The sequence below is a fragment of the Furipterus horrens genome, unplaced genomic scaffold, assembly GCF_987537825.1.
Source record: "Furipterus horrens unplaced genomic scaffold, mFurHor1.1.pri manual_scaffold_4, whole genome shotgun sequence".
Taxonomy (NCBI): Eukaryota; Metazoa; Chordata; class Mammalia; order Chiroptera; family Furipteridae; genus Furipterus; species Furipterus horrens.
In genome coordinates this window covers 25,920,957-25,992,855 of record NW_028327174.1, presented here as the reverse complement: position 1 = coordinate 25,992,855, position 71,899 = coordinate 25,920,957, and the positions used below count along the sequence as shown (strand labels likewise).

Genomic DNA, 71,899 nt, shown 5'->3' with positions numbered 1-71,899 from the left:
GCACACGCTCACTCAACGACATCTACCACCCCCACTGACTAGTACAGTGAAGTCATCATTGTTCACACATGCGCATTCCAGGCTACTCTCCTTGGCTGCCAGGTTACATCAATATCATGCAAACCATTCTCATTATATTAATAATGGCTGGACTTTTTCTGGACAGACCTCATATTCTTCAGAACACTCACTTAAATTCCATTAAATAATTACAGTTGTGATTTTTTTTTTTTTGTCTATCTCCTTCAATGGCCTGTAGCTCCATGAGGGCAGGGCTCTTGTTAGTCATGTTGAATACACAGAGCCTGGCCCTTAGGAGGGTCTCCATGAGTATGCATGCAACAATGAAGCTGCGTTTGGTACCAGCAAGCAACCATTTAGTTACACTTTCCCATGCTTTTTTCCAGTAAGTCAATAAAAGTTTCACTCTTCAGCCTACACTATTGTACTATCTATAATCTTTCTTTGATTCCTGTGAATAAGTAGTTTGTGGCCAAAAATCAGTAATCTAGCTTCCCTGGAAAGAAACCTGATCCACAGAGATGGACTGCATGATCCCAACTAGGAAACGAATCACAGAATTGTAAGCCAGAAAGAACCTATAAATCATATTGCTTAACTTCCCCACTTCGTAGGAAATCAAGGATTAGAATTTTCTCATTTGTGAATTGAAGGCTGGATGCAGTGGTCTCCCATACTCAGGATTCTGAGATTCTAGGATTTGCCCCAGGTCCATCCAATGGAGAGCGACAGCTCAAGTCTGGCCTGCTAACTTGAAATTTAAAACAATCTCCCCAGCACTATGTCCTAAATAACTAAACTACAGGCAAGGAGTTGAACTGTTGAATTCCAAGCAGAGTCCTGGTGTGCCAAATGCCAAAGATCAAGGAATGTGAGGTTTGGGATAATGTTACCACCAGGATCCCATGTGGCAAAAAGTCGGAGTAGGCTCAATTTTCCATGGTTTGTTAAGATAGCCCTGAGTTAATGGAGTGGTATTTATACCTTACTTATGTGCCCTAGAAGCAAAACCATATCCCCAATAACATATATTCCTCATAATTAATATAGGGATTTAACAATATTTGAAATGAAATAGAAAAATGGGAGGAAAATGAATTAGGGAAATGCCTTGTTCTGTGTTAACATCTGAGAAGAGAGACTGTACATGAGACACAAAGAGAAACTTATTCTCCAAGAATTTCGAGGATAATTATTTTTTAAACTTGAAATATCTTTATGGTTTTTTCTTGTTAAAATCCATTATTAAGATATAAACCAATGCTTAAGTGAACAAAATGAAAGTCTCTTCATAATTCTACTCTCAGGAATTGAAACTAGGTAACTTTCCAGGTTGGTTCTATGCCTATACACATGATTTTTTTTTTTTTTTTTACAAATATAGGGTCATACTATAAATATTGTTCTGTACTTGGTTTAATATTATGGACAATTTTTCATAATAACACATATAAAGCTACCTGGGTGTTCTAATGGTTGCAATCTGTGTCATTCTTGGATATACTATAGTTGGTTCAATCCAATCATCAATCCTTTAATCTTGTATCTAAGGGGATGTTGTTTGGTTGTTTACTTTTTTGTTTCTTTTTTTAAAATCCCCACCTGAGGATATGTTTATTAATTTATTATTTTTATTTTTACAGAAAGAGAAACATTAATTCGTTGCCTCCCATCTCTCGTACACGCCCCGACTAGGGATTGAACTTGCAACCTAGATATGTGCCGTGACCTGAAATCGAACCTGCAACCTTCTGGTGCACGGTACAATGCTCCAATCAACTGAGCCACCTGGCCAGGGCTTTTTGTTTCTTTTTAAAGTCTAATATGTAACTTCACAATTATCATGCTGGTAAATATATCTTTAGTCTCATACCTGACCATTTAGCAGAAGTAAATTTGTAGAAAAGGAACTACTGAATCAAAGAGTAAACCCACAGTGCAGAATATATACAATGCATTATGTATATGTAGTTCTAACCTAACATCATTTACTCCATCATATACGCTCTCTCTACTGATTTGACATTTCATAGTAATCATAAAGTAGATTCTGCTTGAAGTTTTTAAGAGAATAGAGAACTTGAAGGAAACACCAGAATAAGGTGACCATTTTAGAAAATCAGATTATTAGTCAATATTCAGGCATTTAAAAATAGGAATGGACAAGATGTGTGGAGAAAAGTCATGGTTGCTTTAAGAGGCTGATTCAGGAGATTTCTAAGAACAAAGTAAGGTAATGCCAGTAAGACAAATATTCAATGTTTTGGATGAGAGAGATTTTACCCTGAACTTGAAAGGTGGTCATGGCTTCCACACATGCAAACTCCTTGCTTCTCCGATCACCAACAAAGCTAGGGGGAAAAAAATCACTCAGCCTTGGACAGAAGGGAAGGAAGCAAAGGTTAAACTATCAAGAAAGGATAATGGTCACCTTTGCATGAGCGGTGCTGATTGTAACTCTATTTCCTTAATTTTATGTATTCTGTGTATAATTTATATCCCAGTAGTCTCAAACTACAACTGAGCATATTTTCACATTTTAGAAGCCTTTTGTTTTTCCTTTTCTGAAAATTGTTCATAGCTTTTGCTTATTTTTGTATTGGTTTGTTTACTTTTCTTCATTGATTTGTAGATGCTCTACTTATTAGGGAAATTAGTTTTTTGGTAAAATGAGTTGCAAACATTTTCCCCAATTTTCCATAGTCTGTGTATGGGTGTGAGTGTTACTGATTTAGTACCACAAGCAACTCTATACCAGGTCCTTGCTGAGATAATTAGAGATGACCCTAAACTCAACCAAATGCCTTATTTTTTAAAGTTATTTTAAAATTGTGATAAAATAGGTCACAAAAGTTACCATCTGGACCATTTTTTGCAATACATTAATTCTGTTCATTAAACGTCCAATAAAAATAATTTTTTCTTCTTAAGGATAATTGAAAGCAGTATTTAAAAATGAGAAAACTATACTGGCCAGGTAGCTCAGTTGGTTAGGGCATTGTCCTGGTACGCCCAGGTTGCCAGTTCAATCTCCGGTCAGGGCACATGCAAGAATCAAACAATGAACACAGAAGTAAGTGGAACAACAAATCAGTGTTTTGCTTTCTCTCCTTCTCTCTCTCAAATCAATAATTTTTTTTTCAAAAAGAAAAAACATATTTATAAAGTTAATATTGTGTTGGTTGTTGTTACTTGAGAATCCAAAATACAAACTGGATGTCTCTGTTAATTATATTGTTTAAAAATATATGTTATTCATTCTACAGGGGTGGGCAAAAATAGGTTTACAGTTGTAATACAAATACATAATACAGTAATTAATAAATAATAAAAGAAGAATAAACTGTTTTGTGTACTCACAACTGTAAACCTACTTTTGCCCACCCCTGTATACCAGGTATTATGCTAAATACGGCACATACATCATCTCACTGAATAGTTTTAATAACCCTATGACAGAATTGGAAACATCCTTATTACATAACTAAAGAAAGAGAAACTTGAAAAGATGAAGTAACTTGCAACAAGTCTCACCAGAATTAAGTTAGATAACTAGCAGTCTGATTCCAGAGCCTGAAGTCAAACCGCTTGATGGGACCCAGGACATTGTGTGAGATTCTTTTAGCTAGAACATGGATGAACTTTAAAAATTTTCCAGCGGTTATTTATTTATTTACTATTGTAGTTAATTACATATAACATAAAATTTACCATTTTAAACATTTTAACTATATAGTTCCATGGCACTAAGTAAAATCATATAACCCCCACATCATTGTCTTTTCACTGTGCTATGGCAGATTTTGCATGCAAAGTGTTTTTATTTTGATGTCATTTAATTTTTCAGTATTGCATTTTGGATTCTATGTTTTGTGTCATACTTAGAAAGACCTTCCCCACTCTCAGATTATATATTTTTAAAATCCTCTGAGGTTTCTTCTGGTATGCCCATGCCTTCATTATTTTTATTTTTTATTTATTTTTTACACTTCACTCTTTAATCCTTCAGGCATTTATCCTGGTATAAAATGTGAGATAGAAAGTTAGGTCCAGACATCAAAAGAGAGATCATAGTTAATAGATTTAGATTTAGAGTCATTTAACTTTTGGTGACAGCTGAAACCAGAGAGAAGGTATGTTAGCATTGAGCAAAGAGTTTGGACCTTGGGGGATTTGCTTGAACCAAGAGAAAGGTTGAAAGACAAAGAACCTGTGAATCTAGACAAGAGCATTAGTGTGGCAGGAGAAAAACCTAGATGGAGGAATATCTTGGACACCAGGAAAGTAAATGTAAATGTTGTTCTGTAGGATACGGGTAAGAGGAGCCCTGAACCCAAAGCCATAGCTTAGTAACCATTCTCATTTTCTCATTAAGAATCAGGGTAAACCAGCAATTTCTGCTTCACTTTTTTTTTTTCCCCCTGTGTTATTACTACTATAGGAACCAGAGAACATAAACTCTGAGAACTTATGTCACTTTGAGAAAAGTAGTTTGGTCAAGTACAATACTGGAAGAGCATCTTGTGTTGTAATCGTGACATTTCAGCCCCAGCAGGCAACTCAGAAATAGGAAGCAGTTTAGAGCCCCAGATGGACTGAGGGGCTGGAATTTCAAATGGCTGGCTTTATTCACTCTGTATTCTCAGTTGTCCTGGCTTCTAGGAGCTTTCTGTTGCCAGGGCCTGCAGATGAGAACTAGCAGAACAGCACATGTTTGCCTAAGGCCCAAGTTTTTGAAACTATCTTAACTGTTACACAATCCTGCTAGGGACAAAACCTCCATAAACAAAAAACTTCTCTTTTCATCCACATTCCCCCAAAAGACCCCCAAGTCCCAGAATTCTACAACAAATAAGCATTTATCGAGAACATGCAAAAAAAAAAAAAAGTGAGATAAAGATCTCACTTTATTTTTTAGTGAATTATATTTGCATTTAGGCAAATTCATTTTAAATTCATATGGGGAAGAAAGGCAAGCAAAAGAAGCCAGAAAAATTATGAAAAAGGGACCCATTGAGGTGTGGAGGATTAGTGTTACCAGAAATTAAAACATATTCTAAATTAACAGTAATTAAAATAATTTGGTCCTTAGTTCTGAAACTGATAGAACAATGGAACAAAATAGGATAATCAGAACTTATCAGAATTTAGTGTAAAGGTATAAATTCAATGTAAAAGGTATAAATTTACTGCCATCTTTATCACATTGAGTACTCCTATCCAAGAATATGACACCCCTTTTGATTTGTTCATGTCTTCTGTTAGAGATACAATCTCAGAATGAGAACATCTCCATCTCTCCACCTCCTTCCTGTCTGCCCAAGAGTGGTAGTAAAAGTTACCTGTGGAAGTTTTGTTTGGGATCTAAATTTTTTTTTCCAGAGTCATTCCTAACATAGTGGACTTCCCAGTCTCTCTGTTTACAAAATGTAGACAACAATGATCAAGTCTGACTTAATCAGACAGGTGTTGGGTGTTGGCAGAATTATTTTTAAAGGTTCTAGTGGCTGAGTTTAGGCCTTGAATTAACTTAGGAAGTTAGGATGGCAGCTGGAAGTTACCACCTACTCAATATTATTAGCCACCAATCTTAAAGATGGAGCTTCAAGTTACCATGGGTGTTGGTCTAGAATAGCAAAATCCAAGAGAAATAAAATGCACGTCACATCTGTAAATTACAGTCTAGTAACCACTCTAAAAAAAAGTAAAAAGAAACAGATAAAATTAAATTTAATATTTTTATTTAAAATAGTATTTCAAAAGTATGATCATTTTAACATGTAGTCAATATGGAAATTACTGAAGATATTTAACATATTTTTATGCTAATTCTTGGAAACCTGGTGTAAATTTCACACTTCACACAGCACATCTCAGTCTGGACTAGCCACATTCAAGCGCTCCATAGTCACATAGGTTTTCCGGCTACTATATTGGACATTACAACTCTAGAAGACAGTCATGAGGAAGGAAAATTGCTTAATTTAGTAGAAATCCAGGAACCGCAAGGTTGGAACTATAGTATCTCAAGGGTCTGGAATAGATTTTAAAAATCACGAGCCCTAATATTCATTTGATAGTTGAATCTTTTCTACAATGTCCCTATCAAGGGATCACCCAGACTGGTGCTTGACTCACACTTTCAGGCATGATGAGCTCACTGTTTCTTGAAGCTAGCCAGTCTATTTGGGGGCAATCTTAACTCAAAAAATTCCTTACTAAGGGCACAAGCAGGTCAGCTTATAGAGGTCTGAGAAGCTTAGTTGGGTTGGGCTAACGTTAAGGTGTTAGTTGGGCTAAGAAGTATTGGGGGTGTTAATAACTAAAAAATGGATGGGGTGGTTTGGATAGGAACTGTTAGACTACAGGCTGAGGCTAGACATCTGATTCAGATCGTCAGCCACACTGTAACAAGAGTAACAGGACCCCTCCCCCCCACACACAAAAAACAATGTATATATGCTAACTTCACTAATCTGTAGATAAATTGATTTGAAAAATAATTTAAATTATGATAAACTTAAATTTTTTTCTCCATAAAGTAAAATATAATTGGTTTATAATTCATCGGTATCATATATATATTAGACCTGTATTACAAATAACATCATCCTAAATACTAAGAGTACCTTATCAAAGGAATTAATTTTCAGATCCAGAAGTCAAAGACACTGCCAGTCATTCCCTCTTTCGATTTTGTTTTAACCTTTTCCTCACACAGAAGCACTCTGGAAATTAGGCAGAAAACTTTTTTTTAAAAAAATCAGTAAAAATTACACCCACTGCCTGACTGACTTTTGCATTCGGACTGGGTGGCTCTTGAAATACTTTATCCCTTGTATTTTCATCTCTTCTGTTTCTTTTTATTTTTTATTTTTTTTCTCTTGGTAGTGAGGTGTTCTTTTCCGGGCCACCTTCGCCCTCCCGCCTTCCCCATTTCTACCTTTCCAAGGCAGGGGAAGGTGCATCCTCGCCAGAGCTCCTGCCGGCGCCTCCCTAGTACCTCTGGCCAGCGGCCGACGAAACGGCGCACCCTGGACATCCATTAACGTTTATACTACATCTCTGGCTTCGCCAAAGCGTCTCCTAGTTGTTGACCGCGGCCCCACACTCCCCACCCGCCTGCACCCTGTGAACCGCACTTGGGGGTAAAATTTTGGAATAGAAGCTCCGCCCACCATCTTCCCTCCCGCCTCCACAAAACCAGCTAAACACCCCACTTTGGTCCGCCAAAGCGGACTTTGTCACACGATCTGGGGTACCGTACTTTTCGCAAGAAAACAAGCATCCAGAAAAAAAAAAATTCAAACTACACTCATCGGCCAATGGGGAAGAAGGGGGCAGTGGGCGGAGGAACCGCGGGGCGGGCAGGGTGCGCAGGGGCTGTTACCACCGGGATTCGTAAAAAACAAGGCGCGCACCGGGTTTGGGGCTTTTTTTTTCCACCAAAACCAGTTCAAGCGCGAGACTCCTCCTGTAGCTGCAGCCTCTCGGATCCACCTTAAATCTTCAGTGGACTCAGCACAGGGGTCAGTGGGCGCAGCCAATGCCAATCAAGTTTACTACCACCAGCACGGGAGGGAAAAAACGAGAGGAAAAAAACAATCTTCAAGTTCCCCAGTCCACACACACGCACAGTCACACGGGCGCACGCACACTTATACAAGCACACAAAAGGAAGGAGGCGGGGGTGGGGGGTGGACAGGAGCGCGCGCGCGCGCGCTCGGGCGCGAGGGAATGGAAATGTTTGCAAAAGGCTGGCTGGAGGCTCGGTGCCCGAGGCCCGAGCGCTCGGGGAAGGCGCGCGGGAAGCGCGGCCCGGCCCGAACGCCATGATGGTGGCCGCTTTTTGGAGCCCATTTTCTGGCGGGGAAGCTGCAGTGATGCAATCCCTCGGCCCGGCCTGGCTGAGGGTTTCCTCCCTGCTTTTACTTAACGTTCCTTTCGAGGCGCTTCGACGTTTCACGCCCAAAACGCAGAGATTTCTTTTACTTTCCAATCCCTGCCTACTCTGTGTGTCCCCACGCGAGACAGGCCTGGTACGTGGGTAGGGGACACACAGAAAGACGAGTTTACGTGTAAACACTACACTTTCGGTTCTGTGAGGACTGAGACTGGCCCCACCCACAGCACCCCCACGCGAGCCCAGGTTCCTGAGGTTCTCACCACCGGGGTGGTTCTAGCATGACCGTGGGCCCTCTTCCCCCTACCTTCAGCCCCTCTCCACTTCCAGGATTTTTACCTTCAATTTACTGGGGAGGGAGGGGAGCGAGCATAGGGTGTGGCTCAGGTGAAAGAGATGGTAAATTTTTTTAGAAGTTAGTACTCTGGGAAACGGATCGGAGAGCCTAGACGAGCTTTTAAAACACTCTTTTCAACCTAAAAAGGCTTATGAAGAACAAGTGTCTACGCTAAAGATGATGAAGATGAAATGGCGAAGGCAGCGTTCCACGGCGGCCGGGAAATGTCGCTCGGCGCAGCAGGGCGGTGGGCGCACGGTGGCCACAAAGGCCGCCCGCCCCGCTTCCTTCTTGTTGATTTCTAGGGTCCCCTCCGTCCCCTAATCGTAACCCCTGGACCCACGATCTCCTAATGCCTCCCTGGCCAGCCCCCACGCTTGGTAGCTGGTGATGCGATGGGGAGACTTCGCAAAGCGGGTAGAGGGAGGAAGCGACCCCCGCGAGCGGCAGTGGCGCTCGGCCCTCCAGCGCGCCACTATGCCTCTCCTTGCCGCCGGCAAGCCGGGAAGCCTTTCGAAATGCGCGGGGCTGCGGGTCATTGGAGCCCAGGGTGGGGGTGGGAGCGGGCTGCTGCTCTGGAGGATCCAAGGATTCTGAAAGGTTCTCCTTTTCGCTCAGGTCCCTTAACCGCTCTGGAGATGGCAGAGCACTGTTGGGGAGGGTCTGTTTGTGGAGAGGAACGAAGGTCTTTCGCTTCTTTCTTAGCCCAGAGGAGAGATGATGAAGGAAACAAGTTTCTGAGAAACCGCTCAGCTCCGCTGCGCTAGCGGAGGCGCAGCCGCCCTTAGCGGCCTGCGGGCGCCCCGGGCGCGAGTACTGCGCGCAGCCACCCGGGCGGTGCGGGAGCTTGGGAACCGCAAATTGCAAACCTGAAGGCGGACTTGGTCTTTTTGTCCCCAAGCGCCAGCCAGCCCGACACCGCAACTACCGGGAAGGGCTGGCGCAGGGCTGCGGGGCAGTTGGGAGAGACGACGGCGCAGTGGCTAGGGAAGCGGGGCAGGGCGTGGCTGGCGCCGGTGGCCCGGTCCCCTCAGAGGGACGCCCGCGGCGGCGACGCAGTCCTGGACCCGGGAAAGGACGCTCCGAACCGCGGGGACGCATTTGGAGACTTGACATAGAAGTGTAATGGATCGACCCGGCGACTTGAGGACTGCGTTCCTGAGAACTTGCCTAGCGCGGCGTGCACCCACTGCTTCCTGGCCCAGCACTCCTAAAACGCGATCTCTAAAAATTCACATTAAAGATGCCTATTTAGGAAAGAAAAATGGGGTACAAACAACAATTAAGAGGATTTTTTTCCTTTGTTAGAGACACGTTTTAAAGTACCCTTTTTGCTCAGGGAAACTTTTATTTCATTATTTCCTGACTCTCCCTCCACTCCTTCCTCCCCGTTTTGAGTTTTCTTTCTTTCTCAGTGTCTTCCTGAAAAACCCTCTGTATGCGTCTTTTGAATAGAATCACAAAAACACCTTTCAGTCTTTAATTAAAATAATACCTACTTGGAAAATGTATCCCAGCCAGCAAAGGACCTACTTTTTACCTCTCCCTTCCCAGCAGATACACAGTCAACCCTACTTAAAAAAAAAAAAAAAAAAATTCAACTTCGGGTCAAAATTAGCTGAAACTATCTTGTTTAAAGCCCTTTTTGGGGTGCAACAATTTGAGGGAATCAGTTTAATTCAAAATCAGATTTTTGCAATTTAACCAATTTCAGATTCCTAGAAAAAATAATTTACTTTTACACGTTAACCACATTTTTAAAGAGAATGTAAAATTAGAGGAATTATTTTAGTAAATGACTTTTAAATGTCTTATTTTTTCCCCTTATTTATGTAAAAAATATCTATCTCTGCTATGTGAATGTAGGGACCCAAAACTCTCAGACTTTGTTGAGATTAACCAATTTTTGGTTGTGTAGATTACCAGGAAATTCAGAAATTTAGGTATTTGTGTTTAATACCTGTTTTATCTAAATTAGTGTGTAATGCATACCAATTTCTAAAGGATCTATGTATCTGAATATTTTGCACAAAAGGTGTAGATTAGATGGTCTGAACAATTGCTCTAATTCCTCACACTTTGCATGTGTAGAGAATTTAGAAAGCCACTAATGTTACTTTCATTTTCAGTCCTGCAAATGTGTAATCAGTGTACACTTATGTAAGAATTTTTAGTTCTGACACATTCATATCCTAGAAGACATAAATATTTGAACTAATGGAGATTTGACAATCATATGAAAATGTGGCTTTTCCACTTTATACTTCTAAAGCTTTTTCCACCCACACAGAACTAAGTGGAAAATAGTGACTACTACATTTAGACCCACAGAAACATCTTCTGAGTTGTGGGCCTGAATTATTTAGATATTCACTTCATACTATATTTGTGTAAATTTGATTTAAATGCAAGGTCGAGTACCTCAAGTGTAGTAAAGCACATTACATACAGTTCAACTCAATGAGTAGCTACGCAAGTTTTCTTTATTGATTGTTTGATATGTAACAATAATTGGCATATTTTTCACACATTACAAAAAATTATACTTGGCTCAGTATGCAACCATTTAAGCACAGCCATATTATTTAAAGAAGGAGGGGAGGAGATCTATTCTACCCAATACAGCATTTACAAATGCACAAAACATGCCACTTTGGCTTGCATATTGTCTAGATTAAAAAAAAAAAAATCTTTTTAACATAAATAAGTTAGTATAATTTTTCAGTGTCTTTACAGAGTTATGTACACAGGTACAGTTCAAATTGTTTTGTTTCATATACATACACAGGCAATGTAAAAATACTGTTTAAAGATGTAGTATCCATTTCACTTATACCATATTGTCTTTTTTCTATACACACTTTCTTCCTAAAACACCACTTTCTTTTGGGAAAACTAACAAATAGAGTGAGAATCTTTAAATTTAAAATTATTTCATTGTTTTTTTATGTGAAGTTACATACAGATCTTTATTTTGACTATGTCTACACAGCGCAAGGTGAAAAGAAAATCAGAAATTTCCTCAACAAATCTGATAAAATTAGATGGCCAATTCTGAACATTCCAAACTCCCCCATTTTTTTGCCCAGAATTACCTGGAGTGATTACCTAACAGCTGAATAATTAACTGGCAAATTCCAATTGTAAGGGGGCCTAGAGAGGAGCACTGAGGACAGTCTGTTGTTGTTTAAAAAAAAAAAAAAAAAAAAGCCGTTTGCTGCTACATAACGGAATTATGAGAAATAGCTTCCTGTAAAAATAAATAGGGGTTATTTGTAGCCAGTGTTCAAATCTGAATGATTTTTAAAATGAAGTATCAGTTTTCACTGAAAGGGACATTACATCTTTAAAGAAAACAATTCAAACCCTTTCCCTAAACTGTTTCTCTTTATGCAAGTCAAATATTTTTCTCCTTGCTCTAAATGGAGGCAAGCTCTTCACATCCCCATGCCAATTCCTTGGCCCCACCCTTCCCTCCCTTCCCCAAAGTTTATGTGCTACATAAAAGGTAAAAACTATATACACAGGTAGTACAATGAAGCAAATAAGGAAAAACCTAATTGCACAATGCTACATCCAATGCTTTTAGAGGCAGATCATTTAAGAGCGCCTAAAATTTTAGTGTTATTTTGTTGTTCCTTTTCAGTGCTTATACAGGACGTCCACTTCATGGAGTCAGCGATATGTATTTAAAAATGTTAATTCATATCTTCCTTGCTTCATCAAGCAGTGGGGTATCTGATATACAAGGAAACATACTCGCAATTCTGCAAGAGAAACAGAGGAAAGAATTAAGAGAAAAGCACTAGAATAACATTACCAATAGAGTACAGTAATTATTTTGTCACTTTTAGTGGGGAAATACCTGGGTGATGGAAAAGAAAGTAGGTACTAAAAGTTGATGACTATAGTTATCTCTATCCAGTGTTTCTTTCACTGGATTTTTACTCTTCTCTGTGTTGTGTACTTTTATCTACAGCACTGGTTCTCGACAGTGAGCAATTTTGTACCCCAGGGGACATTTGCAATATTTAGAGACATTTTTGTTTGTCACACCGGGGGAAGGGGGTGCTACTGGCATCTAGTGGGAGAGGTCATGGACGCTGCCAAACACTACAATGCACAGGACAACGTCTCACAACAAAGAATTATTTGGCCTAAAATGTCAATAGTGTAGAGGTTGATAAATCCTGGTCTAGAGAATCAGGGTCAAAGATGGTGAAACAGGAAAATTAAGAAACTATCACTTAAGAGTAGCAAAATTTTCTAGTTTGAACAACAATGGAAAATACAACTTATAGCCTACAAAAAAATTCTATTAACTTTTTTTTTTAATATTCTATTTCTTAGTCATATGCAGAATATACACATGAATGCTTCTGAATAGGACTTTACTACTATTTCTAGTATTCACTGAACTGGCAATATTTACTAACAAATGCCTATGTCAGAATGAGACCAGGTCATCTGATGAGCTAGGCCACAAGTCACAAACCAACAACAGCCACAGGTGGTAAGGTTGTGTCAGAACAATTTTTCACCCAATTTTCCCACTTCATATTCAGCTGTAATACAGAGGTGCTATAGTGCTATTTTATATAAGCTCTGGATAATAGCCGATGTATGTGAAGAAGTCATATATATGACATAGTTTTAAAAACGCAACGCACTTGGACCCCACTTTAATCCCTGTGTACCTTATTTTTAAATGTTTATAAATGAGGATTTTAAAAGTTGGTATCAACATCTATTAAGATTTCTTTATATGCTAGGCTATGAGCATGTTTGTGGTGGGGTGGGGAGGGCGGAGAAGAGGTCACAGCCTTGTTCAGGGTAGACCTACCCTAGCTAGCCCTGATATCTACTATTTCCCCTACAAATATCCAAATCGTCTTGTTATAGCGTGATTAGCATATACATGCTGACGTGTTCCTGGATTGCTGACTCTGGCAGAGTTAATTTAACTTCTGCTTTGCAACTTCAGTGTACCAGAAGTTCTGAGGAACCTTAGTTGTTGTTGGTTTTTTTGTTTTGTTTTGTTTTGTTTTTTTGAGCTCTCTATTGTGGTTTTTTAAAAAACATGCAGCTTCCCTCTCTGTGCCCAAAACTTATCAGAAAACAAGGAAAATGATAGTTTATGAAAATGATAAAGATAAAAGAACACAACATACCTCTCTTTTGGCATTTCTAACCATTTGATTAACAAAATATGAGCCATCTGTACCTAAAGTTTCCCACAAAATTTAAATGTAATCATTTATTCGCCATTTCTCCATGTATGGCCTGGAATATGCTAACTCAACTTGAACCTCTGGGAAATGAATTCTCATGAAGTGGGTCTGAGGCATACCCCTAGGTGGTTGGTGTTCAGATGAGGAAATAACCTATTGTTCCCAACATGTTTTGGTGGGACTCACAGGGAACTGACCTACCTACCCACAGGGCCCTGGTTACGAGTACTTGCCTGGGACTCTAGGACTCTAGTTCCCGTCATTTCCGAGTTTCAAGAGAAAATAACCTCAGGACATGGAAACTCTGAAGAAATACAGTATCCCCACAGTGATTCCCAGCCTCACCCCTTCCTACTTTTTTAACCTCACAAAATATAAACAAAATAAAAACCCACAAACTCTAATCTGCCAGCAACCACTAAGATCGGATATCTTGGGGTTTGAAAACTCACGAGTTCCTGCAGCCTAATTCGGGTGTCAGTTATTTGCTCTTAGTAATCAAACCTACCGAGAAGTTTACGTTTGACGTCTTCTGAGGCCCGGCTTCTTGGGCGTCTGCTCCACTGAACCCGAGTTCGGGGAACCGTCGGAAACATTTTCTTCTGTTCTGTTGGCTCTTTTGTTTTGAGAAGAGGCATCTAAGGACAACAGGGAATTTTGAAAATGAACACACACAATCTTTATTAGAAAAAAACAATGGCTGGCAGAAGTTAGCTCAATAGAGGATGAAAAACCCACCACCTCCACCCACACTGGGCCCGTCATTCTGAGTGGCCTTTAAGGTCACAAAAAGAGGTTGTTTTCACATAACAGACAGTGTTTACTACGCCCTAAAGCTCTCTCTCCAAAGCGTAGGGGAAGCCGCTGATAAACATTCCAACGTTGTCATATACCTACCAACCGCTAGACGCGAGGACCTGCGATGTTTTCGGTTAGTAAAATGATCAGATAATACAATCTCAGGCTTCTGACTTACAAATCATGCACAAACAGGTAACAGTCACAACCTAGATTACGAAAGTTCGCTCCCAAAAAGCTGTATCAGAATACAGTGGGGGGACAAAAAAAAAGGCTGATGGGTTAAGCCCCACAAGCAGGCAAGGCGGTGCCCCAGACACACAGACATCCTATGCTTTTGAGAGGGTCATTACCGTCTGCGGCAGGTCGCTTCCTCATCCCAGCGCACTGCTCCGCTAAGCCCGCCTGGCTCTCCGGTGCATCAGTCTTTTGGTCTACCAAGTGTGTGTCCTCTGAGTTTGCCTGAGACCCAAGTAGAGGTCCCGCCTGGCGGTTTCCGCGGACATCCTGGCTCTCCTGCGCGGGCACCTTGCAGGCGCCTTTGGGTGGCCGCGGGGGTCTGTAGTAGAACTCGGGCAAGCTGCCCTTTTCCACCTCCTGCCACTCGTATTTGCCCTCCAGGGGCCTGTGATTCTGAAAATCAAAATTCCACTTGCGCTGGCTTGCCTCTTCCATGTCTCGGCAGTGCTTCTCCAAGTCCCGGGTTAACTCTTCGTGATTCACCGGGCCGAAGAGGTTTCTGCAGGCGGAGGGCTTGGGGTACTCCGCCTGTCTGGCGTCCATCCTCTCCAAGCTCGGGCTCCCGTTAGACACTCGCACGTTTGACATCTTCCTCCCAGGTCTTTACGACCGCCTCTCGCTCTCTCTCGGAAAACAAAACTGAACAAAACAAAACGCCCCGACCCGACCCGAACTCCACTTATAAAGCCTGCGACTGCCCTGGGAGCCAAGAGAAACAAACCCCAACAAGTAACTGGCGCGTCAGGAGCGCGCTAGGTCTTGGGAGGGGGTGAGGGCCAGGCAGCCCACAGTCTCCGCCGATCAAGTGTACTAGCAAGCGAGAGGGCGGGGAGGGGAGGGGAGAGGCGAGAGGCGGGGGTGGCAAAGGCAGTCCAAGTCCAGGCTGGTGCAAGCCCGCGCGTCCCGCGAACCGAGAGGCTCTCCAAACCTTTCCGGCGTCAGTGATGCGGAGGGGCGAGAAAGTGGGCAGAGGGGAAGGGAAGAATAACACCCCGAAAAGACGAGCCCCCTTTTCTTAATTGCCCAATATGGCGGTGGAAGGGAGGCTGACGAAGAAGAAAATGATTGACACTGCAAGTCTATTTAAACAGAGGTGGAGATCCATTGGTCGCGGCGCCGGGAGCCGCCCCGCCGAGGCTGGCGAGCGCGGCCTTAAGGTGGCCCCGGCGCGATCCCGCCGTCTCCCCGCCTCCCTGAGCGCGCCGACTCCGTGAGCGCCGCCGGGAGATTGGCTGGTCGCGTGATTGCTGGAGGTGTACTGCTGCCAACAAACCTGCTCTGGCTGGCCTCGGAGAAATTAAAAATAAGACAAACAAACTAGCCAAACGGCTGGGAACGTGGGGAGGGGCCGGGGCAGCGGGGCCTTAGGTTCTGGTCCCGGTGCTGCGCTGACGGGCGCGTGGCAGTCCCGGAGCCCCTGTCTCCCGCTCCTCTCCGGGAAAACTAAGGGTTGGACCAGATGATCTCGAAGGTTGCTGGCAGCTCGTTGTGCGCCTCGGTGGCGATCTAGTTTCTCCCGCACTGCGAGCAACTGGGGGACGGAGGCAGTTGTTGGGGGCTCTGTCCGCAGCTGGGCTGTCACCCGCTGCCCCAACTTCTAGCACTGCGGGACAGGCGGGGAAATACAGGCTTGTGCGGCTGGGAGCCCCCTGGCTGGCTGCTTTAGCTAGGGGGTGCAGTGGTTACCTCACCCTTAACCTAAAAGTCTCAGCTATTCTAGGGGAGACAGTGGTTTTAGGGAAGTAGCCAGGGCGAACGTCTTTCTACAAATTATCCTGGAGTAGGCGCAGCATTTATACTAATCTAAACCCAAGCTCTCCCTCAATAAAAATTAGATTTCAAGATGAAAAACTCGACTGGTCTCCCAAGTCCTTAATAAACTTTGTAGCTGTCTCAGACACAGTTTTCAAAAGCGAGATTACACCCCTGTTCCAGGTTCTTCCCAAGCACGATTAAGGCAATTGACAAGAGCTGCGTGTGGGAACTCGTCTCCTCTTCGTATTTTTCAGTTCTTTCCCGAGTTGTAGCAGTTCCCTCTACGGGATTCCGGCTAACTACAGCAGCCCCTTCCTCCACCTTTCTCTCCAGATTCACTTCTCCCAGCCGGAACATTCAGATGCAAGTGGATGCTTTTAAATGGCAGTGGTTGAAGGATGAACATAATCTCAAAATCCAGATTATGAGGTGGTTTGTAAAACCATCACAATCGTGTCTTCATGACTGATTGTTCAGGCATTTCTCTGCTCCCCTTGGCAACCTGAAATTTACCTATGAATATGGTCTTGAGCACAGTGGTGGGAGTTAAAACAGTAGGGCAAGGCTGTGACATGTCAGGTCTCAATGGGTCTTCAACTGCCACCCCCCACCCCCACCCCCCAATACATATCATCTTGGTTTGGGCCAAAATTATTACTTTTTCCTGGAAACTAATCTCTTTCAATTCAATAGTCCACAGCAGCAATGCATCTCGCTACAGATGTTTGATTTTTAACTTTTCTTAACCACATATTGTTTGTCTACTCTGTGTGCCTGCTTCATCTCATACATACCAAAATGTTAAGAGTTCAGAGAGACCCTTGGGACCCTGTGGTTCACCTTTCTCTTTTTACTGCTGAGGAAATTGGGACTCAGAGGATTCCTGTCCAGGCACACATATCCAGTGTGTAGCAGAGTCAGGATTAGACACAGGTCTCCTCTCTCAGGCTGGTTCATTTTGTTTTTTTCCTACCTAATGGTCCCAACTGGTTCAGTTTTTGGTCTGGATTCGCCTGTGCTGTAATTCGCAGGTCCTTCTCTCTTACAAGTGATTCAAAATGGCTCCTTCTCATGTCCTGGGCTGCCTGCAGATATTTCCTTGATATAGCCTGTGGTCACTGATATTTAAATGCAACTGTCACTGGTCTTTGGGATCACTATCCACTAGTTCAACTAAAATGCAGATTCCAAAAGGACAGGGGTGATACCCAGGGAACAGTAAGAGAGGCAGTGCCCAATCCTTGTTTCAAAGTCAGGACTTCCTACCTGACAAAATATTTCACCTGGGATCAAAATAGGTGGTCTCATCTTTATTTTTCTACATTTAATGCCCTCCCCCTTTATTTATTAGATTGGAGAAAAGGGAGTGAGAGACACAACAAGTGGGGTAGGCCTAAGTACCATAATTTATACCCCATCCCTGAAATTAGATCATTGTGTCAAAATTTTAAAATAATTGTTAGACTACACAGGAATCCTATATTATATATAAGCATATATTTACATGCCTTAATACACAAACTATCACATATATGTAAATGAAGATATACTAAAGTATTACACCTTGCCACAGAGTTTCATTTTATTTGTGGGCTCAATATGCTACCTGAAAATAGAAAGGTAATACTTCTATTCCCTATACATGCTGAATCTTTCTTCAGATAATATGTAGGAGCACCATTTTGTTGTTTGGTTAATCTTGAAAAGTACACGAGTCCCAGTCACGCCACCTTAAGGCGTCTGGCTGCCAGCAGAAAAGCTGTGCTTACATCGACCTTGCAATGATCTAAAGTGTTTTGTTTACAGTCAAGGCATTGAGAGCTGTACAGCAAATAAAGAGAAGTCAGACGTCTGCTGTAGTAGCGGCGAAGCGTGAAAAAAAATACTATGGGTCCTGGAGGAAAGAAGGAAGGAAAGTGGAGATCAGAACGCCATCCTGCTGCAGAAAGTAGGCAGCTGCAAGAGACTAAGGCGGGGAGAAACATTTCAGATAAACAGTGTGAAGGCGGAGCCTGCGTAGAAGAAAAGCAATTGCCCTCTGAACAGTTCTACAATCGGTTCTGCTTCCCCAGACCTAAAATCTTGTGGGGGATTTTTTTTTTGTCAGTTTTGCTCCTGGTAGTTTCCTCGTGAGAGCTGAGAAGTGCCACCCAAGATTTGTGTCCTTCACAAGCTGAGGAGAGAGGCAAAGACTGAAATAAAGTAAAAGAAACCACCTGTGTGATGGACCATGTCCAAATGGTGGTAGAGCCCGCTGTGGGGCCAGCAGTGGGGTCAGTGGCCTCCCAGCTGCAGTCCTCTCAGGCTGCAGCTGTGCAGCCCCATGCCTTGCTCAGTTGCCCCTTCCACAACAGGTACCTGATTTTAATCCTTTCTCAAGAATGTTTATAATGAGGCAGCTTTTGCTCGATTTCACTATTCTCGGAAGCCAGAATATTTTTTAGAATTTGCAAAGCTCAGGCACCTCTTCCTGACACTTTTCATTCAATTTAACAAGTATTTATTGAATATCTCTATTAATTATTCCTATTCACCTCAACAAATATTTATTGATTGTCTTCGCTATGGCAGGCATTACCCTAGGCTCTGGGGATATGGAGGTAAACAAACAGATTTAAACTAGAATGAAGCTTACATTCTAGTAGGGGAGACAGAAACAGAATAAATGAGGAAAGTACATATTATGTAAGGAGGTGATGTGTGCCATGGAGAAGCAAGAAGCAGGGGAGAGGGAAAGAAAATGTTGCAAGGGTCCCAATGTGAATGAAGTGATTGAGGAAGGCCTCATTGGGAAAGTGGCTTTGGAGAGAAGCCTTGAGAAATTGAGAAAGCAAGCCATGCAGATATCTGGGGAAAGAGTGTCCCATTAATGGCAATAGCAAATGCCAAAGCTCTGAGGTGGGACCTTGTCTGATGTATTTGAGGAACATCAAGGAGCAGGGAAAGAGTGGCAACAGGAACATTTGATCATGTAAGACCATGTAGGCTTATGTTGGGTTTTGGTCATTAGCTGAGTGATATGGGAAGCCACTGGAGCTTTAGGAGGTCTTAAGCAGTGGAATAACATAATTTCATCGTGTGTGAAGTATTCCCCAAGGCTTTATTCTCAGCAGCATGAGTGAAACGATGACTAAGTCACAATCCCTGTCTTTAGGGTATATACACTCTAGATGGGGAGATCATGATATACACAAAAACTACAGAGGTAGAAAGAAATTCATAGAACATGGTACAAAGATGGAGTACAAAGGAGGGAGACAGAATAAGGCTCCATGGAGAAGGTGATATATGAGTCAGGTTTTCAAGAATGAGAAAAATGTCAAGAAGGTTATAAGGATGTGTTGGTAGGGGTGGTCATTGTGGGATGGGCTCAGAAAGAGGCAGGCCATAGATGGCATGCTCAAAGAAATTGTTTTATTCATCAGCAATGGGAACTCGTGTTGCTCTTGGTGATGAGAATAACATGATCACTGTCCAAACTTGTCTCCTGAACGAAGAGCAAGCTTGGGCCCCAAGGGACAGTCTCTCAGGACATAGCTAAATGAAAAACTGGTAGATAGTCCCATTACGGTGTTAATTCAAGGGAGCTGAAAATTGGGCAGAGCACTGGTGTGAGGCAAGAAGGTAGAAGCACTGGCCAAGAGAGCGTGAGATGGTTTGGAACAAAGTGTAGGAGGCAGTTCTGGTGTGATGCCCTGAGCTACCAAGACATATCTGCAGATGCTTTATATGAGGTGCTTACAGTCTTGATGGTGAGTGGAAAGGTAACTGTTAAGGTGCTCAAGCTGTCTTAGATATTCAGATCTTTGTGTTCAGAAGTGGCACCTGCCATCGTATTTGATCCCCATAAGACCATAGTTGTGAGACGAATGCCATTATCCTCTCTTGCATAGGAAGCCCTGGGAGAGAGAAGGCTGACTGTTTCAAAGCCACTAAAGAGAGTAGAAATCACACTAGGTGTAGCATGTCTGGTCTTCTGAAGCTGAGTCCAGAGTGCATTGTGGTGGTCCTTGTAGAAGATGTAATGACTTGGTGGGTTTGCGAATGATTTGGAGGCTTCATTGGCATAACTTACCTACTATTCATAAAGAGAATGTCCTGAGGAAAGTGAGATTTAAGTTTCTGGAAAGAAAAATATCGTCTTTGGAGAAACTGGATTCAAGAACGTTTTAAAATGGATCTATTTAATGGTGTCAGACCTTAAAGAAAAAAATTCATTCAACATTTTCACTTAGAGAAAAATCTTCATTTTCTAGTAAAATGTAGTAAGCAAACGCAGGTTTACCAGTATCGCTGGTTTCATAGGAAATAAACAACAGGAATTAAGTAACAAAACCTGGATCCATGACCATACACATGATTTAATTCCCACAACTGAAACATAAGTGGACAACTTCTGTGACTAGAATATGGAATTTGGAACAATAAACATACTTACCATCAAATTTGCCATTTTTAACTACATTCTATTCTTTACATTGAAAAAACATGAAGGAGAAAACCTTCATTGATTCTGATGTCAGTCTTCAGTTTATGCAAACTTACTCCTAAAAACAAACAAACAAACTGGAAACTGCCTATTTTCTGCTTTTGACTACTCTCTGAATAATAGTTCACATGAATATTTGTTAATTCTTTCATTCATTAAATTTTTAATGAGCCCTTACCAGATGCCAAACTCTCTGGGGACACAGCAGAAAACAAAGATAGCCAAAGTCCCTGCTTTCATGGAATAGAGCTTACATTCAAGTGTGGAAAGCACACAATACACAAATAAATAAGCATGGTATGTCATGTTGCTGTAAGTGCCAAAAAGAAAAACTAGCTGAGTGTACAGAGAGTAATGAAGGCAGATGCTATATGAACAGAAAAGGACTCTCTGAGAAAGGACATTTGAGCAGAGACCTGAATAAAATGAGGGCATGCACCATGTAATTTTCTGTGTTCCAGAAATAGAATAAGTAGGGACTAAGAGGTAGAAGATGAAATCAGAAAAGTAGGGGCCCAAATCATATAAATGTTATAAGCCGTGGTAAAGACTTCGAATTTTATCCTGACCAAGGTAACCCATCTTTGAGCAGAGTTTTTAGCTGGCTTTTTCTAACTTTGATCACTTTGACTGCTGAACAGAAAGTACTTCAAAGAGACAAGAAAGATGTAGGGAGACCATTGAAGTAATCCAAAAAGAGGTCATGCTTGCTCAAACTAGGGTGGTAATGGTTTAGGTAGAAAGAAGGGTAGAGTTGATAGATGAGTGTTTAAAGATACAGCCAACAGGGTTGACTGAAGGATTGGAAATGGAGTGTGTGTATGAGAGAGGAGTCTATAATGACTCCAAAGTTTTTTGGCCTAAGCAACTGAGGAAAGGTATGGCTATTTACTAAAATGGCAGTGACTGAGGGATGAACAAATTTTGCTTTGAATGCATTAAGTTTGAGATATCCATGGACATCTAAAGGGAGCCGTTGAGTAAACAGTTATACACATGATCTGAAATTCAGGGGCGAGAAATTTGTGTTGCAGATACAAATTTGGACATTTTCAGCACTTAGATGATATTAAAGCCATGGGACTGGATAAGATCACCCAGGGAATGAGACAGAGAACTGACGAGGCCTGAGCATAAAAGCCTTAGGGAATAAAGAAGATGGGAAGTATCTAGGCAAGGAAACTGGAAAGGATCCACTAATGGAGTGGAGGAGAGCCAAGAGAGAGGTAACTCAGAAACCAAGTGAAATAAAGTGTTTCAAGGAGAAGATATCAGATGGTTCAAATGTTGCTGATAGGGTTAATTAAGGTGAAGACTGAGAAGTAATCATTGGATTTGGCCATGGGGGTCATTGGGAATCTTGATAAAAGTAGTTTTGGTAGAGTGGAGGATATGAAAGCTTCACTGGGATGGACTAAAAGAGAGTCATGCATATGCATGCTGTATACCTACATGAATAAAATGTGCACACATAACAACTAGTCTAAACAGAGAGTATTATCTAAGTTCTAATATCAGGAAACCAGTCTGGAAGCAGGCCAGGGGTGAGGTCTGAGTATTAGCTGATGCGGGAGTGAGCACATTAAAAAGGTAACTATCTTCTCCACTTGTTTCAGTGTGTGATTTCATATTGCTTCCTTAAGTATCTTTTCTTAACAAAGTATTATATTTAATTCCAAATTTTATTAAACTTACATTTATACAATTTAATAATTGCATAATACATAATACATTTAAACTATTTATTAAATTTATTTTAAAAATCAATTTCTAAAAATTGTCATGTCAACAAATTACCTCAAATCTCTTCAAAAGGAATCACTTGGAGAATATGCTGAGAATTAGCTTTGCTTGTCTCAAATTTCAACTGGCTAATGTTCTGCTTAGAAAATCACTGTAGAACAGCATCTTCTATTCCCACCATAATAGACTGTGTTAACCTTTATTAAAAATCCTTGAATATTAAAAGGTTACATTCCTATTTATTTTTGACAAAAAGCCTCTCCTGATGCTGTCATAATAGTAATCTCTTCCAAACCTCAATAATCTGCTTCAGGTCTTCCAATATCAGTGGGCCAATTATATCTCCAGTGTGAAATGCAATTTACCATTTGTTGCCTTTTTCCTTAATTTGAATTATAATTCTGACCTAGAATGTTCCAGAGTAGTTTTCCTTCTTTTCCTTTACTAAAGAAACAGGGACATCCAGAATAGTTAGGCCCTCGGTGACCACATGAGGACAGAAGATGGAATTTCCCTCACAGAGCATTCATGAAGCAGAAACGTAATTGTCCTGCTGCGCTGTTTAAACAGCACAGGAGGGCAGCACAAGGCCAGAACTGTCAGCCCCTATCTTGCAATATTCCAAACTGCAACCATATTTATAATCTATTTTTCTAAATGCATATACAAGACTTTTAATCCCCACCAAATTTAATTGAACTCCAAATTTGCATGGAGTCTACCTACTAAACATTTCATATCATTTTCATACATTACTCACATAATAATATGAATTTAACATTTCTTTTATCATAGCAGAATGTTTTAACAATTGTACAGTCAAGGAAAGTGAGGAAGTATAAATAGAGATAAAAGTTGACTTGTCTATGGTCACTCACAAGTAGGTGTAAATTCAAGGTAACAACCTATCTGATTTTTTTCTACTAAACCTAGCTCTTTCAGCAAGATACCCTCCCACATACACTGCCTCCATGACATATTCATCTTGACTTACAATATAAATCTACAGTCTTTTAACATTTTTTGTATCTTCCAATGAAGCCAATTTCAATCCTCTAAACAAAATTAATGTAAAATAGGTAGTGACCAGTAGATATTGGCAAATACATACATTCCAGTGAAGATCAAAGAGATAGCTGCCATTAGGTTATATTGGGTTGGCAAAAAAATTTGGGTTTTTTCCATAAGATGGTTCTAGTAGTGCTTAGTTGTCTTTAACTTCATTTGAAACAATTTTGTTAGGTTGTATTGTGACAATTTTCATCAGTGTGCATTAAAAAAACTTATCAAAATTGGCGAAATTTTGTGTAGCAATTTTAATATCGAAGATTGAAGAAAATATGCAACATTTCTGGCATATTATGCTTTGTTATTTCAAGAAAGATAAAAACACAATTGAAACACAAAGAAAGATTTGTACAATGTGTGGAGAAGGTGCTGTGACTGATCGAACATGTCAAAAGTGGTTTGTGAAGTTTGGTGCTCATACTGGAGATTTCTCGCTGGACATTTCTCCACAGTCAGGTAGACCATTTGAAGTTGATAGTGATCAACTTGAGACATTAATTGAGAACAATCAACATTACACAATGCAGGAGATAGCCACCATACTCAAAATATACAAATCAATAAAATTATTGGTAAAAATGAAAAATGTGCCTTTTATTTTTATGGAAAAAAGCCAAATGGACTTTTTGGCCAACCCAATATTAGGGGGCCTAGATATGACAGTCATGGAACCCATTAAGTCTACAGTCCCTTTCAAGAGAAAGTGCCCCACCCCCATACCAGACCACATGGCATAAGCTCTTGACCAAGAGCTGTGATTTCTGAGGGGCCTGGTACAGATAGCTCTGCGCAAAAGAAGGAAGATGGTTATTAGCTAATCCAATCTTACATTCTCACTCAAGAATTAGAACTGGGAAGTACAGTAAGAACCAGAGGGTCATGGTGAAAAGAGATTAGTGCAGAGAAAAGACACATAAGAACTGGCAGAGTCACTGTGTACTGGAACGATAGGTGATGGACTTCCAGGCAAAGGTGTCTAGAACTACCAACATGCCAAATGAACTTTTGATTCCTATTTACACGTGACCCTTTTAATGCCTCACAGTTTGACTTTCCATGGTCTAAGGACTTGGCAGTATGGCTAAGATTCCTGTCATACATGGGAACACACATATATACATATTTCATACCTTACTAAGTTTTACTATCATATTGAACATAAAAAGAAAAACTCAGAGGCTTCTTTTTTTTTTTTTTAAGATGAAGGCTCTCTGGATTGATGCTGCAAGCATTCAGAGCCTTCAAAATCTGGCTCCATCTCACATGTCTATATACTTTCTCTACTTAATGTCATGATCCCTAAACATCTCACCTTCTGTTACAAATTAAAGTTTTCAAATTCATCATTTAAAACCTGACAAATAGAATCCAATAAAATTGCCAAATTGTTAACATCTATGCTTATATCTAACTCTAAGGCAAAGATCCAGGTTTAGCTGAATCTACCAGTTACATAAGGTTGTTTTTAAGCACATTAAAACGCATCATTAGAAATTTTCCCATAAAGATACTTTTTAAAAATCAGCTTGTCTGCCTTTGTTTTCAAATGCACCCAGTCATATCTATAACACAGTTTCAACCTATCTTCTCATCTGAAACTGTCTTCGAAGGGAACTTAAAACCACTTTTAAAAATGTGCTTGTTGCTTTGTGCTTTTTCTGGCTATTGCTTCTAGAGTCATCTCTCTTTTTAGTTTCAAAATTTGCATGGCTGCCTTTTTTTATCTGGCTTCAAGAGCCAGTCTTAATCAGGCGTGTATTGCTCGAGGTTGGCTTCAGGTTTAGGCATATTTGCATTTTTACCATAACAGAGTCTGTGTTTTACACAAATCCCTAATTACTGCCTCTGTTTTTGGGTTTAATGTTGCTGTTCATCACTTCTTAGTTACCGTTAGTGGTACTCTTCGTTAATGGCAACAATCATTGCGTGTTCAGTTTTCACCATTCCTATTATCATTGGCTACAGACTTACACTGAAACTGTACTGTTCTTAACCGCGGCTCCTGGATGAAAACATTATTTTCATTAAGAGTTAAGATATCAAGACCGTAAACGCCGGAGCTCTGAAAGCCCGACCAGTCTTCGGAGTTAGTAAACAAACTCCTGCGCATGCGCAATGACAGCAGGAGGTTAGACTTGGTTGGTAGCCAACGGGACTTTTTGTATGGTGAAAAGTGCAGAGACAAAACTCTGCACCCTAAAGTGGTAACCTGGTTGGCTTCTTCTTTCTTTTTAAAAAACATATTTCTGGGTTTTGTCTGAAAAATTTGTGCGGCCCCGGGGGCCTCGCAGAGAAATCCTTCGTAGAATTCCTCGGCCCCGAGCCCTGTCGCTAGCCTCATTCGTTGTCGCCGCGACTCTAGGTCTTTGACTGCAGCACTAATCCATCCGGACTCTATTTAAAAAACAAAACAAGTCCCACAACCCTACAAAAAAAAATTCCCTTTCACCGAGTTCCCCAAACACCGCGATAACTGCTTGCTCGAAGGCAGATCTCCACCTTCGCCTCCCCTATCCGCTCCCCCCTCCGCCCCGCCTCTCCTCGGCCAGCGTACGCGTGCGCCTGCGCTGGACTAATCGTTTTAGCGCGAAAAAATTTAAAAACTCTGCTTGGTTATAGCCAACCAAATTTGGCCCTCGAAGAAGGTCGATCGCGTTGATCCGATGGATGCAAGTACACAACACTACATCCTCCGAGATATTGCAGTCACGACTCCACACGTCTGTATGGTCGTCCCTTCTTTCCGTTTTTATATATTGGCAGTGTGAGAGCAGGAAGTTACAGCCAATTAAGCAGTAAAGGAGTGGGCTTGGCAGGGCCGATCAAGGTTTTAAAGTAAGGGTAATGAGTTTTATGAGTGTTTGGAAAGATAACTGGAAGCGATAAAGGAATAAATCTGAGGGGTCAAGATTTTTGTATTTTTATTTTATTTTATTATTTTACTGGAGTCCAAGAGATGTGAGTGTGAACTAAGGTAATGCAGTGGAAAGGAGTTGGGAAATTTTGAGAGGTAAATTAAGGCAATAACACAACACAACGAACAGGTGAGACTAAAAAGATAAAACTGTTGGCCATAGAAGTTTCCTTAAAGCAGTGTAAACCTGTGCATGCTTGTAAACAGAAAGGCAGAAATGCCACACATTTAGTCTATGATATGTAAGGTGAAAACTGGGAAATCCTAAGTGAGTGGAACAAAGGAGCATTCTAGAAGCCATAGTGCTGAGCAAACTGTGGTTGGGATTAGGAAGAACAGTTACAGTAACAGGAGTCAGAAACTTGGGAACTGTTTTGAGAGAACTGACTAATCTGACCTCTTTCTCTCTCAGGATACATGGGACACTTGCACAAGCACTGGATTTTGTCCTGCAACATCTTACAGGTACCACCCAACACCTGAAGTGTTCTCTCCCAGTGAGGCCCTTGGTCCCTACCACCGTCCACAAACCCATACCTCAGACAGAATGAAACGTCAATTATATGGGATGAAATGGTTGGAATTTAGCTACCAAGTTACCATGGGCACATTACAAATGTACATACTTCTAGCCTCTAGCCTCCCAGGTCACTATCTAGTAGAGTCCATCTTGATGTTGGCAGTAGTCTTAGGCAGCTTAGCCAGTATATTTTGGTTCTTCATGTACTGTCTGGAGTACAAGGCAGAGGATGCTGATGGACTATATAACTTTACTAGACCAGCAAAGGAATCGCTTGTAAATAAGCAATATAACCACAGGATTTACGCTAGCAGATACAGAATGGAAGTACTGTACTTCAATAAAGACCCAGACATGGTAATCCCTTATCAAGAAGTTCTCCCTGGAGCACTTCACTTCATTTTGACAGCCTGAAGTAGAGCCTAGCATTTGGACTATATGTGTGGAGCTCATGGGGAAATGTTGCAGGAAAAATCCATGGATACAATACAATAGGATTTTGGGGTTGAAGCCTGAGTTTCTTGTTTTAGGGAGTGGGATCATCCATCTGTAAGAAGCATGACATCTCAGTATGGTGTCACAGAAAGTGTGTGGAGTTGGGAATTAGACTTGTGTGACCTCTCTGAAGTCTCAGTTTCTGTCTTCGTACAATAAGGATAAAAGTGCCTACCTCATAGGATGAAGTGAGGTATTATAGAAAAGACAACATGAGTTAGTAGCATAGAACTTGGCGTGTAGTATATGATCAACAAATGAAATATCATTTATACACGCCATCTACTCATCACATCAGATGTTCTATGTAGCATAGGTCCATCTGTATTTAGAGAGGCTTACAATAGGCTCTGTACCTTGACTGCATATTAGAATCACGTAGAGAGCTTTAAAAAAGTCTAATGCCCAGGCTTCATCCTAGACCAATTAAAAATAATTTCTGTGAGTGGAGCCCAGAGATCAGTATTTTCAAAGCTCTTCATTTTGCTACTAAGGTTGGGAGCCACTGCTTTAAGAATTCCCTCTAGAAGAAGGAGGATATTAGATCTGTGGTAAGAGACCACCTGTTCTGGATAGCTATATATTTGAAAAAATCTCTGGAAGAACAAAAGCTAGAGCTTGAGGTGGACAGATAAGTGGCACATAGTGAGCTATATTCAAAAGATAGACCACTTTAATAAGAATGTGGTAAGTATCCTGATTTGGGAAAGGTCAGAGACAAAGTCTCACCCATATCAAGGGCATAAAAGTGATGTTAGACAAACAAGGCAGGGAAAGAGAAGCAGTCACATTCTTTCCCCAAATTAAGCTTTCGTATCTACAGCAGGCACAAATTGAGAGGAGGGAAAACAAACTTCACTTTAAGTCAGGTGGCAGATAGATTTTGACTACTATACAGGACTGAATATTTTACTTTCTAACATCTTTTAACTAAAAGTGACCAGAAAAAGGAATAGGACTGCCCAAATTTTCATTCAGGATTGGGAGAGGAATAAACCCCTGGAGAGGGTGTTCCCAGGGACAGTGGAAAATAAAAATTATGTTACTTTAAGTTAGTCCCAAGTCATGCCTGTTCAAGGTGCTGGAATACTGTTGTTGAGCACCTACTTTGTTTTTTAGATCTTAGAGGTATAAAGATGAATTGGATGACATTCCTCCCTATAAGAATCTATAAACACAATGCAATATGATAATTTCAGTAACAGAAGTAATATGTAAGAAAATTAAAGAAGTACTGCAATAAAAGAGATGTAACTTATTTTGGAGGAGGTAGGGATAAGTGGGACATAGAACTGCAGAGTAGGCGAAACCCAGGAGGCTTTGAGAGGGGAATAGATGTTCCCAAGGTGGACAAGGTGGAGGAAACTGAAATCTAAGCTGTAGAGGCATGAAACAGCATGGTGTATATGTGGGGAAACTTCAATGGGAAGGGCCTGCACATGCAGGTGGGCGATGAAAAGGGAGGTGAAATGGAGGCCACAGGTATTGTGGAGGTTCCGGTGGGGCTATTGGCAGTCTCATCATTGGAGAGTTAATGGAATTTTAAACACACATACACACCCTAAGATGCCAGTCATTTCCTCTATCAATCATTTTCTCACTTCTCACCCTTCCCTTTTTAAAAATTTGTCAATTTATTAGGGCGTGCTGGGAGGATAGTACATGAATTCTTTTCCAACTCAGTGTCCACAGTTTATTGGATCCGGCTCTATGTCTGACTTATGCCGAGTCAAACAGACTCTGCCTCCAAAGATTTAGATCAGAACATTGAGAGGCTGGGTCATATTTACCCCCCATCTTTATTGGAGTATGATTGACAAATAAAAATTGTATATATTTAAGATGTACAGTGTTATGTTTTAATATATATATACATTGTTAAATTATTACCATAATCAACTAATTAACATATCCATATCACATAGTTATCATTTTCTTGTGTGTTGTGGTGAGATCTTAAGATCTACTTAAGATCTACTCTCTTAGCAAATTCAACTATACAATGCATTGTTATGAACTGTAGTCACCATGTTGAACATTGGGTCTCCTGAACTTATTCAACTTACAACTGAAAGTTTGTGTCCTTCGACTAGCATCTCCCTATTTTCCCTAAGCCCATAGCCCCTGAACCACCATTGTACTTGCTATTACTATGAACTTTACTTTTTTAGGTTCCACATGTGAGTGATATTGTGCAGTATTTGTTTTTCTGTGTCTGCTATATTTCACTTAGTATAATGACATCCAGGTTCATCCATGTTGTCACAAATGAAAGGCTGAATAATACTCCATTGTGTGTGCGCGCATCGCATTTTATTTATCCATCTATCTGTCAACAGATATGTTTCCATATCTTGGCTACTGTGAATCATGCCGCAGTGAACACGGGAGTGAGATGTCTCTTTGAGATAGATTTCAATTCCTTTGGAAGTAGACCCAGAAATGGGATTATTGGATCATATGGTAGTTCTATTTTGAATTGAGACTGGCTCATCTAGATAGGAATATTGAACTTATAAGGTCAGATAGATTTAAGAGCCAAAGTAGCCATTTGGGGGCATCTATTTAGGGGTTAGTAATGCAATGTAAAGTGAACAAGCTAATCTCTTAAGAGAAGCAGATGAATACAACTAATGAGGAGAAGGAGAGAATAGGAGACAATATGAGACGATAGGCCTGTAAGCCCCAAAGAGAAAGTGGCTATCTTGGCTCTGATAGCTTTCTGATCCCTTATTTTCAGTCCAGTCTTAGGTCTAGTTGCCACTTGTGTTCTTGAGCTGTTCTTCTGAGTTTTTGTAATAAATCCACCTCTACCTAAGTAGCTTTCTTTATTTTTCTTTTTTCTCGACATTACTGTAATGTGCCTAATTCTCTTCTCCCCTTCCTAATATTCTCATCCTAATAAAAGCACATACCTTCCACATCAGGAACACACACATATGTAGCAGAGACAGTTATTTAACACTGCAGAAATATGCCCAGAAAAAGTAGATTTATTTTTTTCTAGAGTTTCACCTATGTATTAGTTATCTATTACTGCATCACAAAATACCCCAAAACTTAGTCACTTAAAACAATAGTAAACATTATCTCATCATTTTTGTGGGTCAAGAATTTGGGAGCAGTTTAGCTGGGCAGTTTTGGGACTATAGTCAGTCACTAGACTAGAGACGGAGGATCTGCTGTCAAGGCCACATTGCTTCCTATTAGGCATAAAATTGCAGGTTGTCCCACCACTATTAGTGATGTTAAATTTGGTCACTTGGTTAAGACCTCCACCCCCAGACTCACCATTGATAAAGGACATATTTCCCCTTGCAGTCTGTAAATAATCTACAAACATGTTGCTGACCACTTGTGATCTGATGGTTTAAATAACCTTGTAGTCTTTGCCTGAATCAGTTATTTCACTGGGGGCTGCAACAGTGGCATCCTAATTATTCTATTCTGCATTTATTAGCTGACATACATCTGTAAAGTAGAACTTTCTTCTAAAACAATATTTTAATGAATCTTTCAGTGAATGGGCAGTGGTTTGCTTCTAGCTCTGTTTAAACCACTTGGAAAGATCCTGGCTTTTTAAAGGATGTGTTGCCAATTATTGAAGCCATTCTCCAATATCTCAGCAGCATCTCCAGTATTTTTAGTTGTTTCCTTGCTTGGTTCCCTGGGCCTTTTTAAATCCAGGCAGTGCACCATTGTAGGATCTGGGGTAGAGGTGGGTGAGAGGTTCACTGGTCTATGGCAGAACCAAAGAAAAGGTGCTGGGTGGAAATTAAGAAGCAGTGTGGCACTTTGACTACCCCAGTTCTCAGGAAGACCGGTTTTGGAAAACATGCTTGTGGAAGTTGAGGATCGAGAAATTAGTTCCCATTAAACTTGTCTGCATGCTTTGGGACCCCTTAGAAAGATTTTGCCTACCCAATCTAAAGACTGCTCTGCAGGATCAAATCCTCTGAACAGCCTTTGGTTGATGACAAGGGAAGGTAGAAATAAGGGAATTTCAAGAATGACTTTCAAAACAGTAGCCTGGATTTGAAGCCTTATTGTCTTGATGCACAGTCCTATTTTGAATGTCAGAAGCTGGATATTCCTTCTTTCTATTCTGTTTGTAAGTTTTAAATGGTGCCATACTTCCTGTCCCTAGGGTAAATTCATTCTGTAGGCAGAGGAATAAAAATCACACAAGTCATTTTCAAAATTCTCTAGCTACATAAGTATTGTAGGGTATTATATAGGTTTGGATGGGAGACAACTGTCTCTTTATATCTTCCAAATAGCTAGGAATAAGTTTTGTGATTATAAGCTTAATATCTTTAACAGTTAGTATTTATATAACATGCTTTATAGCAAGTCTTAATAATATTCTGATTCCTTGTAAGATTATTTTATCATTAAGCCATAATGTACACATGCAATCCTCCTGAAAGGAATGAATAATTTGGCTCTTTTTTGGTCTCAAGTAATTTAAAGCAGTTTTTTAATTTCTTCTCTAAAAGGGCCATAGCAATGAATCACATCACATTCAATTGACAAGTTAGTTTAGCCTAGTCCATGATTCATGATGTAGAATAGTATTATAGTGTGCCTGTCCTGGAGTCAAGATTAGTTTCAAGTCTTAGCTCTCACATTAACTGTGCAGTTTGGGGCATATTACTTATCCTCTCTAGGCCTTAGTTTATTCATCTATAAAACAGGTATGTTCATAATAGCACCTGCCTCATCGTTTGATAGGAGGATTAAATGACATCATGTACTAAATACCTGGCACATGATAAATATGACCTGTTTTTATTGTTTTTGTTGTTGTTATTGACTAAGAGGAGAGATGATATCTAAGTCACCAGCCTTCTGGTTTTCTGACAGTTTCTTCAAACACATATCAGCCTTCCTGATAAATGAATTTTCTGAAAGCGGCAAGTATTAGTATTAACAGAGTGGAGTTTCTCTATGAGTCTTATATAGAAAAACTAGAATTAACCTGACTCTTCTCCTGAAATAAAAGGAGTAAATATATCTTAAGCTGTGGATGTTGAGCCAGGAAGGAGCTTCAATTTCCTTAAAACATGCTCCAGTTCCCCTGTGCTACCTCTTTTAGTTTGCATTTGTGCACATTGCAAGTCAGAATTTCTCCCCCCAAGCATAAATATTCAGAATTGCCATAGTTAGGATTCCGAGGTAAAAATAATCACTTATATGCCAGCCTCATGAGACAAATATACACCTGGTTTAAATTTCTGATTTGGGATAGTCTAAATGTTATCCAAGGAATTAACCTTATTAAATTTATTTTTATTGAAAATAATTTAGCAACTCACACGAAAAATATTTTTCTCCTGTGAAATTGTAAAGCATTTTAAAATTGTTCCTAGTGTCACTATCAGGTGTGGATCTAAAGGACTCTGATGAATGGTTTCACAAAAGTCAGAAGTCCCAGCCTGAGGAGAAATCCGTTTCTCGCGTTCTTCCCACCGCTCAGTGATGGAACTCCACGGATGTTCTATGAAGCTGGTGTTTTCATTCAGATGCGCCTAAACGGACTTTTAAGGAAAGAAGCTGTGGAGGGTGGAGGGTGGAGGGAGTTACCATCGCAGTGTCCATACTAATTCCTAGAATCCTTTTAAGATGTAGGGTCAGCAACAATTCAGTAAGGAAAGGACCCGTTAAGTCAATTTGGCTCTGAAAATGCTAATTGAAAGTCCTCAGCAATTCAGCCCTTTTCCCTCTGCCTTTCTGTAGCCAGCTGGGTCCCATGGTGACCAGTACTGAAAGAAATCATCCCCTTCAGCAGTTACCTAGCGCCATGGCAACCGAGACGTCAGCAAAGCAGGATAGACCCCGGAACAAAACAGCCCTTACCAGGCTCCCTCCCTGCCACTCTCATTGCGCCCTGCCTGAGGCCTGGGGATGGGGCTAACGACATGCAGACACCCACACTCTAGAAATCCTATGTTTCCGTGGTTCTTCCCGTGAGCATAGGTATATGGGCATAGAGTAAATTATGTTATGAGAATTCCTCCAAAACATAGAGCATATTTAAAGAGTGGGGGTGGGTGATGGGATGAGGACAGGGAGGTAGGTAAGAGATGTGTTCGGGTTTAATGATATATAAAAATTACATTTGTATTTATAAGGTAACAATAAATTGATAGGCAGGGAAACTGGGCCCCTAAATATATGACTGGCCTGATTTCTATTTAGACAAAAGGCCTTAGGGAAATATTTTTATTTACCTGAGAGTTAAATGGACAAAAATAAGTAAAAGGCTTTAGTGAACACTGAAGTGGGTGCAATGCTGTCCGTGGTGCTGAATACTCCGTTGTCCCAGACGTGCCAAGGGGGCTCCAGAGGCTGGTTAGTGCACACCTTGCCATGTGAGTGTGCTGATGATAAGAAAGAAAGGGTCTGGGGAGGGAGCGTCATTTCTCTCCCTACCATACAACTCCGAATGCCCAGGATAAAACGTTCAGATGAAAAATAAAACAACAAAGTGCAGAAGGCTGGAGGTTTGGATGGTTGAATCTTCCCTTTCCATACGGAGATTTTTTGGTCAGAGCCAATCAGGTAGGAGATTTCTGCTGCTTTGCTCCTGGAAGGAAAAGTGGGGGAAGGGAGAGAGAAAATGGCCACATTCTCCCCTTGAGCCACATGATCCATTTCCCATGTGACACATGCCAGAGCCTTGGAAAGGAGAAGGGAGGGGCACCAAGAGAGTGGGGCTGGGAGTGGGAAGATGCTTTAACGGTCTACCCTGCACAGCGTCATCTTGTCTCCTTACCAGGAAGCGGGCTGTGAGCCAAGGGAAAGGCAGAAGACAGACATGAATACGTTCCCAAGCTTTCCTGGTGGTTTATGGCATTCTCCAAACTCCTATGCAAGGGCCGTTCCTGACCCAGAAGACCCAAGGAGACTGGCTCCAAAGTCAAGTCCTGATGGAGGTATGTGCTAGTGATCCTGCAGTATTGTGGCTGAAATCTGGCTCAGAGGACATAGTACCTTCTTTTTTTTCCAGGCAATTTGGAGATTTTGTCTTGGTTCATTTGCTGGTTAGGGGCTTTAGATTTGGTATAGGTCCAGAAAAGATGCCTAGGTAGTTCTGCAAAACGAATAACTCACCAGATTAAGTGCCTGTTGAAGAAAAATCAGATGGAAATTCTGTATAGTGGTAATTGATAAAACAAAGAATTAATTGATGAAAATGATTTTTTCTTTGCATCCTGGAAAGAGGAAAAAATATTACTGAAACCAAGTAGATTTCATTGTCACTTCAATAAAATCCTGTATCACCCCTTTTCAGCTGTTTATTCTGAGCTCCCAGAGGTTACTGGCAGTGGCTTAGGGAGCCAGAGTGGGCAGGCATGCTGTTTCTTTGTGCTGTGCAATCATCTTTCTTCTGATGTCCCTGATGCCAGGAGTGCTTGTGACTGTTTCCAGCTCTCTTTTAGGACAGTAGACTGCCACTGGATTTCAAATTTTATGGAATAGCTACTACCAGGAGGGCTCAGAAAGTTCTCAAAGGGATCTTCCAAAGTTGCAGGCTAAAATAACTAGCCATGCACTCAAATCTTGGAATCTTTGACCATTTCTACCCAGCATAGAGAAGGAAGCTAGCAAATTTAATTGTTTTTTGTTTTTATTTTACAGTACTTACAGTTCTTGCTCTATGTAAGGCATCAGTGTAAGCACAAATAATCAGTCATTTAATTCTTACAAGAACTCTCTGAAAGAGGTGTTATTAGTGCCCACATTTTGGTGATGAAGAACCCAAGGCACAGAGAAGTTAGGGAACTCTCCCAAGGTCACACAGGTAGTAAATATTAGGAACAGGATTTGGGCCCAAGAAACTTGACCCCAGAGTTCATGACCTCAACTACTGAACTATGCTTCTTCTCTGCTTGTGTTATTTCAAATTATGTCAGCAGTTGATTTGATTATAAATTTTGTTTGGCTGATGCTCCCAGAAGATTGAATCAGCTTGCCTGGTTAAAACGGAACCCCAGTGAAATCTATATTTAATCTTGAATTATCCCAATAGTCACATTCTATACCCCCAAATAACCCAGTAAGTAATTCCCTGTTCACTTCCCCTTGTGCTGTATAGATATCTAGTAGTAAAACACTGTGTTACCATGGTGACCAAATGATATCTAAAGGGAAAAAAGAAATCTAGAATTACATCATGGCTGATATTTTAAAAATTGAACCTAGACATGCTTCCAGCCTTATAACCTAGTAATAAGACCAATCTAAGCATGTTCTCTTTAAAAGCACTTACTGGGCTTTCAAAATAAAGTAAATAGATTAAAAATTTTTTAATTTTGAATATAAACTGTGATATCAAAGTGACTAGATTTATTGCTTTAAAATAATATCATCATGCTTTAAAACAAGGGAATAAAGATAATTGGGTAGCCCTGGCTGGTGTGGCTCAGTGGATTGAGTGCCAGCCTGTGAACCAAAGGGTTGCCCATTCAATTCCCAGTCAGGGCACATGCCTGGGTTGCAGGCCAGATCCCCAGTTGGGGGCACACGAGAGGCAACCACACATTGGTTTCTCTCCCTCTCTTTCTTTCTTCTTTCCCTTCTCTCTAGAAATAAATAAATAAAATCTTTTAAAAACAACAACAACAAGGGAATAGATATCTTTGCAAATTATTTTAGATTTTTAAGGGAGAAAGAGCAAGTTTATTTAACTTCTGGAAATTTCTGAGGCAATGATTTTCTTCCTTTGGTCTGTGTGGTTTCCCTTCTGGCCTCAGACAATAAAAGATGACTGATCTCATTCTTATATGCTGTGGGAAAACTAAGAGAATTTACTAGGTCAAATATACAAAGAGGAAGGTAAGGGATGGGAATCCAAAATGTGTGAAATTCTTCACTAAATGAAGTGTTTCCCTTCAGGGTTTCTTTGAAGAACACTTTGAAGAGTAATTGTGCCCCTTACAGCATTAAACTTTAGTAAGTCCTTCAGAGTAAGCCTGTAATTGCTGCTGAAATCTACATTTCCCTGGGATAGGTAACACTTTCACACTAGTCACCTGAAGGGAGCTTCTGGTATCCTCCCATCTTTAGATAGCTAGCACTTAGCAGTGGACCTGGTTTATATAAGGTCTCAATATATACTTGCAGATGAAGCATGGGAAGACTCAAGACTGACAGCATTCTGCCAGAGGCAGTTTTGGGGCCCATGCCTGTTTTGTTTTTCATGTGTTAATAAGAAGGATAATGAGGAGATAAATGTGCTGTAGGAGAAAACTTGGCAACAGTCAAAATTACACCTAAAATTTATGCATGCTAGTGAGACTGACCCTGGAACAATGGCAGGATGTAGCCATAAAATCTTGTCTGGGGATTACCAATATCCCTGGCATTTTATTTCTATTTAGAATGAAGTTCTTTTGATATTTTATTTTAGTTTTAAAATGAAATGTATTGGGGCGACATTGGTTAATAAGATTACACAGGTTTCAAGTGTACATTTCTGTGATGCATGATCTGTATATTGCATTGTGTGCCCACCACCCAAAGCCAGATCATCTTCCGTCACCGGACATTTGGCCTTGTCACCCTTTGCTACTCCCCAATGCCGCTTCCCTCTGGTAACCACCACACTGTAGTCTGTGTCTGTGTCTTCTGGTGTTTTTATTTACATAGATGGAGGCACCACTAGCAGCCTCATTTTGCTCTGATGTTTTGCCTGGCACCATTCCCCAACATTGAAATAGTTAACTTTGGGTTGAAAGTTAATGTCTTGAGAAGGTCAGCTTCTTCCCCAGGCATCCCTGTCCTCATCGACTGTGGACCCCAGTACCCAGAACACTGCACCAAGAGCACACAGAACCACAAGATTCCTCCCAAGAGAACCCTGGGGTCTTCAGTGTTAGAGTGGGTTGGAGCCAGGCTGCCTTGCATTTCGGACCTGAGTCCAAAAGATTGCCTCCGATCATTTGAAAGGTTGATTAGGATTTGAATTCAAGTTAACAGACTCGTTAGGGTTAAAATAGTCACCCCTCTTGATAATGTACACAAATACAACTTTTTCTATTATTATTATTTACCTAATTAAGCTGTTAAGAAGAAGAAGAGTGGGGTTCGTGAATAAAGGCACACGTCCTTGAATCCTGTTCGCTCCTCCTCCTTACCTCTGGTGGGTGCTACCTGCAGCGTGAGCTGCGCAGAAGCAGCAGCCCTGCTGGAAGCACTAGTGCTGCATGCCCGCTGCCCAGATGCAGGACTTCCCAGATCAGCAGGTGGACTAGTGCTCACCAGAGGTGTCCATCTGGAAGCTTAGCAGGGCTTCATACTCATCCCTCCCAAATCTAAAAGGGGCCGCCCACTCAACCAGCTAAACAAGAGAAGACAGGAGAAAGAGAGGAAGTGGAGAGGCTTCCCTTTGAGGGGAGGCTTTGCCAGGTAAGCTTTCAACTTGGAGGCTAGGAGTGAAAGTGGAGGGACAATGAGCATGAGTGAAGGCAATGAGAAAGTCATGCCTCTGTCCTGCCTTTTGGTCACAGTAACCTGCCCACTGCTGCCAGCAGAATTATCAAATCCTTTCCTAGGTATATCCATAGGGAGGAGGAAGGACCAGAGTGGATGCAATCTCTCCTCTATGAACCAAAGCAAAAAATGAGATAAGAGGTAGCTGATCCAAGAGGGTAGTTTAAAAAGGAAAGGGGGTTACCATCATGAGTATTTCCCTGTTTGTGGAGTCCCTTTTCTTGGGCTAAACTTTTAAAGCATTCATCTCCAGAAGCCTTTCATTCAGTACACCTTCCTCGGCACTGGGTGTCTGTCATGTTTAATCCAGATGGAAACCTTATGACATGCATTCTTAGCCCCAATTTCTGACCAGGAGACTGAAGCTCAGAGAGATTAACTAGTCTAAAAATATATGACACTAAAATATATATGGATTAACCATGTGAAACATAGGCAAACATACATTTAACCAAATTTTCAGTGATATATATATATATGTATATATGTGCATAATTTATCCATAAAAATACACACTAATGCCAATTCAAGTCTAACTTTTGCTCTATGAACTTGAAGCTTGCTTGCTTTCTTGGAAAACACTGATTGCAAACAGTGGTGCAGATCAAAATTTGCCCAGAGTGTTGATGTGAATTTGGTATAAGACAAATGCAAATGCTTCTGAAAAATAAGAGTTCTTAATAACTCCCCAGTCAGTGCTTATACTGGTTCTTAATGAATCTTTCACCTTCTTTTCCAATAGCTTTAAACCACATTTCTTATGCAGCTCTTTGCTTTGAATGTAACGGTCTGCTCTTTGCCTCCCCAGCTCTTTCCTATTTAAGTCACATTGCTAGAGATGTTGATACTGAAACCAGAGCTTGGAAATGAAACTGAACATTTACCTCCAAAACAACTGCTTGCCTTTACTTTAACTCAGCGAGCACATAGCAGGTATTCAAAAAGTGTTTGCTGTAATGAGTTAAATTGAGTATGGTGAGGTATAAATTTCTTGACCAGATTATTTTCTTCAGCATTCAAAAGACCCCCAACCTGGGAAGGGAGGTGTGAATTGGTAGAGGACAATTGAAGTTCCAATCACTGTTGCTCCCCTCTGAAACTATGGGTGGTAGATAGAATGGAAAGCAAACACAAGTGGCAAGCCTTTGACCAGACCACTGCTTGCAAGGAATCTTCAAAAAGGGATTGTTGGCACATCCAGGATAATTACCGGGAAGGGATTGGCTGCCTGCTAGGTAAAATTTGGCTCCTATGACTGGAGATAGATACATCCTACTCTTCCTGGATGTCACAGGCTCACAGTGTGGGCCTCCAGCAGTCCCAAACAACTTTCCTCTCTTCTCAGCAAAATGCACTCTCAGTGTGAGCTCTGCTAAGTGAAGGTGGTGGCTTATGAATTAAATGAATGTTGTTCATCACAATGTCTGCCCATCAGCTTTAGTTCCTGGAGTTAAAATGACCTTAGAAATCACCCAGGCCAACTCATCTTGTAGACATGGAAACAGAGATTCAGAGAGATTAATTTACTTGGGTTGCTTACAGTTCCTTATATATATATATAGGACCTGGGTCTCTTGACTTGCTGTTTATTGCTTATAATCAGAACCAGAATCCAGGTTATTTTCTTGGCCTCCAGTTCAACATTTAAGGTGAAGTAGAAAGCACTATACTCTTTAAACATTTCAGAATTTTTAATATTCTAGATGCTGGTGTGGTAGTGGAAAGTGATAGGATGGCTTGTATAAATTTTAGTCTTCACACTCAATTATGTAAGAAATGCTATATTTAATTAGTTTCTTTTGCTACTGTAACAAACTATCACAAATTTAGTGGCTTAAGATAACATTTATTATGTCACAGTTCTGCAGGTCCCAAGTCTGGGTGTGCTTGGATAGTTTCTCTGCTTAGTCTCACAGGCTGAAATTGAGGGGTTGGCAGGTCTGTATTCCTTTGTAGAGACTCCAGGAATGATTCCCCTCCCAAGCTCATTTTGATGGTTGGCAGAATGCAGCACCTTGTGGTTGTAGCACTAAGGGCACATTTCCTTGAGGGCCATCAGTTGGAGGCCACCCATGACTCCTTCAGGCTTCTTTGGTTCTTGCTTGTGGGCCTTGCGTGTGAGAGCCAGCAAACAGCCTGTCACTTCCTTCTCGTGCTTGGAATCTGTCTCTGACTTCTGCTCATCTGTCTGCTACCAACCAGAGAAAAGAGTTTATTAGTTTGGGCCCTTCTGGATAATCCTGGACAATTTTCCCATTTTAATTTCCATAACCTTAATCTTAATTGTATTTGCACAGTCACTGTTGATATATAACATAACATATTGACAGGTTCCAGGGATAAGGATGTAGACATCTTTCTGGAGCCATTCTGCCTACTACACACAATATTTCCTTTAAATAATGGCAAGGCTCCATATAGTCAATAATATTGTAATAGCTGTGTATGGTGTCAAGTGGGTATTAGACTCATCAGGGGGACCACTTCGTAAGGTATATAAACGTCTAGTCATTATGTTGCACACATAAAACTGGTATACTATTGTATGTCAAATGTAATTGAAAAGTAAATTTAAAAAAGAAAAGATAAACTGCCAAAAAAAGAGGAGAGCAAGTCTTCATGCTACCAGATTAATGGGAAACTCAGTGACAAACATGGCTGGGACTCCTCCTCTTTCTCTTCCTCTTCCTGGGTCCTGTGGTTCTTATGCAGAGCAAAATATGCGTGATGGTCCCCTCTAGCCTTGGAGCCCCTCTGATTATAGCAGACATGTAATTATGGTCTGATCTGGTGTGGGTCCTTGAAGGCTGATGGATCTGCTGCTTTGGTACCACCCCTGGGGTTCTGGACTCTTCACAGCTGGGGAACTCTGTGCCTTGGGCCCATGTCCCTAGCCCCTCTGCTGTATCTCCACCTGTCACTTATCTGGAGCATAGTGAGGAACTGAGGCAAGGGTCCAAGAACTACCTTAAAAAATAGCTTTTTTGAGTTATTATTTACATACCATAGAAATGCAGTTCACCATGTATGGGATATTGCATGGGGTGTACATATGCTAAAAATTACTTGTTATTTATTTGAAATTCACATTTAACTGAGCAGCCTATATTTTATCTGGTGACCTTATCTGGGTGGCACATTGTGAGAACATGTCTTACCCTCTCTGGTTCTCCTGTTCCCCCACCATAGTCATGTGGTGGCTACCTGGGCCTTATGTAGTTCTATAAAGCACTTCGCTCAGTGTCCACACCTGAGCTATAGCTCAGGGCCAGAAAGTAAGACAGTCACTCAGGAAGCTTCCAAAGAGCCTATGTGGCCTCTCTAGCCATTTCGCACAGATTCAGGGATGTGTGTTAAGTTCAGGGCTTCGGGATGGGTTCCCCAGTAAACCCTGCACTACTGGAAGTGGTGGGCTGGGAAATGTTTAACTGCCTCTGCAGGAAGAAAAACCTGATTTGTAGTGTTTGCCAATTTCTGCTGATTGATGATACCAATGTGATGTCATTGAACTTGGAGGTGGGAAGAAATGTGCACACACTGGTTCTAGGGAGCCCATGCCAGCCAGCCTCAGCCCACCACTGCTCCAGAGGTTCTCATTTTCATGTATAGGCAAACCAAGCCTACATAACAATGAAATGTTTGAGAGACAACATCTATCACTATGGTATTTTCTACAGTAAAACTATGAAAATTTTTAAAAACATGCAATTTCCTACTTGAGGTAATTCCATTGGTAAAACTTTTTCCTCACTTCAATTCAGACTGGAGGATAGTTCTGCTTTCATTCTGCATTTAAAAGACAACAGTTAATCAACTTTCATAATGAATTTCTAAAACTCGTATTTTTTATTCTGAATAAAGGCTGTATTTCCAGACCGACATATCTCTGCATTTTCGATGCTGAGCCTCCATCCAGTATATGGTGGCAGTGATTTTTTCCCCCCAAATGTTCACTATTTCACATATTTCTGAGCTAGTATGTTGAACAGATGTATCTGTGGGCAGTGAAGAGTCTGTGGGGGAATAACTTTATATTCCTATGTTTGATTGAGGAATCATGCAGGACCTATCCATGCATAGCCAGTTTGACCTTCTGAATGCAGACCCAGCCCAGCCCCTTTGTGGTCTCCCTGGGCAGGAAGCCCCAGTGGTGGTTAAGATTATGGGCTTTGGATGAGGCAGTCCTGGGGTGACCACTTTCCAACTGTATATCCTTTGGGAAGAACTTCAGTTCTTTTCATTTGTAAAACAGGGCTAATAATATTTCCTACCTCTAAGGGCTACACATATAAAATATCTGACACATAGTAATTACTGCATAAAATAAGTATCAACTCTTGGTCTATTGATGTTGTAACTACTGTCATTATTGTAACTAATCTTACTGCTCATTAGTTAACAGCCTTATGTACCTGTGTAGGTCCAGCAGATACTTCTCATTCTACAGAAAATGTTTTTTTTTTCCCCCAACCAAATCATGTAAAAATTCAGTATGATACAAAGTCTAGTTTGACATTAAATTTTTTAACAAATCTCAGAAATAAAAACGGTCTTCCTACATTGGGAGAATGTCTGTAAATGTTTATAATTTTTAGAGGGGGGGAAATCATTCATTAGGATTTTTTGAGTCTGAAAGAAACCTAATCAGCGGTTGATAAGCTTAGCCAGGAACAGCCCCAGGCAGAGTGGCGAAGTGCGGAGTTCATCTTCTGCGCCCCTCTGTTGCTCATTGCAGTCCTCTCATTATTTCACAGCCGTTCATCCCTTCACCCACCCATGAAAATACAATTTTCAAAAAATTAAAGGCATGACTTTCACACAAATATAGCATAAACATGTCAACGATTTATTAACTTCCTACCAAACGAACCGATGAGATAAGGCTGATTCCAACAGCATTTAAAGAAACAGGTGTTTATAGGTTTTGTGTCCCTCCCCCTTTTTTTTAAAGAATGTTACCTTTAGGGTAATTTTTTTCTGCTAGACAGAAATTTGCCTGTTAACATGTAACTTCACAATGTCTGGACTCTAGTCATATAGTAAAGAGCAAAATCAAGCACACATCCATTCTAGAGAATTAATTCTTGGAGAAGCGCATCTAACAATGTCCTGGCATGACTTTAAAAGATTTGCTATACTCTCGTTTACTAGTTTCCAAGCATTGTTTCATTTTTATTAACACATCTATCCATTTGTTCAATAAACCTTTATTAATATCTATATGTCCCAGGGATATACAGATAAAGACACAGTCTCTGTCCGCAAGAAATTTGTAACCTAATAGAGGAAACAAAAATTCAAAATAAAAATTGCAATATGAAGTGAAAGTCATATTCCCCTCATGGGCTCCCAGGATCCCATCATTACAGAGGTCTACCCAATCCGCAGTTCTATACCATGGCAACCTGTTCACCATCTTCCCCAGTGATATAGTAAAACACATCTCTTAGAGCCTGATAGATAAATTATTCCTCTTTTAGGTAATATAGATATATTTTTACCCAGTGGAGTGTGTCACACATGGCAGCATCAGAACAGGTTGAGAAGAGAGAGGTTGAGCAGAACAGAGGTGAAGACATCTTTCTTGTCACTCCTAAAATGACTGCATATGGATGACTTGGAAATAATTACTAATTAAGCAGTCCTTATGTTTCCAAAACACTGTCTTGAAGATGTATTTATTTCCAGATTAATGGGGGGGGGGGCTCTCTGAAATTTGACTTTGGGACCCTAGAATTTAGTTTTAACATGGCAGACTATTTTTTCCAGGAGGGGGATTCAGGACTCTGTCTGAGGACACCTAAACTACTTCTCTCTTCCTTAATGAGAGTTCTATTTCATGCAGCAGTTGACCTGGGTGAATTTCCCTGGCCCTGCTCTTCTGTTTTCCCCTATCTCCATGGTCACCGATGTGTCAGCTGCCCGAGAACACACAATGATGCTCTCTGTGTGCTCGTAATTCTCCACGCAGTCGCCTGGAGTAGGAGTCAGGTATTTCAGTTCTCTGTCCTTGGGGATTCGACTGAGTAAATATTAATAAGCAATTATTAATGTAAAAAACTTCATGGAGGCTGTTGAGCATGGGAAAAGAATAATGCCCTCCTTCCAGGAGCTGTAGTGTTGTGGGGGAAGTCCTTCTCAAGCAGTGATTCTTCATCCTGGCTGCACATTAGGATCACCTGGGGAACTTTGAAACATCCCGATGCCCAGGCAGAACTCCAGATCAATTAAATTAAGAGTCCGGGGGTAGGACCCAGGTGTCAATATTTTTGTAAAACACCCTGGGAAAGTGCAATGTGTTGCTAAGCTAGAGAACCATGGGTCTAACGCAAAAGAAGTGGAAAATGCTGTAGTTCACACAATGTGCTGTATGAATAAGGGTACCACACCGTTCTGGGGATGCTAATACTGCAATCTGTGTCTGACCACATTGCAGCCCATGTATGCAGAAAATATAGCTTCTCATTGTAACCATGGGAACGTTTTAGGTCAGTGTGATTGTAGGGCGTGTGGAAACTATACACTCTGGCAGGTATGGTCTGCAGGAAACTACATTTCTAAAGGAGAAAAGGGCCCAAGAAAGATCAACCCAGAAAGATGACCCCCAGATTCATTCCACATGCTTTCCCTCTCTCTTTCCCTCTCTCACCCTTGGAATTTTTTTTTTTTCTTTTCTTCTCTTTTCTTCTTTTACTCCCTTGTCTTCCTGAAAGAGTCCTGTTCCTCCTCAAAGGCCCCACTTCAAACCTCACCTCCTTTGTGAAGCCTTTCCTTTTCTTCCTCCTTTCTTGAGCAAAATTTGGGCCCTATTTTTCTCCAACACTTAGCTCCTCAACTGGTTTTAGCAGCTAGTTATAATTATTATAGAATTTACTTATAATATGGCAGACAGTTTATTCATTTCCCCTTTTATGGGCCTTACTTATCTTTGTTTCCGTAATATCCAGCACAGTTTTTTGTTTATTGACAGAGCGTTTTTAGGTCGAGTCAGAAAGTCATGCCATCGTCAGGGCAGGCCTAGACTCAGGAACACCCCAAAACCCCTTGTGCTCTTTCTGATCATCAGGATCCTCTGCTTCCCAGTGGTGGGGCTGGAAAAATCAGACACACACTCATTGGTATGAAGTTGCTGGAGGAAATATGGAAGAGGGCCTCACGGAACTTTAGTTGTAGGGGTGAGCTAGTTTCATCTGTCCTAGCAGAGGTTTGCCTGGAGAGAAACCAAAGGAAGTTCACAGGTTTTTAAGTGAGTGTATTACTGACTTTGGAGAAGTGCCTCTGCACTGACTCCTGTTTTATTTAGGCCACGGGCATCCCCAGATTTTTAGGAGCAGTTCTTTCTGTCTGAAAAAATTGCTCATCTGTTGTATTTTTAAACTTTAAATATTTTTAAAAAAAATCTTTTTCTCCTTTTTTTTGGCATCTTACATGTTTTCCATATGAAGGTGAAAAGATTATTTCCATTTTATAAGTATGAGAGTCATGCATTCTAGATTTTCTAGGACAGTGCTAATTTTAGAATTTATGTTCTGTTTTTAAACTGTGTGTCCTGATTTTTTAATATGGAAAGTATGGTTGCTATTCTTACAGCTGACTACCAACTGGCCAGCCATGCTTAAAGGTCTTTCAGTAGTCAAAACGTCTAATTATCTTACATTTCTCTTTGAGAAATTAAGTAGGATTGCTTCTTGGCATTTTGGCTAAGATCATGTGTAGTATCTGTTCTTAGCAAAATTAAGTAGAGCTGTCTCCTGGGCCAAAAAAATTTAAAAAGCCTGAAAGTAACATGGGACTGGCACTTAGTACACATTGCTCTGGACTCCAGACTTTTGTTGAATGTGGTTTCTTGGTGAAGACAATACACATTAACACTCCTCTCCCTACCACAAATTAGTGCAAAAACCCTTCAAGGAAAAATGGGTCATTAAGAACTGTTTTTCAATCCCACCTCTAACACTTCAGAGATGTTTCTTTGTGAGGCGTAGTCTCAGGAGCCCGGGGAGAGGGGCGCTAGGCCCTTGGAGATCCCACTGCTGGAACTCTGTCTCCCACCCCCAGGCCAGATGGAAGGGCTCTGGTTATTATGGATTCAGTTGCTTTCTCTTTTATTTAATAGATTGAGACCAACTTAAACATTAATGATCCCACTGTGATCAAAGTCACTATATCTGAGGATCATAAGCTCTTAAAAAGTGGCTGAGTAACAGTTATATTTGGTTGTTTTTAATCATCTGAGTGCCACAAGGTTTCTAGTAACCTGGCTAAATTCTTCAGAAGACATGTTCATCAGTCAAAATGTCATTTTATGAAACAATAACTAGAGAATAGCATCAACAAATGTCATTGATTGTTGGCAAGCTTTAGTACACGAGCTGCATCATCTTTTGGAGAAAGTGGGCTATTTTCAGATATCATTACATTAGGAGCTACTTCAGGCTCATGCAGAGGTGTTATTTATGGTGGCTCATGTGCTTCCGTAATGCTTCTGTAACCGAAATTCTGCTGTAAGGGCAGCGAGGGTCCCTTCTAGTAGCCTGCCAGTCAGTATTCATAGATTCCTGTTAGCTATTTCCATAGCTCACACCTGAGTGTTTGCCATCAGCCTGCGCTTTCCTCTCTCGCAGCCTCACTACTTCAGTGTAACAGCATTCAGGAACCTCTCACTTGCCCAGAGTTCCAACAGCTCTTCCAGTTGGCAGTAACACTCTTTACTGTGAGCTCTCTAACTTTCTGCCGTCCCCAGTGAGTGAAAGGAGCAAGGGCGTGTTCAGGAGTGGGGCTTGGTATGAGTTCTACCCCATTTGACCACGGGTCAAAAGGGTGAGGCCAAAGAGAGCCTTGCTGGGATCTGCTAAAACATCTAAAATGAAAGAGAAATGGAGCCAGAGCTTCTTCTGGGATAATAGTCATGTTTTCCAGCCAATAAACAAGTCCTACTCATTGACCTATGACAACCAATCTAAGTGTCAAATAAGATAGGAATCAATCTCTATAACACCATTTTAACAGGAAGCTTCATTCTTCTTTTCTTATCCAGAACTAAGAGAAAAAAAATGAATATGGTTTTTGCTCACAGAATGGATAACAGCAAGCCGCCTTTGGTTATTCCAACACTTCTGGTGCCCTTGCAAAACCACAGCCGCCCTGAAACAGCTACACCTCAGCCAAGCCATGACCTGACGGAATTATATGAGGAGCACGGGTGGATGGACAACAGAACAGACCTGCAATATGGACTGAAACCCGGGGAAGTGGCCACAGCCAGCATTTTCTTTGGGACCCTGTGGTTGTTGTCTATCTGTGGCAATTCCCTGGTTTGTTTGGTCATCCATAGGAGCAGGAGGACTCAGTCCACCACCAACTACTTTGTGGTCTCCATGGCATGTGCTGACCTTCTCATCAGCGTCGCCAGCTCGCCTTTTGTCCTGCTGCAGTTTGCCACTGGGAGGTGGACACTTGGCAGTGCCATGTGCAAGGTGGTGCGATATTTTCAGTATCTCACCCCAGGCGTCCAGATCTATGTTCTCCTCTCCATCTGCATAGACCGGTTCTACACCATTGTCTACCCTCTGAGCTTCAAGGTATCCAGAGAAAAAGCCAAGAAAATGATCGCCGCATCCTGGATCTTTGATGCAGCCTTTGTGGCCCCTGTGTTCTTTTTCTATGGATCCAACTGGGACAATCATTGTAACTATTTCCTCCCTTCCTCCTGGGAAGGGACAGCCTATACTGTCATCCATTTCTTGGTGGGCTTTGTGATTCCATCTGTCCTCATAATCTTATTTTACCAGAAGGTCATAAAGTATATTTGGAGAATAGGCACTGATGGCCGAACTGTAAGGAGGACAATGAACATTGTCCCAAGGACAAAAGTAAAAACTGTCAAGATGTTCCTCATTTTAAATCTATTGTTTTTGCTCTCCTGGCTGCCTTTTCATGTCGCTCAGCTGTGGCACCCCCATGAACGAGACTATAAGAAAAGTTCCCTTGTGTTCACAGCGATCACATGGATATCCTTTAGTTCTTCAGCCTCTAAACCTACTCTGTATTCAATTTATAATGCCAGTTTTAGGAGAGGAATGAAAGAGACTTTTTGCATGTCCTCGATGAAATGTTACCGAAGCAATGCCTATACTATCACAACCAGTTCAAGGATGGCTAAAAAGAACTATGTTGGCATTTCAGAAATCCCTCCCGTGGCCAAAACAATCACCAAAGACTCAATCTATGATTCATTTGACAGAGAAGCCAAGGAAAAAAAGCTTGCTTGGCCCATTAACTCAAATCCACCAAACACTTTTGTCTAATATCTCAGAATTCTTTTGATTACTGTTATGCGCCAGAAATTAAAAAGCTTTGACTACAAAAACAGAAGCTCTTAATATATTTTTTCAATCAACTTTCTGAGGGAAATGTTTTCTTTTGCAAAATGCATTCACTTATCGATTATAGTTTTTATGGTTTTAATTTTAGTTACTTTTTGTGAATTCCTTTTACTGTATTAGTTACATGCACAAAAAAGAGAATCCATTCCTACTTTTTATTTACTGTTAGGTTCAAAAACCGTACACACAGTTTTGATTGTTGAATCAACCTAGTTTTATTCTTTCCATTCTCTCCTCCCTCGTGAAGTGCTATAACTGTGGGCTTCTGTTTTAAATAAAATCCCCTCTGCCACACATTCCAGGAACCTATATTTCTTTTATTAAGGAACATTTAGGAAGTGTTAATGATGTATATGTTTTTTACATGACCTTCTAAATAATCACTGTCCAGAAAGCACTCCATATACAGTATTGAAAGTACACTGAAACTGCTGGATAGTCTTTTGTGATTGAATTTTAATCAGGATTCTTAGGGAAAGAAACCTTATAAAGTTGGAGAGAATAAGAAAATTACTCAGGTCTCCTTACCTGGTACCCAGTGATGCACACCATGAATCTGGATTCATGTATCTTCCAAACAGGAGGTCAAGAAAGGTGACAAAGGAGGGTGGGGTAGGGTTGAGCGTAGAGGCAGTTCCCCTACCTGGCTCCAGGTTTCCAGAGACTCCAAGGAAGGGGTAGGGATGCATTCTTTGAGGTGGAATTTGAATTTCTCCTTTCTTCTAATCGTCAGTAAAAACATTAGTGTAACCAGCCCGCCCATCCTTCTGTCACCCAGGATGCTGGGAGCTGACTCCCTGGGCCAGAGTTCTCGCTCAGGAAGGACAATTTTACCCACCAAGCATTGGGGGCAGTCACTTGCCAGATAAGGTTGGCAGTTTTGCCTCTTCTGGTGGGCACAATCCTTCCCTTTACCTTTGCAGTGTCACTGCTACCTGCTCAAGTTCACTGTTTCAAAGCAACATAACCAAGATCTGTTGGAGTTATTTGACTACCATCAGCTTTGAGGTTCCACCTCTCTGTAAAAACCACATGTAAAAAAAACAAAGAATTAGAGATTTTTAGAGTAGAAAGGATGTTGAGAGAACCTAGCACAAGCTCCTCATTGTTTAGAAGAGGAAATTAAGACCAAGAGAGGTCAAATTAAGGGTAAACTAAAATGCCTTCTACTATCAGTCCAATGTCCTTTTGCCATTCTCCTTGCTGCAGCAGGATTCATTTATTGAAGAAAAAACCTCACTGCGTGCAGGAGAATGAAGAGAATAAACAATTTCCCCAGTTAACATGCTAATTCACCCGGAACAGAGACGGCTTTACAGTGCTGTAATTAGTGAAAATGCAAACCAACTTCGTCGAATTGTTTTGCAGAATGACCGCTTGATGGCACTGTGGCTAGTAGGCAGAGCCCACCTCTTCACGATGCCTGTCACAGTGGCGATTTCAGAGAAATCCTGTCTCATAGCAACAAGACAGTGAAAACTGCCGAGCACCCAGAAGGAGCTGTAGATTAACTAGTCAATCAGTGCGTTCAAAACACAAAGCACCTAAATGTTAGAGGTAATTCCAAAATAATTAATACCTTTTACAAACGTGTAATCTCTAGTCAAAGTATTATTTTAAACCCATTTTAGAAATATCATTTTCAAAAAACCCATCAGACCACCAAACTGGTGGTAGTTTCACCAACACTTCTGTTCAAAAGCTCTGTATTCTTTCTCAAAAGAAGTCTCTTTAAAAGTATGTATTGCTTTAAAAACTATCAACCCTATACAATTAGGGTTCACCTATGATTTGTAGAATGTGTGATTTTAGTTCTACAGGAAAATAACCCTCAGCAAGTGCTGGGCTCTACAGTGACGAGCATGTGTATCGGGTTTTAGCATTAGGATGCAGGTCTGGAAGCTTGAAAACATAATCTGGTTTTCAGCAGGCAGACATGCAATAAAGCAGTTTCAGCTCTTTGCCTGCAACAGCTAGATATAGGAGATTAAACCTCCTTTAAGGAATTTCGAATGGACCCTCTATTCTGCTACCCTGCTATAACATCTAAAGAACAACCTACTTTAAAAGACTATATTGTGTGTTGGTTGGGTGGCTCAGTGTTGTCCAATACAGCAAAAGCTTGTGGGTTTGATCCTGGTTCAGGGTGTGTATGGGAGGCAACCGATCCACGTTTCTCTCTCACATTGATTTTTTTCCCCTCTTTCTCCTTTCCACTCTCTCCAAAAGCAATAAATAAATAAATAAATCCTCAGGTGAGGATTAAAACAAATTTTAAAAGACTATATTCTGTTAGATAAGACCATGACACAGATTCCTAGACATCATAAAAGTAGATGTGGAGAATTACATGGTAGAGACATGTAGGCTGCACAATGGCTGAAAGAGCAGATTTCTACTCTGTTCCTCAGTCTAGATTCATTCAAATTTCTCGGCTGTCTGCAGACCCTTTAAAAATTAGTAAAAATTAGCACAAAGCTCCAGTGACAGACCCAGCCAGCAAAAATTTTTCTTTGTCCCAAATAGAGTGATGGTCACTTTTAAAGGCTCTGGAACCAACTTAGGTGTTGAAGTTTAGGATTTGCTTACCAACTGTTTATGTTTAACCCAGCAAATTATTCTCAAACCCCAGCTCCTTTATTTCTAAAATAAGGAAAATAACAGTGCCTACCTGTAGTAGGGTTCTCCAGCAAAACAGAACTGATAGAACATAGTTAATGATAGGTAGATGATATTTTAAGAAATTGGCTCATGCTATTGAGGGAGTTGGTTAGCTTTAAATCTATAGGGTCGGCCAACAGGAAGGATTTCTGCTTTGGGAATCCTCACTTTTGCTTAACAGGCCTTCAATGAATTGGGTAAGGCCCACTCATATCAAAAATAATCTATTGCTTCAAGTCAACTGACTGTAATGTTAACCATATCTATGAAATAGTTTAATAGCAACACTGTATTCATGTTTGATTAAATGACTAGATGCTATAGCCTAGTTGACATGTGAGACTAACCATCACCCCACTTCACAGGATTGTAGTAGTAATAAAGTGAGCCCAAATCCATATAAATCATTCAGTGTATTACCAAATACCTGGGAAGCCCTGAATAAAGGTTACCTATTGTTATTTTAATTTAGTCATTGCTAACCAGATGAATTCTTCTGTCTTCCAAATTACTCAGCACCTATTGCTGTGCTAACTATAGTAGAAACAGGTGGTTCTGACTGCCACTCTCAAGTGTGTCATTGTTCTTCTTTAGCTCCTTTTTCTAAGTTCTGCCAAGATTTTGCAGATTCAAGGTGGAAAGAACAATTGGGAGAGCAGGAACTTGAATGGAAGGGAGGTGGGTGGTAGAGCAACCTTTATTCACTATTCACCCCAAAGGCAATTCTCCCCCTTGAAATATTTCTTAAGAAGGAATGGTTTAAAATCAGGATACACAAAATACTTGAGAATTTAGACTTTTATCATCACTCTTCTGTTGCAGTTTCTATTCATGCAATTGAGAGAACTGATGGCGGAAAGTCTTGACTTTATTTAACAATTCATTCCAGTAGGATATAAAGACCAGTGACATAGGACTCAAATTGCTCTTGGTCATAGTTAATTGTAGGCAACTATGTAGCTAGAATAGGCAACAATTGTATATTTTCAGTTAAACCATAAGTGAGTTATACTAACTAGAAACTAAGTGAAATCAAGGGAAACTGGAGTCAAGGTGTCAAAAAAGGTAAGTTATATGGATGTGTTACTGGTAGGGGTATGAATCCAGCTACCACGCTGGAGATCTAAGAAGCAGTTTCTCATAACTCCAATTACTCTATGAAAGTTATCCTCTCCTTTTTTTATAAATAGGAAACAGGCTAAAGGAATAATTCAAGGTGACTCAGAGAATGGATCTAAGACCAATTTTCTGCCTAAATCTCACATTTTTTACTACTCCATCTTTACACATATTTCAGTAATGTGAAACAATTTGAGATATTTCTGGTGAAGACACTTTATTTTTCATAAAAATATAATTATACAATGCTTTTCAGAGAAAGAAAAATCCTTTCAATGCCCCCAAATACCATGTGGTTTAACAGTAATCTTCCTCTCCCTTAAAACTAAATATATAATTGATAATAAGCAACTGATTTCTTGGGAAATGTAGCATTTATGTTTCCCTTTATTTTAACTAAAGGCAAGTCCAGTTTAAACGTATACTTTTTGTAATAAGCCAAATCAAATCTATCATAATTCAAAGATGATAAAAGAAAATGCTAACTGGTAAAGCTGATAAATACTGCCAATTAGCTGGTAAACTGATATGAACTTGCTGCAGTAAGATAGATTCAGATTTAAATACAATATAAAGATTTTAGATAAAATAGAAAAAAAATTTAAGAACTTCAACCATATCCTAAAACTTGACCTCGTCAAACTTATTCCATATTATAATCAGTTGCTCTAATATATGGCAGGTCTGTGCTAAATTAATGACAGATTATGACTGGACTAAATATACAAACATATTTTCCCCCTTACCTTCCTTATTTTGGGTTAAAAAGAAAAAGAAAACATTGTTACTCAGAGACCAGCACTGGTCCAGAGAGACTGAGCTCACTGAAACTCACCCTCTTCTGTTCTCTCTCAGCTTGCCATTACAGGTAAGTGAGAGATGCCAGGATTTCAGTATGCTGCTCCTTAACTGAAATGGGGAAAGAAATGCTCTGGCTGTTTTAATCAGTGACATTTATTAATGTGCTTCAAGTGGCCAAAGCGTGCAGCAAGCACAATACTCAAAGCAATCAAGACATTCCTTTATAAAACCAAGGAACTCTCTCTTGGTTTTGATCTACTCCAAAATACCAAATAGATAGGTTTAGGAATAAATTCAAATAAACTGTAATTTACTTTCACCCAAAATTCTACATCTTCTACCTGATCTGAGGACAAAGTCACTGTTCTTTGTGAAGATGCTGGGGGTAGGGGTATAGCTCAGACAAATAACCCTGTAATATAAAATTACAACCAGAGAAGAAATACTTCAAGGACAATGAAGACATTCCATGGAGGAGCCACATTCATTTTGGAATGTTTACTTTGAAAACAGCTCTTCTGGGGAATTCAAAAGGTACTGAACATAGTAACATAGAGTACATCTTGGGTTGTTTTGCAAAATAAAAAATATACATTTGAGTAGACCAGAAGGCAAAACAGACCCATTACAATCTGAACACTACATTTAAAACACTTAAATTCTGAAGGCCTAAATATTAACAATCTTTTATCCATATTTGTCATCTTAAAAAGACATTAAATACTCTTAATCTCAAACACACACACACACACACACACACACCCAATCTACCAAAATACAGAGAGACCCAACAGTCTGGGCTAGTGGTATATCAGTAGTCACACAGAACTGGACTAGAGATCTGAGTTTGCAACCTAAGCACAGGAGGCACTTTATTCAAATGCGTAGCCTAAGAGAAGGGGGTGGGGGAAGTACCTTGTAATCTGAAACTACTCGGTCCGTCTCTTGTTCCACCTCACAGACAATGCATTATATGATGCCTCCTCTTAAACTACCATTTCATAACAAAACGTATTTTGTTTGGAAGCCAAATATTTGCTTCATTAGAGCCTAGGACAATTATAATTTAGCAGCAACAGGGAACACAACTCCCGATTTAACTACAGGAAAGAAAAGAGAGGGTCTCAATGGGGAAATCAAGATTCCTGGGTCTATGTTAGTGTATCATACTGTGAGCTGCCTTCCTCAACCATCATTCCATTTGCAAGTCAGGAAGACAGTAAATGTAGCTGCAATGAGAACTGGAAAGGACTGCTCTGCGCTCTGCACCTCCTAGCTGTGGTGCCGTGCACAACTCTAGCTCCAGTGTTTCACTCCCGAGTGGAGACATCCCCGGGGCTGAACCAGATGCACACCTACAGTGCGTTTCTTTCTGGCTTAGACACATTCATAAGGAAACTCATGTCAGGGAAGACACTAAGTGTTCTGGTTATGGCTACAGCCATTAGATCTACCAGCAATTTGTCCCTCATTTTATTCCAGATCTCTTGAGGCAGAAACTCAATCTCAGCAGCTAAATTTATTCTATTTTCTTTAGAAAAATTTTCCAAGTTAGTTGACTACACAAGGAAACGTGTGAACATTCACTCCTGTCCTCCTCACATACACATATAGACATATAATAGAAACATATACATACATATACACTTTGGGTTGTCAAGATGATGTATGCTAATGAAATGCCTAAAAGGTTATTTCTGGCTTAAAAATAAAATTTGACTGATTATTCTCCAAGTATGAATTGGGCCCTAGGAAATTTTTATAAATACAGTTTGAGAAGACAGCAACAACACTTTCAAATACAGGCTGTCTTGAGGGTTTTCCTGACGGATGCTGCTAACATGTACATTATTTAAAATGGCATATCATTATGGATTATAAAAATAGAAATGTATCTATTTGTTAATACATATTCACAGCTTATGCTGGAATGGCTCACAGGAGAAATCATGGTTCATGCAGAAAATAGACATTACTCAAGTACATATAAAGAAATAATATTAGGTCCATGAAGGCTAAGAACTTAGTCAGTAATCAGCCCATTTGGTTTCTCTTTGTAGGGCAATCAAAGACATGGAAGGAGGTGACACCTAAACACACATATACATACAATCACATGGAAAGAATATAAATTAACCCATAAAGCAATGTGGAGTTAAGGTGCAAAAATACAATCTTTACCCATTTTTCTCTACTCCTGTGTTTTCAAGCATTACAACACATTAAATGCCATAGGTGGCAATACCAACCAGGACAGGTCTTGAATGTTTGTAAATTTTCTAAGTGTTAAGTTAAAGCAAAATTCTTTGAGATCTATGATCACACATTTGGTAGAAATTGCAGATTTACAGAGATGACTATGGAGCAGTAGGCAGTAAATGGAGCCAAGAAGTATAATTTTACATATTCATCCTTCACAGGATTCAGGATATTGACTTCCATCACTGACTTATCATTTTATATGATCTTCACCCTGAAAAATAAAGTTACCAATGTAAGAATGTTTTTAAGATCAATGAAATTTAATTAATCTGTTTTAAAATGAAGCTGACTGGTCTGGGTAAACCTCTCCCACTGACCTGCCAACAGTAATCAAGGCTCAACTACAAGAGGAGGGTATACTCAGCCCACATGAAGAGCGCACCTCGAGTACCCAGTATGCGTGATAGGGAAAGCTGTGCTACTGGACCCTACAGGACAGCTACTACATTAGGCCATGCTACCAAGACAGGGAGCCATAGCAGCTCTACCTAATACATAGAAACAAACACAGGGAGGCTGCCAAAATGAGGAGACAAACATGACCCAAATGAAAGAAGAGATCAAAACTCCAGAAAAAGAACTAAATGAAATGGAGATAAGCAATCTATCAGATGCAGAGCTCAAAATACTGGTTATAAGGATGCTCAAGGAACTTAGGACCTCAACAGCATAAAAAAGATCCAGTCAGAAACAAAGGAGACAATAACTGAAATAAAGAACAATTTACAGGGAAACAACAGTAGAGTGGATGAAGCAGAGAATTAAATCAATGGCTTGGAACATAAGGAAAGAAAAACAACCAATCAGAACAAGAAGAAGAAAAAATAATCCAACAAAATAAGGATAGTATAAGCAGCCTCTGGGACAACTTCAAGAGGTCCAACATTCACATTATAGTGGTGCCAGAAGAAGAGAAAGAGCAAGAAATTGGGAATCTATTTGAAAAAATAATGAAAAAAAACTTCCCTAATTGGGTGAAGGAAATAGACATGCCAAATCAAAGAAGCACAGAGAGTCCCAAACAAGATGGACCCAAACAGGACCACTCTAAGACACATCATAATTAATATGCCAAAGGTTAAACATAAAAAAAGAATGTTAAAAGCAGCAAGAGAAAAGAAGTTAGTTACCTACAGGGGAGTTCCCATAAGACTGTGAGCCAATTTCTCTTTGCGAGCTAGAAGGGATTGGCAAGAAATATTCAAAATCATGAAAAGCAGGGACCTACAGCCAAGATTGCTCTACCCAGCAAAGCTACCATTTAGAATCAAAGGGCAGGTAAAGAGCTTCCCAGACAAGAAAAAACTAAAGGAGTTCATCATCACCAAACCATTATTATATGAAATGTTATAGGGACTTACTTAAGGAAAAGAAGATCAAAAGTATGAATAATACAATGGCAATAAATACAAATCTATCAAAAATTGAATCTAAAAAACAAACTAAGCAAACAAGAACAGAGACAGACTCATGAATACAGAAAGCGTTTTGATGGCTGCCACATGGGAGGAGGGTATTGGGGAATGGGTAAAGAGATGAGGGGATTAGGAAGTACAAGGAAGTAGTTACAGAATAGCCTTGGGGATGTAAAGTACAGTATAGGAAATGGAGTACCTAAAGAACTTATATGCATGACCCACGGACATGAGCAATGATGGGGAGATTGCCTGACGTAGTGGTGGGTGCTGGGTGGAGGAGGGCACAGGGGGAAAAATTGGGAAGATCATAATAAGAAGAGTAATCTAACCATCACACTTGCTTATTAGTGTACTACAAACAACATCAATATTTTATTTTTTGAAAGACAGAGGAAAAAAAAGTCATACAGAAGAAAGTGGTCAGTAGAAATCCTACCTTAAGATACTCCTCTACATGTATGTGAACTCTCCATGTTTTGTACTCACAGGAATTGCTATTAGCATCTGTTTTCCCAGCTTTCATGTGCCTGTTTGAGTTCTGCTGAGATTTGCTCTGCTCTTCTCCAGTGAGTAGGGCCTTTATTTCAGAAGGGATTTTTCCTTGGTCCATTGCCATGCACCACTGCTTGTACTGAAATATGTAAAATATATTTAAGTAATATTTTACTAATCAGAGTTCAGAAACCACTGATAAAAAATGCTAGACATAAGAGCTCCCATACCCAGAGGTCAAACTGGCTCCTGGAAATCCCATCCTACACTGTATTTCCTATTTCTGACCTAGGACATGGATGTGCCTGCCATCTTCCACAAGAGGGTGAAAACTGCTACTGAATCTTCTGATGATATACTGTAGTACTTTATTGCTCAGATTAAAAAGGTCCCTCTGATTTAAAAATGTCTCCATAGTGTGCCACTATTTAGAATTCATCTCTTTTGGCTAATAGTCATATTATTATTTCTACTCCTAAAATAAATGCTTTTGTAATTCCTTTCTCTCTTTCATAAACATTCACCAAACATCTACTTTCTATCAGTGTGTGTATACAAGATTAATCAGTTGAAAGATTATGCCCTCAAGTGGCTTACACTGCAGAAGGTGAGGAATAATTTATATTGCATTGGCCAAAAAGTTCATTTGGTTTTTTTCCATAAGATGGCTCTAATATCACTTAGTTGTCTTCATAGAAAACAATTTTGTTAGATTGTATGACAGCTGCGATAGCAGCATGCATTTAAAAATTTATCAAAATTGGTGAATTTTTTTGTGTAGCTATTTTAATAGTGAAGATAGAAGAAAATATACAACACTTTTGGTATATTATGTTTTATTATTTCAAGAAAGGTAAAAACGCAAAAAAAAGAGTTGAGTAATGTATGGAGAAGGTGCTGTGACTGATCGTACAGGTCAAAAGTAGTCTGTGAAGTTTTGTGCAGGAGATTGCTTGCTGGACGATGCTCCACAGTCAGGAAGACCAGTTAAAGTTGATAGTGATCAAATAGAGACAGTAATTGAGAACAATCAATGTTATACCACCCGGGAGACAGCCAACATTCTCAAAATATCCAAATCAATATTAAGTTATTGATGAAAATTAAAAATGTGTCTTATTTGACAGAAAAAAACTAAACGGACTTCTTGGCCAACCCAATTGTATAAGTCAAATTTAATATACTAACAAAACATCTACTGTATAGTGTATATCTGAACTCTCTTTGTACTCCAACCTATTTTCTTACTTTCTAAAAAGTGGTGGTAGCCTGTACTAGTTTTGTCATGATCATGGTAGTATTACCTCTTCTCTCCTCCAACCTGTCACCTCCTCCCCTGAGCTCACAGTAATGGGGTCTCAATATTATTTTACCTGTTCTCTTTTCCATTTCTACAGCCACTACCCCAAATCTGAATGAATGAATAGAAGAATGAAACATGCTAAATAAATAAATGTTTAGACACAAATAGTATTGTACTATTCATATTGTTACATATTGCTATATTGTTTTTTCCACTTAGCAATATACTGTGTTTTTCTACATCAATAAATATATAGGTGCACTGTGATTTTTACTGGTTGCAAAGTAGTAAAATATATGAATTAAGTATAGTTTATTTAATGAATCCCCTGTACATTTGGGTTATTTTCCATTTTTTTCTATCATAAACCATCCCTCAGTGAAATACTCATGTACATTCCACTCCTACCAGCAGTGTATGAAAATGCCTATTTGCCCACATTCTGGCTGACAACTGACCAATGAATATTCTTTCCCATGTTTGTCAACTGGATAATTGGTGATAATTGGTTTGTTCATGTTTTAATGTATATCTCTTTGCGAAGCATAGGTTGATTTTTTTTTTCATGTATTTACTGACAGATTTTCTTACCATTTCCAGTTCCTCTCTGAGGGCACATATGGCTCTTTCCCGACTGGATACCAACTCTTCCAAATACTGATATCTCAGTTTCTTTCTGGCCCGGCATTCTCTTGCACTTTGCCGGCTCCTCTCAAGTTTTGCCTTCAAGTCAATTTTGGCTGGCTTCCGACCACGTTTGCCGGGCTTCTTTACCTTGCCTCCAACCACCTTCAGCAAGAGAGAGAAGACATCATGTTTTTTCTCTTAGTTCTGTGTCTGGGAAGGTGACTATGGCTGCGTATTAGCAATTTACAAATAATAAATTAATAAAGCCTATGGAACTCAAAAAGCACAATCCCATGAAATGCCTTATGGGGCTTTGGTTCATAATCTTTTTCTGGTACTTTTATACCATGAATGTGAGAGAAGAAATAATATAAGTTTTTGTTATTTTTTCAATAATAAAATTTAAATAGTTTGGCAGTAAACTTTAAAAACCGTATGTAGCTGGATAATAAAAAACTAAAAGACTGCCTAATTTTTATTGTCTTAAGAAAATAATAAGTAAAAAGATATCAATATTCAAAATTGTAAGTTCAGTATTATCTCAACGTTACAAAACAACACAAAGAAGAAAGGATGTTAACAGAAGTTCAATGAGGATTTCTCTGATAGGTGTGATTATATGTAGCTTTTTCTCACCTGTATTTTTTATGATTTTTAAATGTGTACAATTAGAAAAATATAAAATTTGTAAAATTATATGTACATAAAAACAAATATGTGATATGGCTATAAATTCCCGCTTCAAATTTGTTGAGCTCAAAGAAACATACAGGGAGCCCTTGAAATTTTCAGGATAATTTTCTCCTGCCTTTAAAGCCTATAAATCTAGACTGTCTCAGGAGATTTCTACCTGTTATTCATTTACCTGCATAGGCACAATTTTTTGGTGACTGGCAAAGTAATTTAATCTTCTTCATTGTTTAGCACTGGAACCTCCCCAAATTCTTGTACAAGATGTAACTATGAGATTAAGATGATGAATTTTTACAAACATGAACCAGAACTTACACATCAAATAAGTTTTCTTTAAAGCAGTCACCTTTAAAGAGGGGGAGGTATACATTTATTCCAATGAACAAGCTTTTTTGAAAAGTGCTTCAGGAGCCAATTTCTTACAAGCCACAATACAATATGCCTTTAGAGGCTATGTTATTTTAGAGCAATACAGTTTTCTTAAATTTCCAAACAACTAGATTATCCACTTTGTTTACCTGACAAGGTTCTGAATGATGTTCAGTTCTTTCTGAAAATTAACCTCAAAGAATAAAAATGTCAGTATACTGAAAGGAGTATTGCTTTGGCTTTAAAGGCTGTTCTAAAAGAGAAATCATTAGAATAAATGCAGAAACCTTCCCAGGTAACAAAACTCAAAGGATCAATATTAATTTGGATATAAAAACTTTGATTTATTTGTTTGTTTGAAATCACTATTAATGTCGTACACCGACAATGCCCAGTACCCTATAAAGATCAGATCATTACTAAGTATAATGGTTAGGTCAAGAAAACCACACTTTAAATGTGGATCAACCACATTTACCAGACCTTGTATCATAACATGATGGCTAACCACTGCATCAAGCATTTCACAGGATGGATCTGAAATGAAATTGAATACTCCAAGGGAAAAAAAAATCTTTCCTTTCCACCACCATCTTAAAAGCTAGCTGATTCAGTACTACTCCTAAATTAGTTTCAACTTATCAAAAACTGGTGTTTTAAAGCTTTTCTATTCTACATCACCCTTTTATACCAATATATGTCTGAGGAAATTTTCCCTCAATGTAAATACCTGATTAGGATTCTAGGATGGCTAATTAATCCAAATATTACTGTGGGCTAAATTTTAAATTATGCTTATATCATATCAATTGCACAATTTTAATAAAATATTTTGAAATCACCCTACTGCTACAGGTTTTAAAAAGCAATTTACTTATAGCATAAACTCATGTCTATAGTGAAATGGTAATCACATCTATTCTTTATGTAATAAAATGAGTCATCACACAACACTATAATCCAATACCTCATAGATTGCTGTTTTTAATTAATGCAGGAGTGGCTGCTTTTGAGAAGCACAATCATAAAAATCCAACAAACGTTATAATCTATTGTTTAGTTTTCATGGTATCAAAATATTTAAACTGGAACTATTTTATTCCCTTTTTATTAGAAAGGCATAATAAATGAACCCAGAGTTCCTGTATTTTATGTCATCTCCTGTAAAATTACATTTAAAGCCACATAACCACCATGTTTCGAGCTTAACTTTTCCTTGGGAATACACTGAATTTTTGGCTTTCAGTGCCAGCTAACATCTGATTAGTTTTCAAGAGTCAAGCACATCACAGGATTATTGTAAATTTTAAGTAGAATAATGTGTGACAGCACTTTGCAAAAAATAAAGAATTATACAAATGCAGGTTACCATACTAGTTGTGAACTATAGTAGTTAACTGAACTTTACGTACTCCATAAGCCATAAAGATTGGGGGACACATAGCGGAAGTTTATTAGAAACTAGGAACCAGAAACTAAAACTGAAACCAACCCCACAAATTCCTTAAATATCTATGAGCCAAAACTCATTCTTACCTATGTTTCATAAAATCTTCACAAACTCAATAATAACGACTTTGTCCTCTTGCTCTCCTATCTCTTCCAAGAGGAAGCTTTTGTTCTCACCCGTATTTTTATGATTTTTAAATGCTCCTAATTTATGTTCCTAATTTTTGAAAAAACTGGAAATTAAAGTAAAATTACTGGACTCAGCCACGAGAGAGTTCCTGATAATTCTAAATTTAACCATTATAGAGAAGGACAGAAGACAGAGCGTCTGCCAAGGCCTAAGTGTGGAGAGCACAGGCTTCCTACTCAACAGGTGTAACTTCTATAGGAAGAGGCATGATTGTAGTTGCATGCTCTTTAGGGGCTTATTAAAATGAGGAAGCCCCTAATGTGCAGATTAAATACTATTCCAAAAGTTCTTGAATCGTTTTAGCTCTAGCTTTCTAGGAACAAAGGACAACAATTTAAACTCAGGACTAAATCAGGGTGTGCAGTGGGGACAAGGCCTTGAGTTAGGCACTCTACACATTTTCTCATTATTTCACCCTTTCAGGTGAAGTAAACTCTCCTCAAATTTTTCAGGTAAATGGGGAAAATTAACTCCTTTATTTAACAATCATTTACTGAACACGCACTATGTCCCAAACACTGTAAAACTCTAGGAATATTAATATAAAACAGGGTCCTTACTTTTAATGTATGTAGACTTGTGAAACATAGTAGACATGAAAGAAACAATAACACTATAAAGGGCAGAATAATTGTATATACAGGAGTGCTGGTAGTAGACACAGACACACACACACACACACACACACACAGATATGCATAGTGATCTCTTTATTTCATAGATGACAAAACTTTAGCCCAGAGATTTTCAATGTCAGAGAAGGGTCTAGATCCAAGTCCCCTGATCTGCATTAGAGCAACTTGTCACAAGGTAACTATCATCAAGCATGACTTCCCCTCCAGGTTCTTAGGTAACACTCCTTCACTTGAACATATCATTCCCTGAAAAGGCTCTACCTAAAACTGACAGGTGTTTCATATGCACTGCTATATTAATGCTATAGTCATTCATTTAATCCAACTCACTTTGGCATTAGGTACTTGATGGAAGGCAATGGTGAGGTTAAGTAACAAACTTGTTCATTTTATGCTTCCTTGAATTTTCATTTACTATTATGACTCTCTGTGCCCACCTACCGAAGTCATGCCAATTTATTCCATTATAAAATCTCTGATTTAGCTCCTCCTCTCCATTCCTACCACCTACATTAGTCAGGGTCCTACTCACAGATTATTATACTACATTCCCAATGGATTTCCCTACCATCTCTCCTTTTCTACGTCCTCTTACCTAGTTAATCCATGTTGCAAAGAGCTGCCATACGAACCTTTCTTTTCAGCTTATTACTACTGTATTTTTACTTTAATGTATTTTTCTTCATTGTAAAAAGTAATATGTCATCATTATAGAAAGGATAAACTTTAATGGCCCTTTGGCCATGTCACTTTCCAGCTCAAGAGAAGACCTTTGGCTCAGCACTGCTTACTAGGCCACCATAACCAGTGTATTAAGTTTCCTGTGGCTGCTGTAACAGTTACCACAAGGTGGGTTAAAACAACAGACATTCATTTTTTCTCTTCTGGAGGAAAGAGGTTTGGCACGGCTGCACTCCCTCTGGAAGCCCTAGGGGAGAATCCATCCTTCATTTTATTCCAGGTTCTCCTGCTGTCAGCATTCCTTAATTTGTGGCCACATTAACCCAATCTCTGCCTCTGTGGTCAAGCTGCCTCCACATCTTTCTGTCAAATCTCTCTCTGCCTCACTCTTACGAGGACCCTTGTCATTGGATGTGGGTCCCGCTCAGATGATATAGGGTAAAGTCTTCCTCTCAAAATCCTTAACTTAATCACAGCATTTTGCCATACAAAATAATAGTCACTTTTTCCATATAAAGTGATGTTCACAAATTCCAGGGATTAAGACATAGATACATGTGTTTAGGGGCCACCATTCAGCCCACAATATCCAGGTTCCCTCTCACCAAGCCACTCTTCTCTTTCGTTATTCCCAACAGGCAGCCCCCACAATCAAGTCATGGCAGTAACCAGAGGGACCCCATCCCTGGCATCCCCACCTATTTCTCAACATTTCTCTAAATGTTCCTTCTCCATCCCCCCACCACACAAAAGGGCAAATATGTCTTCTTTGGTTAGGATCAGCTCTAGCCCTCTTTGAAGCAACGGTCTGCCCTTTATTTTTTTTTCCAAATTTTTGGAATATGTAGTTAACATCATACTGAGTTTCTGTTATATTGTATTTTTTTAGTGGCCCCACAGATTTAAGTTCTAGTTCTTTCAGCAGCGTGAGTTCCTCGGACCCAGCAGCTTTTTTTCCCACTGCTTCTGTAGCCCCCGTAGTATCCAGCCCAGAACCAGGCATTTATCAACTGGTAATTAAAAGAATACATACAAAGAAAAATAGCAATATTTTAAAACTGACCTGTTGCTATCACTACCAACAACTTATAGAAAGTTTTAAAAATCACCCTCATAAGGGATACAAAATCTGAAAAACCAATTAAGGACTCCTATTATTTTACCACTCTTTTTGTACTTACTTACATCCTAATGTTCTAATTCTTTTTTTTTTAAAGATTTTATTTATTTATTTTTAGAGAGAGGGGAAAGGAGGGAGAAAGAGAGGGAGAGAAATATCAGTCAGCTGCCTCCTGCAGGCCCCCAACTGGGGCCCCGACCGGGAACCGAATGGGCAACATTTTGGTTCACAGGCCAGCGCTCAATCCACTAAGCCACTTCGGCCAGGGACTAATGTTCTAATTCTTAAGACAACTCATACGAGTTTCAAGTTCTTAAGTCTAAGAAAATGAGTGCATTTACATGAAGTGGTAGCATCGGCCCCAGCTAAAAAGAAAAATAGCAAGAAGGCTTGTTTCACTTTTCTTTTAAAAACATAAAGTGAAAAGTTATCTCCAGCTGATTAAAGGAAAATAAGATAGATATGAATGTGCCCGAGCCACAGCTCTTTACCACTTGAAAGAAAAAAAACAAGTAGCTGCATTTTCATTTGGTGTCAAGGCTCCCATAACTTCCTTCACAGCTATGGGTTTTAGACTTTTTCTCCTATTTATCAGATCTTCAGAAAGAGAAAGTCTAACCATATCTTCCTGCTGCTAACCTTTCTGCCAGCTTTTCTAGTCAACAGGAGAACAGGAGAAACCAGATGAAGTAGGCATCTCTGAAGTGAGAGTTAACCCCTGCCTCTCCCGTTCCCTATGCCTTACCCCCTTCTAGCTATTACTGTTTGAAGCTAAATGTAATACTGTATATATTTAGCATTGCCTGAAACTGTTAAGAACTAGCTCGGTAAGAGAGGTCTATAATTAAGCATCTTTGCTTCTTTCCCACCCATCTCTTTTTCCACCACTACATTTTGGCTTCTGCTCTATCGCTCTATTGAAACTTTTCTTGCTAGGTTCATAAACAACCTATTTTCCAAGTCCAAGGATCCTTTTTCACTACTTACTTTACTTGAACTTATTTTTTTTTTTTTGTAGCATCTCATATTATAGACTAAGTCCCCTTTGTAAAATTATCTTCTCCCTTAGATAGCTGGTATAACAGCCTCTTTTTTTTTTCTGGTTCTTCTGTGTCACTAACCTTTCTTTTTCAGTGTATTTTGCTGAGTCCTACAGTATTCCTCAGCCTCTTCTGATCATTTTAGAGTTTTCCAGGGTTCTATCTCTTCAGCTACCTTCTGTCCACATTCTTATCCTGGAGGATTTATGCATGCCGCATCAATCACAGCCTACATTATAACAGGCTCTAATAAGGTCTTCAGTTCAGGTCTTTCTTCTGAGCAATCTAACCAAGCTAGTGAAGAGTCAGAAAGGACTAGCATTTATTGAGAACCCATTACGTACTAAAAGTTCTTTTGATATGGATTCACATATATAGTACATTTAATTTTCACAATAACTCAGTGAGGTTTTAATAACACACCCAATTTATAGGTGAAGAAATTCAGTTCTGAGAAGATGAAATAATCTGTACAAAATCATAATAGCCTGAAAGTGGTAGAAATGAGCTATGAATTCTGGTTATGTGCCAAAATCAATGTTCTTTCTTAATTAGACCATGTGCCTCTAGTCTTGGCCGAGTTCCTACATCTTTACCCTCCCTAATCCATTCTCCATATAGCCATGAGTATTTTTCTTTTATTTTTTATTTTGGTTTTTCAATTACAGTTGTCCCCTTTTCCCCTAATTTCTCTCCCCCACCCAACCCACCCCCTCTCCCGCAATCATATCCCTCCCCGTTGTCCATGTCCATGAGTCTTTCATACAGGCTCTTTAATTAAACCCTTCCCTTACTTATCCCCCTTCTCTCCCTCTCCCCTCCTCCCTATTGACTGCTATTCTGCTCTTTGTTCTATTTAGTTCCTTTGTTTGTGTTGTTCTTTAGTTTCCTGTATTAGGTGATATATGGTATTTTTCTTCCTTTGCCTGGCTTATTTCAGTATTTTTCTATGTGAACACAAATCTGATATCGTCACCTCTGCTTTAAAATGCTTCAATGACTCCCCAATATCTGTGGCCTTTGTTTTCAAACTTCAGTAAGCAAGCATATGAGCCACTCAACTGGGGAGTCTATCAATATTAAAATTCCCAGGCTCCATTCCCAAAGAGTCTGATTCAGCAGGTGTCTTCTTTATTCTACACATTAAAAAATAGCAACTCAAAATTTCTTAGCTTAACTTGCCAGGCATATCATGATCCAGCCCCTGATTATCTTTCCACCCATATCTCTGCCCACACTTCTACTTGTTCCTTATGCTTTAGCTCAGGAGTCAGCCAACTACAGCCCTGATGGCAAGCCAAACCCAGCCTGTTACTTGTTCTGGTAAATAAATTTTATTAAAACACAGCCATACCCACTCATTACATTCTGACTATGGTTGCTTTTGTGCTACAATGGCAGAGTTGAAGAACTGCAACAGAGATCACATGGTCAACAAATATTTACTACCTGGACTTGTATAGAAAATTTGCCATTTCCTGCTCTAGCTGGTACCAAAACACTTATTTGCCAGTGCAATATGCTTTAGTACAGGATATCCCCTCTTCCCTGTTTTCTAGGGGACTCTTATTCTTCCTTAGAGATCCACTCCTATTGCGTGAACCTATGTCTGACATACTCAAAGTGTTAGGTATCCATTCTAGTGCCCCCCAAACCACTTTGCCTCAATTGCCCTCATTTCTTACCTCACTATATTGTAATTATTTTTCTATGCGTCTGCCTCGCCCACTGAAATGTAAGCTCCCGAGAACAGTTATAAACTCTTATCTCTACTGTCTAGCACAATGCCTGGTACATATTAGGTGTCCAACAAATGTCTGATGAATTAATGAATAAACAAAGTTTTCTGAAAACAAAGAGCAAAATATTATCTAAACTTGAATTTAAATTGGTTTATGTAGTATTAAAATTGCCCCTTAGGGTTAAATTATCTATAAAACCACCCTAGTTAAGATGTGTAGTAACCTATATAGGAAAGAAAGGTACATTAAAACATTAATATCTACTGTCAGACATTTATTTAGTAGATGAGCTGGGTCTTCTGTGTTAGCCTTAGTCTTGTGGAAATTATTGATAAAGTAGAAGGACAGAGAAAGCAGACAATGTCTGAGCTTTGTGGTACTGCCAAAGAGGGTAGCTCCAACTGCAGCGAAGGATGGCAAAGAGGCCAAAGGATAGGTCTGGGAATGTCAGAGACTTTTTTTGCCAACCTAAAACTTTTGTGAGAACCAGCACCGCTCAGAGCAAGTTAATAGAACATAAGAATTTGTCTTCTTACCTATGGAAGATATAAGAAACCTCATTTTCATATAACTATGTGTCACATATGTGGAAGGGAAGTACAGAAGAGAACAGCAGCCCATATTAACACACTGTGACCAGCAGCTGGCCCACTCTCTCATCAGTCCCTCAGCTGGAACTTGATGCTCTGTCAGGCTGGGCAATAAAGTATGGTATATGGTAGTCTTTTACCAGCTCATAGTCTGCAGCAGGAACACATCTGGTCTAGGATATTTCAATTTAGTTATTCATTCAATAAACATATAAGTCAAATATAAAATAAGAACCTTCTATGATCAAAGCCTCTGAAAATAACACATTTCAATTTTCTTTGTAACTGAATGCAGCACGTCAGGAAGAAAAGGCTTTCACAAGAATAAGCACTTTTTCCTAGAGGTGGACATGCAGGTGGCTCAGGAGATTACTTTCTCACATAATCTGACAGTTCAGGGCACAGCTTAAGTTCATTTCATGACACATTCCATTTCCCCTGTCCCATTTGAAGGCATAGTTAGGAGCAAAGGGTAGTAGTATAGAAATAAAGAGTCGCAAATGCTATGCAACACTGCACACTTAAGAATGACTAAAATGAGCATGTTAGGTGCCTACTACACTGTGCCAAGGACCAAGGAAGTCACTGTTTGGTAATATAATAATAATAATAGCATTTTTTGAGTACCTACCATGTGTTAGACTCTACTCGATGCAATATCTCTAGTCCTCAACAAAGCCTGTGAAGAAGGTACTAACCTTTTAACAGATAGGATGGAAGGTCAGAAAGGTTAAATAACTTAGCCAAGATTTGTTTCTTCCCAACTAACCTAGTAGATATCTACTTAGTATTTGAACTCTGCTACTTAGCACTTTCCCAAGCCCGCATTTGTAGATATCCAATATAGCTCTTGCTTTATTTTTCCTATTTGCTATTGTCTGTATACTCTGGCTGGCTGGCTCAATGAAGCACATTGATTACTAAAGCCCAGGTACATCAGGGCATGCTCCATAATGTCACTTTGCTCCAATTCAATTCAGTCACTATTAACAACTAGTACTCTATGCTGTATCAGGCACAATGCTAGACACCTGGAGGCAAAGCTGCACTCACATTCAAATCTGTCCTGCTCTTGCTCCGGGAAACTAGATGGCAAAATGTGGAGAGCTCTTGGAAACTCATTCATTGCCACTGAGGAAAACAATTCAGAATACAGAATCTTTATAAAGGGAGATCCTCACATTGTCATCATCTGTTTTTTGACCTGCTCATTCAAATACAGCCTCTCCTCTTTCACCTCTGCTCCTGCTCACTTCCTGCTCTTCCTGTTGCCCTGGCCTCGCTGTCAGTGTTTGTCATCCTTTGTGCTCTTACCAGCACAGCTGCCCTACTTCTAAGACCCAACCCTCACCATCCCTTATACAGAGGAAGACTCCAACACCCATATATATGCGAGGGAGAAGTGTGTTTTCTGTGTGAGTGTGTATGTATGTATGCATGTACTAGGAGGACAATACAATTTTGCAGAACTCTAACAATGGAGCACAGAGAAAGGCAGGGCTGGGAGCTGCCAAAGCCTTATTTAAGGGCTGTTTCATACTATCTGGCTGCTGAAAGCAGTCCAGTCTTGCCGTACAAGGCATTTAAATATTATTCACCCCAAACTATGACAGGCAGACAAGGTGAAAGTAGTGTATTCACAGAGGCACTATTCACCCATAGACATTTGAAATGGATTTTGTTTTCCACAATTATTAAAGATTTAAGATACTGGTGGTTTCTAAATTATTTCATAAAACAATCAATGAAGAAAGAAAACTGAATTTATTTTGCATACCTGTGGACCCTATAGGAAGTTATGAATAACTACTCCCCAAAACTTCACTTTTAGGCAAAACAATAAAATTTTATACCAGCCCCAATACAATTTGCTAGTTTTAGAAATAACTGCTACGTGATTTTATAAGTAAGCAAAATAACTCAAAATCTTATTTATTTTGCTTGGACTTCCTTGAGATTATTGAAGACTTTCTGAAAGTTACTAAATGTTTCAAAGATGTTAAAAGGAAACAACTGAAAATTATGTAGAATATTCTGTGAGAGTCTTAAATTAAGAAAAGTAAAAAAACTATGTCATCCCAATATGCCAAGGTTGCAGGTTCAATTCCCGGTCAGTGCACATACAAGAAGCAACCAATGAATGCATAAATAAGTGGAACAACAAGTAGATGTTTCTCTTTCTCTCTTGTGTGCGCTCTCTCTCTCTCTAAAATCAATAAATTTGTTTAAAAACTATGTTATTTTGGCATTCTTAAATAGCCACATCATTATTCTCTTGGAAAGATAATAGATACAGTATGCAAATTTCAAAATTAACACTGAAAGATCAAGCTAGCAAAGACTTTATTGAAAAGTTATATTCTGATTTTTGTGGAAAACTTTCAGAATTCCCCCTTTCTTTCTTGGAAATACCACTTCCTATCAGGAGGGGTTTGCGACTTCACAAGCAGACTGTTTCTCTAGGTGAGTCCCAATTCCAGAGTACTGTGTCGGGCTTTCCCTTCTATCACTTTTCTCAGAGCCTTCTGCAGGATCAGGAAGAGGAGATAACCTACAGTGACTCACGCAGTAGAGAGAAGCTGTAAATCTTTTCAACCTCTCGGATGATAAGTGAAACAAAAACTTGACAACAGCAAAATGTTACTAGTTACCTGGAAGGGGAAAAGGGCACGCAAACCAAGAAAAAAGCTATCTCCAGCAGCATGCTGAAGATGGTGGGAAGTTAAAACCTCTGGGTAGCATAGGGAAGGAGCAATGCCCACTTCAAAAACTGGCAAATGCTGGAAGTCTGATGATTAATAAGCTGGCCGTCCCTATCTTCATGAAATAATGCTAAACACTAATGTAGCCAGACAGAAAGACAGAAAGAATAGGTTACACATATGAATTAAACAACAGCCATTGTCTGGTACCTTATGATCACAGGTATAAGTGATTTAGATAGAGAAATTGGGGTGGTGATGGATGATTAAGGTAGATTAACAAGAAAGAATTCACTACTTTTCTTAGAGAAGGCTTTCTAGAGGAGGTTAGATTCCAGACTCTGGACGAATAGCAACAGGAGCTTAGCAGAGTGTTCCAACCAACCACAGGAAAATAGCTCAGAGGGGGAGTGAACTGATTATATGAATGGGGCATTGAGTAAGGAAGCAGGAGAGAAGAAGGGAACAGTCAAGGGAAATAGGGCTGGTTCAGGGTGCCCTAATTAAGGTCACCAAACTAGAGAAAGGCTGGGAGGGGGTAAGGGGGCGGGGCAAAAAGGAAAAGCAAAGTAAATTCTTCACCTATCTCAGTAGGCAAGTCAAGGACTAGGGTTTGCACTTCCTGGAAAAGCTGACACACAGGCTTGCCCTGGGAGTGAAAATTTCCCAGGGGAGAGGGCCCTTTCTGGAACCACGCAGCCCGCTGTTCCCTGGATTCCTGGCTGGGTACCCTGGGGTAATAATTGAAGGAGCCAGGATGTCTAAGGCAGGTGTTTCTTGGGTGTCGGCATGGACTACAGAGCTGAGGCTCAGCGGCGGGACCAGTACTTAGCGACAAGCAGGCGGCGGTGGCGGCGGCGGCGGCGGCAGCTGCGCGTGCAAACCACAGGACTTACCTTACTGTCATCCATCTCGGCAGATAGGCCAGCCTGGCCAGGCGGTCCCTCCCCCTGCCCTCCCTGGCTACACCGGCCTGGCCGGGCCCGGCCCCCGCCCCGGGGGAAGAAGGGGATATGGTTCTGACTGCCTCCTCCTCTCGCCTAACAATTCGCTTCCCTGATGCCACAGTCACGGGGACGAGGGACCAGTTCAGGAATGGCAGAGCGGACTCTGGAGGCGGCCCAAAACGCCTCCCTCCGGCGCCACCGCCCCCTCCTCCCCCTCCATGACAGTCTGAGTGTGTTTACAGACGCCCTGGAGAGCAGCCGGGAAGGGAGGGTGGGCAGGAGTGCTGCGCGCGGATAGGCCCCTTCAGCTGCCGTAGCACCGCGGGCTTCTGGGGATTGTAGTTTATCTTACAGCCATGTGTACGCAACCGACTTGAAGGGAAACTACAATGTCCACAGAGCCTCAGTCCAACGTCTGTTTTCCTCTTGCCGCGAGCGCTGCGGAGGCGGGACCAGGCGGGGAGGCCGGGACTACGTTTCCCACAGTGCGGTCCCTAGGAGGCTTTGGCCGTTGGGTTCCTGCGGCCAGGGCACAGGGGGGTGGGAATTTGGGGCCCCGCGGAGGCAGTAATGAAGTAGGGTCTCTAGGAGCAGGCCCTCCTCAGGGACACCGAGGGTATCCTGAAGAGGTGGAGCTGCTTCGGGAAACAATTTGGCGGTTC

At 40.2% G+C, this 71,899-nt stretch overlaps 3 protein-coding genes and 1 pseudogene across 6 annotated transcripts; 2 read left to right on the top strand and 2 right to left on the bottom strand.

The window, feature by feature from the left end:
- Positions 1-10,726: 10,726 nt before the first annotated feature.
- On the bottom strand, positions 10,727-15,595 carry CDKN1B (cyclin dependent kinase inhibitor 1B). Its single transcript, XM_090272864.1, has 3 exons — positions 14,644-15,595; positions 14,001-14,130; positions 10,727-12,028 (listed from the first exon to the last, which is right to left on the bottom strand). The coding sequence occupies exons 1-2, from the start codon at positions 15,116-15,118 to the stop codon at positions 14,009-14,011; spliced, it is 597 nt and encodes a 198-aa protein (XP_090128990.1). The 5' UTR covers positions 15,119-15,595; the 3' UTR covers positions 10,727-12,028; positions 14,001-14,008.
- A 10,586-nt stretch (positions 15,596-26,181) lies between these two features.
- On the top strand, positions 26,182-59,443 carry GPR19 (G protein-coupled receptor 19). 3 transcript variants are annotated; one of them, XR_016510442.1, is made up of 4 exons: positions 26,182-26,309; positions 26,912-26,964; positions 34,296-34,452; positions 59,053-59,443. XR_016510442.1 is itself a non-coding variant. In XM_090272861.1 (4 exons), exon 4 carries the CDS (start codon positions 47,065-47,067, stop codon positions 48,316-48,318), a length of 1,254 nt encoding a protein of 417 aa, XP_090128987.1. In that variant the 5' UTR covers positions 26,182-26,305; positions 26,912-26,964; positions 34,296-34,452; positions 47,049-47,064; the 3' UTR covers positions 48,319-48,374. The 3 variants fall into 3 exon arrangements, 2 of the variants coding, with proteins under 2 accessions (XP_090128987.1, XP_090128986.1); XM_090272861.1 differs by lacking the exon at positions 59,053-59,443 and adding an exon at positions 47,049-48,374 and having other exon boundaries at positions 26,182-26,305; XM_090272860.1 differs by lacking the exon at positions 59,053-59,443 and adding an exon at positions 47,049-48,374.
- LOC150011416 (U2 spliceosomal RNA) lies at positions 45,692-45,822 on the top strand (annotated as a pseudogene).
- CREBL2 (cAMP responsive element binding protein like 2) lies at positions 52,375-71,484 on the bottom strand. Of its 2 annotated transcripts, none has more exons than XM_090272862.1 (4): positions 71,187-71,484; positions 59,044-59,241; positions 57,094-57,288; positions 52,375-55,450 (listed from the first exon to the last, which is right to left on the bottom strand). In XM_090272862.1, exons 1-4 carry the CDS (start codon positions 71,199-71,201, stop codon positions 55,430-55,432), a joined length of 429 nt encoding a protein of 142 aa, XP_090128988.1. In that variant the 5' UTR covers positions 71,202-71,484; the 3' UTR covers positions 52,375-55,429. The 2 variants fall into 2 exon arrangements, with proteins under 2 accessions (XP_090128988.1, XP_090128989.1); XM_090272863.1 differs by having other exon boundaries at positions 57,144-57,288.
- Positions 71,485-71,899: the final 415 nt, after the last annotated feature.

Bases quoted from the DNA above. Each gene is read 5' to 3' on its own strand.
- CDKN1B (XM_090272864.1), bottom strand. From the start codon at position 15,118: ATGTCAAACGTGCGAGTGTCTAACGGGAGCCCGAGCTTGGAGAGGATG. The intron at 14,131-14,643 runs GTAATGACCCTC...TGTTGTCCTTAG, and splicing joins GAAGCGACCTGCCGCAGACG to ATGCCTCTTCTCAAAACAAA.
- CREBL2 (XM_090272862.1), bottom strand. The intron at 57,289-59,043 runs GTAAGAAAATCT...TACATATTTCAG, and splicing joins TCAGAGAGGAACTGGAAATG to TACAAGCAGTGGTGCATGGC. The intron at 55,451-57,093 runs GTAGGATTTCTA...TTTATTTTTCAG, and splicing joins ATGTAGAGGAGTATCTTAAG to GGTGAAGATCATATAAAATG.
- GPR19 (XM_090272861.1), top strand. From the start codon at position 47,065: ATGAATATGGTTTTTGCTCACAGAATGGATAACAGCAAGCCGCCTTTG.